At 38.7% G+C, this 72,089-nt stretch overlaps 1 protein-coding gene and 1 pseudogene across 2 annotated transcripts; both read right to left on the bottom strand.

The window, feature by feature from the left end:
• Positions 1-19,230: 19,230 nt before the first annotated feature.
• Positions 19,231-19,935, bottom strand: LOC101672542 (spindlin-2-like). 2 transcript variants are annotated; one of them, XM_045087516.1, is made up of 2 exons: positions 19,711-19,935; positions 19,231-19,407 (listed from the first exon to the last, which is right to left on the bottom strand). In XM_045087516.1, exons 1-2 carry the CDS (start codon positions 19,933-19,935, stop codon positions 19,231-19,233), a joined length of 402 nt encoding a protein of 133 aa, XP_044943451.1. The 2 variants fall into 2 exon arrangements, with proteins under 2 accessions (XP_044943451.1, XP_012906032.2); XM_013050578.2 differs by having other exon boundaries at positions 19,231-19,935.
• Positions 19,936-30,919: 10,984 nt separating this feature from the next.
• On the bottom strand, positions 30,920-36,207 carry LOC101675029 (annotated as a pseudogene).
• Positions 36,208-72,089: the final 35,882 nt, after the last annotated feature.

Genomic DNA, 72,089 nt, shown 5'->3' with positions numbered 1-72,089 from the left:
TTGTGGGGACTGTATGGTGGTTGTCCTCTTGTTCTTTTGGCTTGCCTTCTGTGGGAGGGCCCTGCTGCATTGTTTTTCAGTCAGTCTTGCCTGGGTTGAATCTTCCTGCTCCTTATGAAGGTGCTGAATTCTGTGGAAACCAGTTTTTCAGGCTTTTGTTTTCTGGAGTTTTTTTTTTTGGTGGGGGGCCCTTTTTGCAGCTTTTTGGAGGTTTAGTGGAAAGCAAACTGCACCCAGATCTTCACCTCAGAGAGAAGCCTCAGTTTGCTCTTCTCTGGGTGGTCCAGAACACACAGACTCCTCCTCTGCAAACTCCACTGAACAGCACAACCTCCCAGAGGCAGTGTGCACAACCCCCACCACTGTCTCAGGTGTCGTCCAGAGCACCTGCTTGTCTCTACACCCCTGTGCCACCAAGACTGGGAGCGATGTTGGTCCAGGGATCCCACTTCCGTTAGCTGCCTTTACCAGGATTGTTGTCTGGGGACCAAGCCCATGCTGCATGGTGCGCTGGGGTATCCAGGCCAGAGTTTACCCTGAGTTCCTTCAGGCATGTGCTGGGAGCATCTAGACTCTCGACCAGTCCTAGAGACCACTGGCTATCACCCCCACCAAGCTCTGTTGGCATGAGTGGGAAGTGCTTTAAAACCCCTGTCATGTAGCCCATACAGAGTGCAAAAGGGTGTGGTTTTAGAAAACGCCCACCAGACTCTCTCCTGCGGGGGAGGGAGTGTGTCCATCTGAGTGGTGGTGCAAACAGCACACAGCGAGGGGTCCAGGGACCAGGAACTGGAGGCTCTGCCTCACTCTCTCCACCTCTGGTGGTTGTTCTTAGTGGTTGTTCTGGGTCCATGGGTGTAGGCCCGTGCCTGTGACCATCCAATTCCACCAGTTGCCCCTTAAGTTTTTTTGCTTTTTTTGAGTGATTTTAACCAGTCTCCAAGTTAATGCTGGTCCCCAACCACAGGACACGTTCGTATTGGGATATTACTTTCCAATGGGTCACTTCTGGTGGCTCCCTCTGCCTTCTGCTTATCCTTTTATATCAGTCCAATCATTCTCACTCTTTACCTCTCCACTGGTGTCCTCTGCCCCTGTAGAGATCCAGAGTGCATAATTCTGAATCTCAAGCTGATTCCATGGTGTTCAGAGTGTTCTGATAGTTATTTAGTTCACTTTAGGGGACTGGTTGAAATAGGGTTTCCTACATCTCTGCCATCTTGCCCTTCCTCATTTCTTTTTGTTTGTTTGTTTCGTGTGTGTGTGTGTGTGTGTGTGTGTGTGTGTGTGTTTAGAGAGTTTATTTATTTGACAGAGACAGAGAGGGAGAGCACAAGCATGCAGAATGGCAGGCAGAGGGAAAGGGAGAATCAGACTCTCCTGCACTGGCAGGGAGACAGATGTGGGTCTTAATCCCAGGATCCTGAGATCATTTCTTGAGCCAAAGGCAGACATCCAACCATCTGAGACACCCAGGTTCCCTAGAATTTGTTCATTTCTTCCAGAGTGCCCAGTTTATGGGTATATAGTTTTTCACAATATTCTCATTTATTTGTTTGTATTTCTTTGGTGTTGGTTTTTATCTCTCTTCTTTCACTCATGATTTTATTTATTTGAGCGCATTCATTTTTTAACAAGTGTGGCTAGGTATTTATTGATTTTATTATTTCTTTGAATGAATCTGCTCTTTGAATGATCTCTTCTACCGGCATGTGGGTTTGCTTTTATATCATTTATTTCTGTTCCAATCTTTTTTTTTCCCTTTTCTGCTGGCTTTATGGCTCATTTGCTGTTCATTTTCTAGTCCCTTTAGGTGTAAGGTTGTTTAATTGAGACTTTTCTTCCTTCTTGAAGTAGGCTTGTATTTCAGTACACTTCCTTAGATCTACATTTGCTGTATCTGAAAGATTTTGAACTGTTGAGTTTTCATTTTCATTTGCTTCCATGTAGTTTATAAACATACTTTCTTTAAATGCAAAAAGATGTAAAAGCATTCCATGCCCGTCCATTGGATGAATAAACATTGTTAAAATGTCTGTATTGCCCAGAACAATCTATACTTTCAATGCCATCCTAATCCAAATTCCACTGGCATTTCTCAAGGTGCTGGATCAAAGAATCCAAAATTTTTTATGGAAGTAGAAAAGACCCCGTATTGCTAAGGAAATGTTAAAATGAAAAACAAAACTGGAAGCATCACGTTGCCTGATTCCAAGCTTTACTAGAAAACTGTGATCACCAAGACAGAATAGTAATGGCACAAAAACAGATGCATAGACACGTGGAATAGAGTAGAGAGTCCAGATATGGACCCACAACTCTATGGTCAAATAATCTTCGACAAAGCAGGATTAATATCCAGTGGAAAAGACATTCCCTTCAATAAATGGTGCTGGGAAAATTGGACAATTATGTATAGAAGAATGAAACTCAAGCATTCTCTTACACCATACACAATTATAAACTTGAAATGGATAAAAGACCTCAACGTGAGGCAGGAATCTATCAAAATCCTAGTGGAGAACATAGACAGTAACCTCTTCAACATCAGCCACAGCAACTTCTTTCAAGACATGTCTCCAAAGGCAAAGGAAACAAAAGCAAAAAATGAACTTTTGGGACTTCATCAAGATCAAAAGCTTCTGCACAGCAAAGGAAATAGTCAACAAAACAAAGCGACAACCCATGGAATGGGAGAAGATATTTACAAATGACAGTTCAGACAAAGAGCTGATATCCAAGATTTATAAGGATCTCTTCAAACTCAACACACAAAAAATAGATCATCACGTCAAAGAATGGGCAGAAGACATGAACAGACACTTCTCCAAATAAGGCATCCAAATGGCTAAGAGACACATGAAAAAAATGTTCATCATCACTAGCCATCAGAGAGATTCAAATCAAAACCACATTAAGGTACCACCTTATACGTTAAAATGGCCAAAATGAACAAGACAGTAAACAACAAGTGTTGGAGAGAATTTGGAGAATGGGGAACCCTCTCGCACTGTTGGTGGAAATGCAAGTTGGTGCAGCCACTTTGGAAAACAGTGTGGAGATTCCTTAAGAAAATAAAATAGGGCTGCCCTATGACTCTGCAATTGCACTACTGGGTATTTACCACAATGATACAGATGTATTGAAAAGAAGACCCACCTGTAACCCAAGGTTCCTAGCAGCAATGGACGCAGTCACCAAATGGTACAAAGAGCCAAGATGTCCTTCAACAGATGAATGGATAAAGAAGATATGGTCCATATATACAATGGAACGTTATGCCTCCATCAGAAAGGATGAATACCCTACTTTTGTATCAACATGGATGGGACTGGAGGATATTATGGTTAGTGAAATAAGTCATGCAGGGAGAGTCAGTTATCACATGGTTTCAGTTATTTGTGGAGCATCAGGCATAATATGGAGGACATTAGAAGAAGGAAGGAGATGAACCAGGAGAGACTGTAGTCTCTGAGAAACAAACTGTTTTGGAGGTGAGGGGTGTGGGGGGTTAGGTGAGCCTCATAGTGGGTATTAAGGAAGACACACTTTGCATGGAGCACTGGCTGTGGTGCATAAGCATGGAATCTTGGGACACTGAAAAAATAAATTTAAATTAAAAAATGATAACAAATTTTAAAAATAAGTAAAAATATCTTCTTTAATTTCTGGTTATCCTATTCATTGTTTTGTAGGATATTCTTTAACGTCCATTTATTTGTGATCTTTCCAAATTTTTCAATAGTTAAAACTCATACTATTTTGGTCTGATGATATACATGCTTTGGTTGATCTTCTTGTACTTGTTGAGGGGTAATTTGTGACCCAGTATATGATTTATTCTGGAGAATGTTCCTTGTGGTATTGAAAATATTGTGTGTTCTGCTGCTTTAGGATGAAATGCTTTGAAAATATCTGTTAAGTCCATCTGATCATCATTCAAAGTCATTGTTTCCTTGATGAGTTTTTTTCTTCAGGTGGCTTTTTTTAAAATTTATTTTTTATTTATTTTCAGCATAACAGTATTCATTATTTTTGCACCACACCCAGTGCTCCATGCAATCCATGCCCTCCATAATACCCACCACCTAGTACCCCGACCTCCCACCCCCTACCCCTTCAAAACCCTCAGATTGTTTTTCAGAGTCCATAGTTTCTCATGGTTCACCTCCCCTTCCAATTTTCCCCAACTCCTTTCTCCTCTCTATCTCCCCATGTCCTCCATGCTATTTGTTATGCTCCACAAATAAGTGAAACCATATAATAATTGACTCTCTCTGCTTGACTTATTTCACTCAGCATAATCCCTTCCAGTCCCATGCATGTTACTACAAAAGTTGGGTATTCGTCCTTTCTGATGGAGGCATAATACTCCATAGTGTATATGGACCACATCTTCCTTATCCGTTTGTCCGTTGAAGGGCATCTTGGTTCTTTCCACAGTTTGGCGGCCATGGCCATGGCTGCTATAAACATTGGGTTACAGAGGGCTCTTCTTTTCACTACATCTGTATCTTTGGGGTAAATACCCAGGAGTGCAATGGCAGGGTCATAGGGAAGTTCTATTTTTAATTTCTTGAGGAATCTCCACACTGTTTCCAAAGAGGCTGCACCAACTTGGTGGCTTTCTTTTTATGCTCAGGTTTAGGTGAGGGAAATGACACCATTCAGCACCTTTGTTCCATGGGAGGCCTGTGTGTATGACTCCTCTCAAGGTCAAGCTCAGAGAAAAGTGCATAATCAACAACTTGCATTCCCCCAACATTTTTCAGATCACTGTTTTCCTGAAGTCTACCCCTGGGTTCTTTTCCTGCCTTCCCTCCAAGAGAAGAGCTATGCTCTGTGTGCTCTATCCCAGCCAAACCTGGTGACCTTTAAAACTCCAGTCTTTATGCCCTCCTGCTTGCAGGAACTGAAGAAAGTTAGCTCCTTTCAGCCAATGGCATTGTTCTCCTTGTGTGTTACTCTGTGGAATCCTTTCTCTCTTGCCATTACTTTGACCAGGGCTCTTTCTTTTCTGCTGCACCTTCAATAAATTTCTCTCCCAAGTCATGTCTCTTCACTTCCTACCTTCTTCAATGTGGCCTCTTTTCCATATTTAGTTGTGGATTTTCTCGTGTCAGTCTTCCGGTCTATTTCTGAGTGTGTGTGTGTGTGTGTGTGTGTGTGTGTATGCGTGCATCTGTATTTTGGATGATTTGATAGTTATCTTGTGTCCATGGGATTATACAAGCCTAGTGTCCCCCTACAGTCACCCTCCTCTACTACCAAGTTTATTACTTTTTGTTCCTATGTATGTTATTATTTTTTAAAGAGTTTATTTTTTTGTCAGACAGAAAGAACAAGTGAGCACAAGCACAAGGAGCAGTAGACAGTGAGAGAAGCAGGAAGCTGGAGAAGGAGGCTCCCCAAATGTGGGACTCAATCCCTAGGACCCTAGGATCATTATCTGAATGGAAGGCAAATGCTTAACTGAGTAAGCCTCCCAGGCATCCCCCTATGTATGTTATGATTTTAGAATACCCTCATATCTACAAAAAGGCAGCATTGACTTGAATGCTTAAAAATTTTAGTAATGTAACTATAAATCCAAACAGAGTCATTCCAATGGATAGTCACTTCCAGAGACTTAGTGCTGCAAATGTTCATTACTGTTGGGTAGACCCAAAATTATCATGACAGGGCATGTGTGGCAGTTTTCATAACAGAATGTTGTTTGAGACCCCTTTCAAAAGATGATGATTTATAGATATTTGATATAGAGGACAAAGCAGAATACCCCAACAATCATTAACATTTTTCAATATTCAAAAGGTTCAGTTAGGTGCTTGTCATAATTTTTCATTATGGGGGATAGGGATAAAGAAACACATTTTCTTTGATTGCCTGAAGAACTAATTGTAACAGGGAAATGCTTAGCAAGTCTCACAACTTGTTGTTTCTGTTTCTTTGCTGATGTGACATATGAATTAGAAACTTATACTTAGTCTTACATATAGGCACATTTACAGCTAAATTAGCAAAAATTTCTCCTTACCCAAAACCTTACCATAGATGTGAGGACTGAGAATTGTTCATAACTCAGGTGGAATTGAAATTTTGCCCTATATGTTTAATAAGTTTGAAAGTAGCAGAAAGCGTACAGCTTGTTTTTCAGAGAGCTGTTTCTCCCTAATCATCCGTGATGTCTTTTCAGACCCTATTAACAAATCCACTCCCCTGTCTCTGCCTTGACTCCAGATCAACTGAAACCTTGACTCTAGATGCCAGTCTATGAACAAGCAAGGCCCTGAATTTCTTTCCTTAGATAATGATACTAAGATCCATTCCAGTTTTTACAGCTCTCCGAACATGCCCATAGCCATACCTTCTTGTCTTAAGATAATCTCCTGACTTCAGGGGTGAATTTTCCCTCCTCCTGATATTAAGTCACCACCCCAAGTTGAACATGTTATGTATGATACATATATGTCTGCTTAAAACACATGCTACATCTTTACTTATAGTCATAAATTTCCCCACATTTTTAATCAGTATGTATGTAATTTCAATGCCTATGATTATCAAGCAAACACAAAAACAGACAAAGCCTTGTTCTCTCCCCATTCCAGGAGGCATTTAGGGCCTTATTTATTTGGTTTGTCTCAATTAAACTCTTTCCTTGCTGTCTACCTGATGTCTAAGGGATTGGCTTTGCTGTGCATCAGCATGAGTTTGGTTACATGAGTATTGTAAATATTATCTACATAGTACTGAAAATCATTACTTGGTAAGTAGGCTCTTGAATTTTGTTGGGGCTTCTTGGATACCCTTTCAAGGGAAAGTGTGATACCATAGGTTGAATTATTGAGATGCAGTCTTCTGATTGCCAATAATCAGGGCATCATGTATGTAGTGAAAATTTTGGATATCACAGTGTAGAAACAATTGCACTAAATTCTGACCTATCCAATTTTGTCAAATATCAGTGGAGTTCAGGCAACCCTAAAGGAGTACAAGAAACATAATTGGAGATCTTTTTACTTGCATGCAAAAGATCTTGGACTTTTACATGTCTTTGAACCTCTTACTTACTACCTGTGCTTCCTTTCAGTCTTTAATCTGAGCTTTAATTTTCATTTTTCCTCCTGGGATTGTATTCACTCAGGAGGAGATAGGGAGATTGTTGGGAGAGTGACTGATGTGTTCCACTAACATTTCTCTACATGTGGGTGAATCTCATCAGGACCTTATGGAGCAGGGAAATACAAACATCTGTTCCTACTATATACTCAGATTTAGTGGTAACACCTAGAGTGCACAGAATTGGCCACAAACATTTCACTCACAAGGTCATATTGGCTATCTTTTACCACTATAAGCCCAGCTGAAACCCCATGAACTCATTCTTGATGACGTTTCCTTCCTCAAGTCTGGGCCGACAAGATACAGCATCCATTCCTGATTAAAACGCTTTAAAGTAAAGGGATAGAGGAAACTTTCCTCAACTTCATAAAAATCTATTTATGAAAATTCCACAGTGAGTATCATCCTCAATGGGGAAAACCTGACACCCTTCCATTTGAGATCAGGAACATGACAAGGATGCACATTCTCACCACTCTTGTTCAACATAGTGTTAGAATTCCTAGGAACAGCAATCAGACAACAAAGAGAAATGAAAGGCATTCAAACTGGCAGTGAAGAAGTCAAACTCTCTCTTTTCACAGATAACATGATACCTTGTATGGAAAACCCAAAAGACACCACGCCCAAACTACTAGAACTCATACAGAAATTCAGTAATGTGGCAGGGTATAATATCAATGTACAGAAATCAGTGGCTTTCTTATACACTAACAATGAAAATACAGAAAAGGAAATTAGAGAATCGATTCCATTTACTATGGCACCAAGAACCGTAAGATACCTGAGAATAAATCTAACCAAAGAGGTAAAGGATTTGCACTCAAGGAGCTACAAAACACTCATGAAAGAAATTGAAGACCAAAAATATGGAACCCTTCCATGCTTATGGATCAGAAGAATAAACATTGTTCAATCTGCCTAAAGCAATCTATACTTTCAATGTCATTCCGATCAAAATCCTACTGGCATTTCTCAAAGAGCTGGAGCCAACAATCATAAAGTTTGTATGGAATCAGAAGAGACCCTGAATTGCTAAGGAAATGTTGAAAAAGAACAAAACTGGGGGCATCATGTTGCCTGATTTCAAGCTTTACTACAAAGCTGTGATCACTAAGAGAGCATGGTTCTGGCACAAAAACAGACACATAGACCAGTGGAACAGAGTAGAGAGCCCAGATATGGACCCTCAAGTGTATGGTCAACTAATCTTTGACAAAGCAGAAAAAAGTTGGTCTCTTCAATAAATAAATAAATAAATAAAAGTTGGAAAAAAGATGGTCTCTTCAATAAATGGTGCTGGGAAAATTGGACAGCTATGTGTAGAAGAATGAAACTCAAACATTCTTACACCATACACAAGGAAACTCAAATGGATAAAAGACCTCAACGTGAGGCAGGAATCAATCAGAATCCTAGAGGAGAACATAGGCAGTAACCTCTTTGACATCAGCTACAGCAATTTCTAAGATATGTCTCCAAAGGGAAAGAAAACAAAAGCAAAAGAATGAACTTTTGGGATTTCATCGAGATCAAAATCTTCTGCACAGCAGAGGAAACAGTCAACAAAACAAAGTGGCAACCCATGGAAAGGGAGAAGATATTTACAAGTGACACTACAGACAAAGGGCTGATATCCAAGATCTATAAAGAACTCCTCAAACTTAACATGCACAAAACAGATAATCATGTCAAAGAATGGGCAGAAGACATGAACAGACACTTCTTCAATGAAGAAATACAAATGGCTAACAGACACATGAAAAAATGTTCATCATCACTAGCCATCAGGGAGATTCAAATCAAAACCACAGTGAGATACCACCTTACACCAGTTAGAATGACCAAAACTAGCAAGATAGTAAACAACAAGTATTGAAGAGGATGTGGAGAAAGGGGAACCCTCTTACACTGTTGGTGGGAATGCAAGTTGGCGCAGCCATTTTGGAAAACAATGTGGAGATTCCTTAAGAAATTAAAAATAGAGATTCCCTATGATCCTGCAATTGCACTAGTTGGTATTTACCACAATGATACAGGTGTAGTGAAAGAAGGGACATCTGTACCCCAATGTTCATAGCAGCAATGGCCACAGTCGCCAAACTGTAGAAAGAACAAAGATACCCTTCAATGGACAAAGGATAAGGAAGATGTGGTCCATATATACTATAGACTACTATGCCTCCATCAGAAAGGATGAATGCCCAACTTTTTTATCTACGAGGATGGGACTGAAAGAGGTCATGCTGAGTGAAATAAGTCAAGCAGAGAGAGTCAATTATCATATGGGTTCGCTTATTTGTGGAGCATAAGGAATAACATGAAGGACATGGGAAGATGGAGAGGAGAAGGGGATTGGAGGAAGTTGGAGGGGGAGATGAACCATGAGAGACTGTGGACTCTGAGGATCTGAGGGTTTTGGAGGTTGCATGAGCCTGGTGGTGGGTATTGTGGATCATAAGTATTGCATGGAAAACTGGGTGTGGTGCATAAACAATGAATTCTGGAACACTGAAAATAAATTAAGAAAAATAAAAATTTTTAAAAACGTGGGTAAAAGAGTATTTTTACCCAATTTATTTGAATGTACTTGACCCAATGTTAGTTTCAAGTGTACAACATAGTGATTGAACTTCTCTATACATTTTGGTATGCTCACCACATGTGTAGTTATCATCTGTCACCATAAAATGGTATTATAATATCATTGTAATTTCTGAATTATATTCCCGAACCTGTTTTTTTATTTATATGACTTAGTCATTCCAAAAGTGAAAGCCTGAATATCTCACTCTTCTTTACCCATTCCCATGCTAATGACAACCATTACTTTGTTATCTGTATTTATATGTCTAATTATGCTCTTTTTGTTTAATAGAATCATGTTTTGAGCATCCCTATCTAAAAGAGCCATAGAAGTTTGATTTTGTCTCTTTACCAAAGTTTCCTAGCATATTTAGATGGGTGCATATAAACTTTGATCCTGAGTTTGATATAAACTTTGATCCTCATTGTAGACAGGGAGCTACCAGCTGTCATCTTGAAACCACTTCCCTATTCCTCCTCATCTAAGGAGGGAAGAGTATTTAGTCATAGCTTGTCTGTAATTTACCACCAATTCAAATAAGTTACCTTTAAATTCCATTAATTATCTGGTGAGGTCTCAATTCTTCCTCTTACAGAAAGCTATGCTTCTATCAGCATCCTTTCCTCATTGCTCCACTTATCAAGAACTGTGAAGACTATAAAATTATTTGTGAGCTGATGATGTAGTCTGCCACTGTTTCTTGTGTGCCAGAAGAAAACATGAGAATTCTGAGTCAGAGACAAAGGATATTTCATTATTTGCAGTAGTAACAATTGCCTATCAGCATTTTTACCCTGGAAAACTGAGTCCCACTTCCCATAGAGTGATGAAAATTTGTCACATGACACCTACATATAAGGAAAACCCAGTGTGGAAAATTTAGACTTTTATAATGAGCCGGAGGAATCCTTTCTGTTTGTTCTTGAAGGAGACAATATATATATATATTTAATAAACATATAATGTACTTTTATCTCCAGGGGTACAGGTCTGTGAATCATCAGGTTTACACACTTCACAGCACTCACCATAGCACATACCCTCCCCAATGTCCATAACCCCACCCCCCTCTCCCAAACCCCCTCGCCCCAGCAACCCTCAGTTGTTTTTTTTTTTTTTTGTGAGATTGAGTCACTTATGTTTTATCTCCCAATCCCATCTTTTTCATTCATTCTTCTCTAACCCCCTTAACCCCCCATGTTGCATCTGCACTTCCTCATATCAGGGAGATCATATAATAGTTGTCTTTCTCCGATTGACTTGTTTTGCTAAGCATCATACCCTCTAGTTCCATCCACGTCATCGCAAATGGCAAGATTTCATTTCTTTTGATGGCTGCATAGTATTCCATTGTGTATATACACCACATCTTCTTTATCCATTCATCTGTTGATGGGCATCTAGGTTCTTTTCATCGTTTAGCTATTGTAGACATTACTGCTATAAACACTCGGGTGCATATGCCCCTTCGGATCACTACACTTGTATCTTTAAGGTAAATACCCAGTAGTGCAAATGCTGGGTCATAGGGTAGTTCTATTTTCAACACTTTGAGGAACCTCCAAGCTGTTTTCCAGAGTGGTTGCATCAGCTTGCATTCCCACCAACAGTGTAGGAGGGTTCCCCTTTCACCACATCCTCTCCAGCATCTGTCATTTCCTGACTTGTTAATTTTAACCATTCTGACAGGTGTGAGGTGATACCTCATTGTGGCATTGATTTGTGTTTCCCTGATGCCGAGTGATGTGGAGCACTTTTTCATGTGTCTGTTGGTCATCTGGATGTCTTCTTTGCAGATATGTCTGTTCATTTCTTCTGCCCATTTCTTGATTGGATTATTTGTTCTTTGGGTGTTGAGTTTGCTAAGTTCTTTATAGATTTTGGACACTAGCGCTTTATCTGATATGTCATTTGCAAATATCTTCTCCCATTCTGTCAGTTGTCTTTTGGTTTTGTTAACTGTTTCCTTTGCTGTGCAAAAGTTTTTGATCTTGATAAAATCCCAAAAGTTCATTTTTGTCCTTGTTTCCTTTACCTTTGGCAATGTTCCTAAGAAGATGTTGATTGCGGCTGAGATCGAAGAGGTTGCTGCCTGTGTTCTCCTCAAGGATTTTGATGGATTCCTTTCTCACATTGAGGTCCTTCATCCATTTTGAGTCTATTTTCGTGTATGGTGTAAGGAAATGGTCCAATTTCATTTTTCTGCATGTGGCTGTCCAATTTTCCCAACACCATTTATTGAAGAGGCTATCTTTTTTCCATTGGACATTCTTTCCTGCTTTGTCGAAGATTAGTTGACCATGGAGTTGAGGGTCTATTTCTGGGCTCTCTATTCTGTTCCATTGATCTATGTGTCTGTTTTTGTGCCAGTACCATGCTGTGTTGATGATGACAGCTTTGTAATAGAGCTTGAAGTCCAGAATTGTGATGACACCAACTTTGGCTTTCTTTTTCAATATTCCTTTGGCTATTTGAGGTCTTCTCTGGTTCCATATAAATTTTAGGGTTATTTGTTCCATTTCTTTGAAAAAAATGGATGGTATTTTGATAGGAATTGCATTAAATATGTAGATTGCTTTAGGTAGCATAGACATTTTCACAATATTTGTTCTTTTTTTTGGTTCTTTATTTCTTTATTTCTTTATTTTACAGAGAGAGAGAGAGAGAGAGAGAGAGATCACAAGTAGGCAGAGAGTCAGGCAGAGAGAGAGGGGGAAGCAGGCTCTCTGCTCAGCAGGGATGCTGAGACAGATGCAGGGCTCAATCCCAGGACCCTGAGATCATGACCTGAGCCGAAGGCAGCAGCTTAATCCACTGAGCTACCCAGGTGCCCCACAATATTTGTTCTTGAAGGAGACAATAATTTATTGGAAAAGGCATTCCTTACTTTTGCTCCAGAGGCGATCACTCTCTATCTTACAAATCAAACTTGCTCTTTACTTCGGAAAGAGAGCCTATCTTTATCTTCCAAAGCAGTTTCCCATTCAAACATCTTCCAAAAGATAGCTTTAAAAAGAGAATAGTCAGTGCCTTGCTTGTAAAATGTCCTAAAACATATGAAATACATACAAAATTGCCTTCCATCAATATATAAGAGTGAAATTGCTGGAAATATGCCATCTTGAAAATGACTAGATAATGGCAAAATTCTCACTGATTAAACACTCACCTATGTATGGAATAGGCTACTTGTTTAATTGGTTAATACATATTTTCAAACTTCACATAGGCTATTGATCTCATGTCATGTTATTTCAATTTCAACTTGTATATTTGATGATGAGGTTCATAGAGTCAACAGATATGTATTAAGCACCTACTATATTCCAGGTATTCTTATAAGAACTTGAAATACACTGGTAAGTACACTTTCAAGGATTACATTCTGGTAGAAAAACAATATACATATTAACTAATTAACTAGCTAATTAACTAATTAACTAAGTAAATTATATAGTATGTTAGAAGATGACATATATTATAGAAAAGATACAATAAGGTAATGGGGGAACAAATTAACGTAATATATGTTTATTGATCATGTGATCTCTTTGTGAATGGCCTGTTCATGTTTTTTTGCCAAGTTTCCTATGGAGTGTTTTTTAAATAATTGAATGTACTTTTGTTACTTCACTCATTTTAACTATCTAAGTTTGAATAGCTTAATCTCATTTTATTCCACTTCATATATGATAGCTTTTGAAATTTTGCTTATTTTAAAATATGCAATATCAAAATGAATAAAAAGTATAGGAATATGAAAACATTGCATATTTTAAAATAATCAAATTTATTAGATTTTTCCTTTAATACCTGTGGTATTTTTTGCCTTGAAATGAAATCTTACCCATTTTCATAAGAAAAAATATAAACATCAACTTCTATTTTATATTTTTAATATTTTATAAGTGTTATTTTCCAAATTGAAGTACTACCTTTTTTTTCTCACTTGGAATGTGGTAAAAGTTTACTTTTTGACATTTGACCCCCCCCCAAAAAAAAACCGTTGCAGCACCATTTATTCAATGTCTTTTGATCATTCATCTGAAATGTCACTTCTACTATGATTCAAGTTTCCTGTACGCAAACTTATTTCTAGGGCTTTACACTGTTTTGTTGGTATATTTGATCTCCCCTTTTCCATCTTTGAACCACATACAAGTTACTTTCCAGCGTTTCCAGAGTGATCTTATTGAAATATGAGACATATTATGTCGTGCCTATGTTGAAAATACTCAATGGCTCCCTCTTACATTCAGTGTATAAGCCAAATTTTCATTCTAGGACCTTCAAATCTGTAAGCTATCTGCTTCTCCCAGATCCACATCACTTCTCTGAACTTAATTCCTGATATTCTTCTCTACCTTGCTCAATCAGTTTCAGCAATGCTGGTATCCTCAGTATTCCCTGAACATGCCAAGTTTACTCCTGGCTGGGGTCTCAACACTTGCTATTATTCTGTGTAATGCTCCTTCCCCAGATAGCCACAGGGCCAGTTCTCTAATTGCTTTCAGGTCTTTACTCCAAAGTCATGTTCTCTGGACTCCCTATTTATACAATTTCAGCTTTTAACCTGAAATTCTTATTTTTCAGTCCTTACCTTATTTATTTTTTTTTTCTTAACACATATCTCTTTGATAACTTTATCAATTTTACTTACTTTATCTTGGCTACTATCTGTCTCCACACTAAAATGTAAGTCTCATGAGGGTAAGATTATTTTCTTTCTTTTGTTCATTACTATCATCAGTACCTGTGCCTAGAAGACTGCCAGGCAGAGAGCCCACCAAAATAAATACTGGATGACAAATTAATTTAAAGACAAATGAGGAGAAAGTAAGGCAAAATGAGGATATGCAGTTTCCCATAGATCTAGCTTTAAAACTATAAAGGCAAATGCCTCCAGGGGACAGCTGGGATTTTTCAGAGTGAAGCAGGCCAATTAGAGGTATGGCTAAGCCAAGAGAGCATTCAGAGTCTAAAAATGGGTTGAGCCCCTCCTCACACCCACCTGCTTGTATCCTTGTTGGAATATGTGCCCTAATCCTCTGTTTATTGTTTTGTTTTGTTTTCCAGTGGGCCAGAAATATGAATTTTTGTAATGTGTAGTCTCCCACATGTCTCAGTAGCTAATATAAAAATAGCAAATAAAAATATCAAGATCAAACAAAACAAGACAGTTGGGTGAAACTGGCCAATGGGTGGCCAGCAGATATTTTGCTAAACTGAATTGTGTGATGCATGAAAGAAAACTAAGTCTACTATGCTGAGGTGGTCTTGCTTTTTGTATTTATTGAAATAAACAGTTTTGGGTTATGTTGGATGGAAAGAATGAAATAGAATTACCACCTTTTGACTTCTAGAAGCTCTCTGCTTCCCCATTCCCCTCCTATGCATGGAGTTAGGGGAGCCTGGGTGGTGGAGTCTCCTTAAGTCTTTCTTGGAGGGCAGGGGTATATTCTAGTGAAGTGTGATGTGGGGAAACCAGAGAGAGGGTTTTGAAGGAAACTTCCACAGCAGGACTGGGGAAAGGCAAGGAGGAGAAAAAGAGGACACAGACCCAATGTGTCAGGACACAGTATTTCTGAGGGAATTTGTTGGGATTATTGCACACTTTCCCTACCAACCATCACCTCTCTATGTGGCATTATACAGTTGAGGGAGTTATACAAAGTCACAACTCCAAGCCCAGCTGCTCCATGCCATTCATTTCACATGGGAGCAGAACTGTGTAAGCTTCCATCATAGATTCTCTGTGTGCTTGGGGTGGGCAAGACTGCCCAGGATTAACCTGTGAAGGGTTAACAGCCACCTGCTTTGTGTGTGCGGGGGGATAGATTGAATGGGGCTTTTTTTTTTTTTTAAATGAGGCCTCCTCTCTGCCTCTAGCATTTTTTCATTAATATTTTCAATTTATTTATTTTCAGAAAAACAGTATTCATTATTTTTTCACCACACCCAGTGCTCCATGCAATCCGTGCCCTCTATAATACCCACCACCTGGTACCCCAACCTCCCACCCCTCCCCCGCCACTTCAAACCCCTCAGATTGTTTTTCAGAGTCCATAGTCTCTCATGATTCACCTCCCCTTCCAATTTTCCCCAACTCCCTTCTACTCTCCAACACCCCTTGTCATACTCTGGTTTCTCTTCAGATAGCATAAATCTTTCACCTTTTCTAACATCCCTTGTCCTACATGATATTTGTTATGCTCCACAAATAAGTGAAACCATATGAGAATTGACTCTCTCTGCTTGACTGATTTCACTCAGCATAATCTCTTCCAGTCCCGTCCATGTTGCTACAAAAGTTGGGTATTCATCCTTTCTGATGGAGGCATAATACTCCATAGTGTATATAGACCACATCTTCCTTATCCATTCATCCGCTGAAGGGCATCTTGTTTCTTTCCATAGTTTGGCGACTGTGGCCATTGCTGCTATAAACACTGGGGTACGGACGGCCCTTCTTTTCACTACATCTGTATCTTTGGGGTAAATGCACAGGAGTGCAATGGCAGGGTCACAGGGAAGTTCTATTTTTAATTTCCTGAGGAATCTCCACACTGTTCTCCAAAGAGGCTGCACCAACTTGCATTCCCACCAACAGTGTAAGAGGGTTCCTCTTTCTCCACATCCTATCCAACACATGTTGTTTCCTGTCTTGCTAATTTTGGCCATTCTAACTGGTGTAAGGTGATATCTCAATGTGGTTTTAATTTGAATCTCGCTGAGGGCTAATGATGATGAACATTTTTTCATGTGTCTGATAGCCATTTGTATGTCTTGATTGGAGAAGTGTCTGTTCATATCTTCTTCCCATTTTTTTGATATGTTTGCCTGTTTCGTGTGTGTTGAGTTTGAGGAGTTCCTTATAGATCCTGGATATCAACCTTTTGTCTGTACTGTCATTTTCAAATATCTTCTCCCATTCCGTGGGTTGCCTCTTTGTTTTGTTGACTGTTTCCTTTGCTGTGCAGAAGCTTTTGATTTTGATGAAGTATCCAAATTGGTAATGAAGAACTCAAACTCTCTCTCTTTGCAGATGACATGATTCTTTATATGGAAAGCCCAAAAGACTCCACCCCCAAACTACTAGAACTCATACAGCAATTCAGCAACGTGGCAGGATACAAAGCAATGTGCAGAAATCAGTGGCTTTCTTATACACTAACAATGAAAATACAAAAAGGGAAATTAGAGAATCGATTCCATTTACTAAAGCAGCAAGAACCATAAGGTACCTGGGAATAAACCTAACCAAAGAGGTAAAGGATCTGTACTCGAGGAACTACAGAACACCCATGAAAGAAATAGAAGAAGACACAAAAAGATGGAAGACCATTCCATGCTCTTGGATCGGAAGAATAAACAGTGTTAAAATGTCTATACTTCCTAGAGCAATCTATACTTTTAATGCCATTCCGATCAAAATTCCACGAGTATTCTTCAAAGAGCTGGAGCAAATAATCCAAAAATTTGTATGGAATCACAAGAGACCCTGAATCGCTAAGGAAATGTTGATAAACAAAAATAAAGCTGGGGGCATCACGTTACCTGATTTCAAGCTTTACTACAAAGCTGTGATCACCAAGACAGCATGGTACTGGCATAAAAACAGTCATATAGACCAGTGGAACAGAGTAGAAAACCCAGATAGGGACCCTCAACTCTATGGTCAATTAATCTTCGACAAAGCAGGAAAAAATATACAGTGGAAAAAAGACAGTCTCGTCAATAAATGGTGCTGGGAAAACTGGGCAGCTATATGTAGAAGAATGAAACTAGACCATTCTCTTACACCGTACACAAAGATAAACTCGAAATGGATAAAAGACCTCAACGTTAGACAGGAATCCATCAGACTCCTAGAGGAGAACATTGGCAGTAATCTCTTCGTTATCAGCCACAGCAACTTCTTTCAAGATATGTCTCCAAAGGCAAAGGAAACAAAAGTGAAAATAAACTTTTGGGACTTCATCAAAATCAAAAGCTTCTGAATGGGGCTTTTGGGGGCAGCAGACTTCCACTTGGTGTATCACTGAATGGAACCACCTGTGGTTTCAGGCAGCTGCAGAGAGAACTAGACTGTCAAGTACTCATCATGTCCTAGAGAGAAACATTAGGCTCAATCCTCTATTGGCCCTCCTCTGTAGGGAAGAAACACACAGTCTAGTAGGAGAAAAAAAATTGTGAGAGGACTGCTGTACCTGGGTTCAGCAATTTTCTATTTTTCTGGTTAAAATACTTTCTAAATACAAGGTGGTAAATCTCTTAAGATCTGAGTGCCTTCCACCCCTAAATCCATTCCTCACAAGAACTGTTTATCCAGTGTAGGGGAAATGAACCAAGAACTTCAGGTCCAAGATTTACTGCACCTGGGTCCTCTGAGAGAACTGAGAAGGCTGCTCACAGGTCCCTGCTCATGGGGTATCAGGTAAGTATGTTCTGGCTGAGCCTTGGGGTTCTACACGACAGGTCTGACCTAAGTTCCCTGAGGTAAGAAAAGCCGCTTGGGTATAAATTTGGCTCTTGTTTAACTCTTTAGTCATCCTTGTCAAGATGCCATTCCAGAGAACTTCCAATCCATTTGGTTCTTTGACAGCTGTCACGTCCTTTCTACACAGAGTCTGGGAGAACAATGTGGATACTGCCAGAAGTCCAGCTTTTTCCTGGGCTTCCTTATCTCTCATGGGCCTCACTCCCCACACCTCCTTTTCTGTGTTCTCTCTTCCTCTTTCAGCCTTTCTTCTTGGAAATCTTTGTTCCTCAGCGTTCCTCCCCTTCTGTCTCCTTACTCATGCACAGGCCCTCCCTTTGAGTATCCTTTAGCCCCTCGCCAGATTCCTGAGAACTTCTTTCTCCTCCTTGCTCTGGACCCCTTCAAAGCTTCTTTGTGCCCCTTTCTTCTCAAGGAACACTTTTTTCCTCTAAGCCCCAAGATCTCACTCTCCCTCTGCTAATTTTCCACCCTGTCCCAGTGGGTTGCCTCTCTCCTTAGGTCATCCCTATTCCAGGGAACCTCTCCATTTCTGGTCCTGCCCCATCTCCTTCTAAGCAGTCACCTTCCTTTCTCCCTCCCCCCCACAGCCCATCTCTAGTTCCTTCTTCTCCCCCCTTTCTAGCCCAGACCAGCTAATTCCTATTCCTTTTTAAGATGACTAAATATGATACTAGCCTATGTTTATCCATAGTCTGCATGTACAGCTGTTCCTTCCTTTTATGCTCTATTCACCAAACACACCCAATCTTTTCAACAAGACAAATTCCTTACACACAGTACATCATGTCCATATGCAATTGTATTTTTCAGAACAGATAACAGTTATGTTGCTTAAGATTTTGGGTTAAAAGGGATCCCAAGTTTAAATGCACTGAAAATGTAACATTTTTGTGTGTATCCAAAACATACACTTGCCTCCAGAAATGTGGAAAATTTTACCCAGTTAGGACTTTTTCACCAAATCATAAACATAGGTATGGAAATCATCATCAAACTTGATGAAATACACAGAGGGTTAGGCTTTGACTTGGTGAATGACATTACCTGTGCTTTTGGAGCCATCTTCTTTGGTATATTCCACATGTTTACCTATGAGGCCATATATAACTCCTTCTGGCTCTCTCTCTGCTGGAGGAGACTCACTGGTCTCTGGAAAGATATGGAGATCTCCTTCTCTGTAATCATCTAGAAGCTGGTACATGTATAAAACAGGATCCTTCTCATAGGTAATATAAAACCAGGCTTTCATGATAGGTGCTTGGGCTAAGACCATTCCTCTCCATTCATCCTTAGAACCATGTTCACCCTCAAACATATGTTCCACAACTTTGCCAGTTATGATATTTGCAAGGTGCACATTTCTGACTCGAGAAAATGGCACCTTACCAGGAAGGATTTTAAGCATTAAAATCCTTTCATCTCTATGAAGTTCCAGTCCATAGACACAGTCAATTCCATCATATTTGACCAGGTAAAGAGAAGGATTGATAGGCACCTGACCCAGAACGGTTCCTTTCCACTGGGTGATGGGATAATTGCCTTCTTTCCATCCATGTGAAATTCTGCAGCCCACTGTGTTCCTTTGGGGTTGGGACGAAGGTCTGCCCCTCTGTTTCTTTTGACAGGTATTTTTCTTCCTTATATTTGCAGATCCAATGTGATGTTCAACAGTTTCCCTTGTTTGCTGCCCTGTAGCTGCCTTTTTGTGAAGGGTCTTCATACCTGCAGGAGGTGGAAAGAGGCTAAGGAGAAACATTTGGCATATTATAGTGTGAGCTCTTCCCCCTCTGTATTACAAATTCTCTGGGCACCAGGTGCATTCTGCCCAAGTTATTCAGATGTGCCCAGCAGGAATACTGGATATCAAAATACTACTGTGTATTTGCCTTCAGTGCCCTCCCTCAAGGATTCTTTGGTTGTGCTGCAGGATTAGGGAGGAGGTGGTTGTGGTGGTTGCAGTGGTTTGAGGCCACAGATGGAGCAGATTCTTTGCATAATGCCTGTCCTCTGTTGCCATACTAGAGTCCCCACACCAAACACAAATATTTACCATTTCTTAGCCCTCACCCCATTACTCCATTTCTACTAATGTTGTCACTCCCCTAGTTTCTTTCCCATTGCCATCTATTCTTCATCCCTTTTGCCTCCCATCCATGTGCCTGGTGTTCATATCTCCTTCATGTCTCTTCCTGGTAATCTCCATATTTCTGCTGAGTGCCTACAAAAAATGTATTTTCATGCCTATCTTTATACATCATTCAGGTACTCTTCAGCTCCCCCCAAAACACACACCACAGTCCCCAAATTACCTTTCTTAGTGTCCCTCATTACCTGTCATGTGCAGCAACGCCAATTTTCCCGTCGGGCACCCAACAACCCCCATCCTCCAGTTTTCTAGTCCAGTGCCCACCTCCCCACGTCCGGGGATCAAGGGCCTCATGTGCCCAAATGGGACACCTTGTTGCACTGCCTCTGCTGTGAGCTTGTGGTGGAAAAAGAATCAGCAGACGATGGGTTGGGTGTTTGCACAAGCTGAAAGGGTAGGATCCATAGAGGAGAAGCGTGTATTGGAGGGCAGTGAGGAAGGTGAAGCGGATTGATGCAGTGTCCCCAGCACTGGACTCAAGGGCCCTTAGCCTCACTGCTGGCAGCAGCCGCTCTGCCACATCTGGCTGCCACCAGCCTCTGCAGCTGCCACATTCTCCTCCCTCTTCCCATAGCTCAGTTTCCTGCCAGGAGAGAGGCCTCCCCTTCCTGCCAAACACCGCCCTTCCCCACACCATCATCAGGACTCACACTTACCACTGCCTTAAACCTGGGAGGCTCTTTTGGCTACCAGCTCCATCCCTTTCCAGAGTAGGGAGCCTCTGGGCCCACAACACTCACATCTCCGGTGCACCCCCTCTTCAGTTCAGGGCCCCCAGTCTTCTCACCACAGCCCCCACCTCAGTGGGGGCTTGATCTTGATGAAGATCTTGATGAAGTCTTGATCTTGATGAAGTCCCAAAAGTTCATCTTCGCTTTTTTTCCTTTGCCTTTGGAGACATATCTTGAAAGAAGTTGCTGTGGCTGATATTGAAGGAGTTACTGCCTATGTTCTCCTCTAGGATTCTGGTGGGTTCCTGTCTCACATTGAGGTCTTATATCCATTTTGAGTTTATCTTTGTGTACGGTGTAAGAGAATGGTTGAGTTTCATTCTTCTGCATATAGCTGTCCAGTTTTCCCAGCACCATTTATTGATGAGACTGTCTTTTTTCCACTGTATATTTTACCTGTTTTTTTTTTTTGAAGATTAATTGACCATAGAGTTGAGGGTCCCTATCTGGGCTCTCTACTCTGTTCCACTGGTCTATGTGTCTGTTTTATGCCAGTACCATGCTGTCTTGGTGATCACATCTTTGTAGTAAAGCTTGAAATCAGGTAGGGTGATGTCTCCAGTTTTATTTTTGTTTTCAACATTTCCTTAGTGATTTGGGGTCTCTTCTTATTCTATACAAATTTTTGGATTATTTGCTCCAGCTCTTTGAAGAATACTCGTGGAATTTTTATCGAAATGGCATTAAAAGTATAGATTGCTCTAGGCAGTATAGACATTTTAACAATGTTTATTCTTCTGATCCAACAGCACGGAAAGGTCTTCCATCTTTTTGTGTGTTCTTCAATTTCTTTCATGAGTGTTCTGTAGTTCCTCAAATACAGATCCTTTACCTCTTTGGTTAGGTTTATTTCCAGGTATCTTATGGTTCTTGGTGCTATAGTAAATGGAATCAATTCTCTAATTTCCCTTTCTGTATTTTCGTTGTTAGTGTATAAGAAAGCCACTGATTTCTGTACGTTGACTTTGTATCCTGCCATATTGCTGAATTGCTGTATGAGTTCCAGTAGTTTGGGGGGTGGAGTCTTTTGGGTTTTCCATATAAAGAATCATGTCATCTGCGAAGAGAGAGAGTTTTTCTTCTTCATTGTCAATTTGGATACCTTTTATTTGTCTTTGTTTTCTGATTGCTGTTGCTAGGGCTTCTAATACTATGTTGAACTAGAATGGTGAGCGTGGGCATCCTTGTTATGTTCCTAAACTTTTGGGACTTCATCAAAATCAAAAGCTTCTGCACAGCAAAGGAAACAGACAAAAAATCAAAGAGGCAACCCACGGAATGGGAGAAGATATTTGCAAATGACAGTACAGACAAAAGGTTGATATTCAGGTTATATAAAGAACTCCTCAAACTCAACACATGCAAAACAGGCAATCATATAAAAAATGGGCGGAAGATATGAACAGAGACTTTTTCAATGAAGACATACAACTGGCTCTCAGACACATGAAAAAATGTTCATCATCACTAGCCATCAGGGAGATTCAAATTAAAACCACATTGAGATATCACCTTACACCAGTTAGAATGGCCACAATGAGCAAGACAGGAAACAACATGTGTTGGAGGGGATGTGGAGAAAGGGGAACCCTCTAACGCTATTGGTGGGAATGCAAGTACGTGCAGCCTCTTTGGAGAACAGTTTGGGGAGTCCTCAAGAAATTAAAAATAGAGATTCCCTATGACCCTGCCATTGCACTCCTGGGTATTTACCACAAAGATACAGATGTAGTGAAAAGAAAGGCCATCTGTACCCCAATGTTTATAGCAGCCATGGCCACGGTCGCCAAACTGTGGAAAGAACCAAGATGCCCTTCAACGAATGAATGGATAAGGAAAATGTGGTCCATATACACTATGGAGTATTATGCCTCCATCGGAAAGGATGAATACCCAACGTTTGTAGCAACATGGATGGGACTCTAAGAGATTATGTTGAGTGAAATAAGTCAAGCAGAGAGAGTCAATTCTCATATGGTTTCACTTATTTGTGGAGCATAACAAATAGCATGGAGGACATGGGGAGTTAGAGAGGAGAAGGGAGTTGGGGGAAATTGGAAGGGGAAGTGAATCATGAGAGACTATGAACTCTGAAAAATAATCTGAGGGTTTTGAAGGGGCAGGGGGTGGGAGGTTGGGGTACCAGGTGGTGGGTATTATAGAGGGCAGGTATTGCATGGAGCACTGGGTGTGGTGCAAAAATAATGAATACTGTTATGCTGAAAATAAATAAATAATAAATTTTTAAAAAAGAATATGATGGCTCTTAACTTTATGAAACTAACCCATCATATACTTGGTTACAACCTTATTTAGCACTTCTTTTGTTTAACTATATAAATGCATTCTTACATTAATTCGAGAAAGTGTTTTTTCTTAATGGTTACATTGTCAGCAAGTCTGAAATAAAACTGATATGTCTCATAATCTAACTCAGCTGAGCTTTATTTTAAACATAGGATTTATCATATGTATGCTATTTTTCTCCAGCTTCTTTTGCTACTCAATGTTTATTTTTAATTTAGAAATAATTTTTGTCTTTTTAAATTAAATTTATTTATTTTCAGCATAACAATATTCATTATTTTTTCACCACACCCAGTGCTCCATGCAGTCCGTGCCCTCTATAATACCCACCAGCTGGTACCCCAACTTCCCACCCCACCGCCATTTCAAACCCCTCAGATTGTTTTTCAGAGTCCATAGTCTCTCATGGTTCAACTCCCCTTCCAATTTCCCCCAACTCCCTTCTCCTCTCTAACGCCCCATGTCCTCCATGCTATTTGTTATGCTCCACAAATAAGTGAAACCATATGAGAATTGACTCTCTCTGCTTGACTTATTTCACTCAACATAATCTCTTAGAGTCCCATCCATGTTGCTACAAACGTTGGGTATTCATCCTTTCCGATGGAGGCATAATACTCTGTAGTGTATATGGACCACATTTTCCTTATCCATTCATCCATTGGAGGGCATCTTGGTTCTTTCCATAGTTTGGCGACCGTGGCCATGGCTGCTATAAACATTGTAACCCAATGCTTTCCTACCAGCATGTACAAGAGTTTAATTTCCTCTGAATCCTCCTCCGTATTTGGTATTGTCACAATTTTTTTTATTAGCCACACTCATTGGTGTACAGTAAGCAGTTTCTTTGTGGTCCTAGTGTGTATTTCCTTTATGATTAATGATGCTGAACATATTTTTATAAACATATGTGTCACCTGTATTTTTTTTATTAAAGTGTCTTTTCTGAATATTTACCTAAAAAAAAAACTCGGCCCATGTTTTATTATTCTAGAGTTTTAATGATTTCATCCATGTAATTTGTAAATATTTTTCTTCCTTTCTGTGGCTTTCCTTTTAGTCTTTTAACTATATTCTTCATAAAACAAAAGTTTTTCATTGTGATGAAGTGCCATTATTATTATGTTTTAATTTTATGGATTCTGCTATGGGTTCTATATCTAAAACTCTTTTCCAAACCAATGTAGATTTTCTCTAATGCTTTGTTTTGTAAATTTTATAATTTTACACTTTACGTTTTGGTCTATGACCCATTTTGAGTTAATTGTTGTTTAAGGTACGGGGTTCTGTTAAAATTTGTTTTTCTGAAGTGAATTGGGGAAAGTCAGAGTGGGAGATGAAGCTTGAGAGACTGTGGACTCTGAGAAACAAACTGAAGGTTTTGGGGGGAAAGGGAGTAAGGGGATGGGTAAACCTGGTGGTGGGTATTAAGGAGGGCACATATTGCAAGGAGCACTGCATGTGATGAATAAGCAATGAATCTTGGAACACTGAAAAAATAAAATAAAATAAAATAAAATAAAAAGATATTAGTTTAAAAAAAGATATTAGTTTTTCTGTAGATAGAATTTTCTAGTTTTCTGATACCATTTGTTAAAACGTCTATCCTTTCTTCTTTGGATTGCCTTTGTCCCTTTGTCCAAAATCAGTTGAATTTATTTGTGTACATCTATTTTGGCCCTTTTTATGTTGTTTCACTTAATAAGTGGTCTGTATTTTCACCACAACCCTCTTTTTTTTTTTTTAGCTTTATTGATATTTGACAAAAACGTGATACAATGGGTATCTGGGTGGCTCAATGGGTTAAAGCCTCTGCCTTCAGCTCAGGTCATGGTCTCAGGGTGCTGGGATTGAACCCCACATTGGGCTCTCTGCTCAGCGGGGAGCCTGCTTCCTCCTCTCTCTCTGCCTGACTCTCTGCCTCCTTGTGATCTCTCTGTCAAATAAATTAATACAATCTTTAAAAAAAATAAAAGAAAATGTGATACATATTTGATTGTATAACATGATTTTTAAAAGGTGTGCAATGTGATATTTTAATATATGTATATATTGTGAGAGGATTACTGCAATCATCAATTAACACATTCATCACCTCACATAAATTCTTTCTTCTTCCTCTTCTTCTTCTTCTTCTTCTTCTTCTTCTTCTTCTTCTTCTTCTTCTTCTTCTTCTCCTCCTCCTCCTCCTCCTCCTCCTCCTCCTCCTCCTCCTCCTCCTCCTCCTTCTTCTTCTTTTCTTGGTAATAACCCACTCTCAATTACAGAATTTAGATAATGTGACTTTTCCGATGCCCATATCCTTTCTACTCTTTAAAAGTACTTGTTTGGCTTTTCTATTTTACCTTGACTTTATGTACATATTTTAGAATGAGCTTATTTATATCTATAAAACTCTTGATGGATTTTGTTCAGTCTGTTCATCAGACTGGGAAGAACTGCTGTTCTAACCCTATTCATATTCTATTTAATCATCAACTTATATTTCAACTTTTACTTAGGCTACCATGAGACAAAGTTACAGATTCCTTCCATCAGCTTTTTATAGTTTTCTGCACACAGATCCTACACATATTTTAGTAGATTTATTCTTAAGTAGTACATTTTTGTTGCTAATATGAATGTGATTTTTAATAATCTCATATTTAACTGTTTAGTATATAGAAATGTCATCAACTGTTGTATATTGGATCTATACCCTACAAACTCATTAAACTCATTTATTAGCTTTAGGAGATTTTTGCAGATACTTTGGGATTTTCTACATAGACAATCAAATGGTCTTTGAACAGAAAGAGTTTTTTGTTTTTTGAGTTTTATTTTTTACTTACAAATATGTAGGCCTTTTTGAGGAGTCTTCTATAATCAATCTATAATCTCTTTTTTCTCTTTTGACTTTATTGCTAGTATTTAAGTGCGTATGAAATATTTTAAATGGAGACAATAAAATTATGATTTTTAAGATAACATTTTATGAAATATACATTATATACATGAGGATCATGGGATTGGAGAGAATTTCATAGGTCAGTCTGTCAAGCCGCACTTCTATCTGTGTTGTTACTTCCATCTTTAGCCACTTTCTTTTTTTTCATTTTTTATTTTTTATAAACATATATTTTTATCCCCAGGGGTACAGGTCTGTGAATCACCAGGTTTACACACTTCACAGCACTCACCCAAGCACATACCCTCCCCAATGTCCATAATGCCTCCCCCTTCTCCCAAACCCCCTCCCCCCAGCAACCCTCAGTTTGTTTTGTGAGATTAAGAGTCACTTATGGTTTGTCTCCCTCCCAATCCCATCTTGTTTTTTTGATTCTTCTCCTACCCACTTAAGCCCCCATGTTGCATCACCACTTCCTCATATCAGGGAGATCATATGATAGTTGTCTTTCTATGCTTGACTTATTTCACTAAGCATGATACGCTCTAGTTCCATCCATGTTGTTGCAAATGGCAAGATTTCATTTCTTTTGATGGCTGCATAGTATTCCATTGTGTATATATACCACATCTTCTTGATCCATTCATCTGTTGATGGACATCTAGGTTCTTTCTAACTATGTTCAGTTATAGTTGGAGCTGATGACAGTGGATAAGTTAGAACTTTTCCTTCCTTCAGGGCAAAATCATCTGACTTAGGAGGTACAAAGTCCCCATTGAGGCTCAACCTGCCCCTGTTATAGCATAAGAATCTGACCTCTCAGACTATTTCCTCTTACCACACTCACTTCACAGATCTACCATGAGACAAAGTTACAGGATCCAGCTGTCATTTTAGGACCTGCTGCAAGAAGCAAGGTAAGAAAGTGGGGAATTCAAGAGCTGTCAGGCAAACACCTCTTGCCCCAGATTTCTCTCTGCTTTTCTTCATATTGCCATCACCATTCTCCTCATGTCCACCATCATTATTTTCTTTATTTCTTTTTTTTCAATGCCTAGAATTATTTATTGTAATTCTTTTGCAGTTAATAATAAAACCATTTCAAGCTTTGAATTTGTTTATGTAGCTTTGACCTTAATCCATGACATTATTATATGCCATTTTTAAATAGTGAATTTTTAAATACTCTATATTCTAAGTTTTGATTTCCATCTTGAACTATAGTTAGGAGTTAGAATACTTCTCTTTTAAACTTAGAGATATTGGGATATTTACTTTTATTTCTACTATTATCTTAATTTTCTAAATGTGGTCTCTACAGTTTATACTTTATTGTATATATTGAGATTTTATAATTTGATCCATTGATTACTTTTTTGGTAATTACTTTTGGAAGCTATCTAAAAATGTTGCAAAGTTTAGCACAAATCTACTAAATTGCTTTTATTATACCCTTAATTTTCTCATAGTTTGGTCCGTTTGAGCTATGGAAGCTAGAAATAAACAGTGATATTTTACATATCACCCTCAGTCCACATTTATTTTACTCTAATTTATAAATAGTTTTACTCTCTATATTTCAGTTATATTATTTTGTGTATAAGTAGGTTATATCTTTTTTAATAACAAATAATGTATGATTTGCCCCATGCATACAGGTCTGTGAATCATCAGGCTTACACATTTCACAGCACTCACCATAGCACATACCCTCCCCAATGTCCATAACCCAGCCACCCTATTCCTACCCTCCCACCCCCCAGCAACCCTGTTTGTTTCATGAGATTAAGAGTCTCTTATGGTTTGTCTCCCTCCCGATCCCATGTTTCATTTTTTTCCTTCTCTACCCCCCACAACCTCCCACCCTGCCTCTCAAATTCCTCATATCAGATAGATCATATGATAATTGTCTTTCTCTGATTGATTTATTTCGCTCAGCGTAATACCCTTTAGTTCCATCTACATTGTTGCAAATGGCAAAATTTCAACTTTTATTGGCTGCATAATGTTCCATTATATATAGCGATATCTATATCACATCTTCTTTATCCATGTATCAGTTGAGGGACATTTAGGCTTTTTCTATAGTTTGGTTATTGTGGAAATTGCTGCTATAAACATTGGGGTACATGTGCCCCTTCTGATCATTACATTTGTGTCTTTGGGATAAATACCCAGTAGTGCAATTGCTGGGTCCTAGTGTAGCTCTCATTTTAACTTTTTGAAGAAACTACATATGGTTTTCTAGAGTGGCTGTGCCAGCTTGCATTCCCACCAACAGTGTACGAGGCTTCCCCTTTCTCTGCATACTCGCCAACACCTGTCATTTCCTAACTTGTTAATTTTAGCTATTCTGACTGGTATGAGGTGGTATCTCATTGTGATGTTGATTTGTATTTCCCTGATGTTGAGTGATGATGAGCCCTTTTTCATGTGTGTTGGCCATATGGATGTCTACTTTGCAGAAACATCTCTTCATGTCTTCTGCCCATTTCTTTTTTTTAAAGATTTTATTTATTTATTTGACAGACAGAGATCACAAGTAGGCAGAGAGGCAAGGCAGAGAGAGAGGAGGAAGCAGGCTCCCCGCAGAGCAGAGAGCCCAATGTGGGGCTCGATCCCAGGACCCTGGGATCATGAACTGAGCTGAAGGCAGAGGCTTTAACCCACTGAGCCACCCAGGTGCCCCTCTTCTGCCCATTTCTTGATTGGACTATTTGTTCTTTGGGTGTTGAGTTTATAAGTTCTTTATAGATTTTGGATACTAGCCCTTTATCTGATATGTCATTTGTGGATATCTTCTCCCATTCTGTCGGTTGTCTTTTGGTTTTGTTGACCATTTCCTTTGCTGTGCAAAAGCTTTTGATCTTGATGAAGTCCCAATAATTCATTTTTGTCCTTGTTTCCCTTAACTTTGGTGATGTTTCTAGGGAGAAGTTTCTGCAGCTGAGGTCAAAGAGGTTGCTGCCTGTGTTCTTCTTAAGCATCTTGATGGATTCCTGTCTCACATTGAGGTCTTTCATCCATTTCAAGTCTATTTTTGTGTGTGGTGTAAGGAAATGGTCCCGCTTCATTCTTTTGCATGTGGCTGTCCAATTTTCCCAACACCATTTGTTGAAGAGAATTTCTTTATTTCATTGGACATTATTTCCTGCTTTGTTGAAGATTAGTTAACTATAGAGTTGAGGGACAATTTCTGAGATCTCTATTCTGTTCCATTGATCTATGTGTCTGTTTTTGTGCCAGTATCATACTATCTTGATGATTAAAGCTTTTTAATAGAGCCTGAAGTCTGGAATTGTGATACCACTAACTTTGGCTTTCTATTGTCTTTATTTTTTATCCCAACTTTTTCCCTCTCTCTTTTTCTCTGCACTTCAGATTTTTTTCTTTTCTTTTCCCCCCCTCCCATTAACCTGGCTTGGACTTCCAGTATGATGCTGAAATGTGGAGGTGAGAGAGGTCATTCTTACTATTTTTAAACATTCAGTCTTTCATGATTAAGTACAATGTAAGTTATAGATTATTTATGGATGTGTTTTACCATGTTAAGGAAGTTCCTTTCTATTTGTTGTTTGCTGAAAGTTTTTATTGCAAATATATGTTGAATTTTGTCAAATTCTTTCCCTCTGTTTGTAGAGATAATACATTTTTAAATTTCCTTAGTTATAAGGAGCATTGATTTCATTGATTCTTATGACAACTGCATTGAGATACAATGCATTTACTACAAAACTCACCTTTCAAAATTGTGTAATTCAGTGGCTTTAGTATTTTAAGGATTGGGCAACCATAACCACACTTGATTTGATAAAATTTCCATTACTCCAGAAAGAAACTTTGCACCCATTTGCAGTCACTGACCATTTCTCAGCAGGAATCAAAGCAATAGACAACCACAAATCTACTTTCTGTGTCTATAGATTCACTTATTCTAATCATTTTATATAGGTGAATCATAAAATATGTGGTATTTTGTGTCTGGCTTCTTTCACTTAGCAAAATATTTTTCAAGATTCATCATTTTATAGCATGTATCACTACTTAATTTTATTTCTAAAGAAATATCCATCCATTTTTTTTTATTCAACAATTGATGGACACTTGTATTGTTTCTACTTTTTGGCTATTGGAAATAGCATTGCTATAAGCATTCACATATAGATATTTATGTAGACATAATGTTCTCATTTCTCTTGAGTAAACACTTAGGAAAGTCATATGGTAACCTACTGCTTAACATTTTAAGGAAATGCCAGGCTGTTTTCCAAAGAGGCTGAACTGTTTTTCGTTCCCATCAGGAAGGTGTCTTTTGGTTTTGTTGACCAAAAAGAGTGAGTGTTCCAGTTTCTATACATCTTCACTAACAGTTGTTATTATTTAGCATTTTTATTATAGCCATCCTTGTAGATATAAAGTAGTTTCTCATTGTGGTTTTTGATTTACATTTCCCTAATGCAGTGACTAATGATGTTGAGTATCTTCTTGCTCTTAAAAATTATTTGTATTTCTTCTTTGGAGAAATGTCTATTCAGATAATTTGCTTATTTTTAGTTATATTTTTCTTCTTTTTTATCATAGGATTTTAATGTTCTCAATGTAACAACCAACTGAGAAAAAGGCACTGATGTTTTCATACTTCTCTCATGTTGAAAAAAGCCATTCTTGTGAGCAATGAATCAGATCCTACTTGATGTGGTCCTATCGGTTCCAGCTCTAACTGTTCAGCAACTTCTTTTAAACCACTTTTGAAATTTTTGTAGCACTTCATGAGGTAATTCACATCTAAATGACAGGAAAAAATAATCAAAGGATCTCAAATAAGTCATGTTCTTCTTCAGGGAAGTTAGAGGTTGTCAGGATTTTGATTAAATAGCCAAAGTCATAGTCACTGTGAAATAACCATTTGCCCTCTTTGCAGAGGATCACTCCTGAGGGCATAAGAAGTCCTGCAAAGTACTGGGTATCAATTCCTTCCTTCTCAGGTTTTTTAAACCAGATTCCAGATGTTGTTAGTAGCTCTATAGAGTTCTGGGCATACATGTCCTCTGTCAAATTAAATTTAAAATTAAACTGCAAAGTTGAAGTTCCTGGAGGTTAGTCTTCTTGCTCATTCATAAATGTCAGTCCTAGCTAAATTATCTTTAGTTAGTCTACACTGCATCACAATAGTTGGTATTAATAGCCAGCATTGTTCCTGAATTCTCCAATAGGTCTTGCAACCACATCTGGAAACTCTGTGCCCATAGGAACATAATTATATTGTCAGATAACTGAATGAATTTTCTTTATCTCTTTGTCCAGGTTGCAAGCTCAAACTACAGAAATTCTTTAGTTATGATCCACAGTTGCTGCTGGTATAGTGAGGGCACAAGGAATCTATTTGCCAAGCATCAAAATGTTATACTTGATTGAAGATTTGTTTCATAAAATATTTTATCCTTTATTTTTGTACTTGTGTCACTGAACTTCTGCTCCTCCTCCTTGCCACAGAGATAGCAACCAGTTGTGGTGATGATGGTGGAAGGAACAGCAGCAATAGGTGCCTCTTAGACACCTCATGTCCAGCAAGGGAGAAAGAGGAGTCAATGCTCTGCCCCTTCCTCCTGTGCTGTCATTTCATGCACCTATAGTTTCCTTTTTCTTATTGAGTTACAAATATTCTATAAATTTTCTATATAAATCCCTTATCAGATACATGATTTACAAATGTTCCCTCTTTTTTTTTCTTTCTTGATAGGATTGTTTGAAGTACATAATTTTTACATCTTGAGGAAGTTTTTTAGAAAGATTTTATTATTTGAGAGTGAGAAAGCATGAGTGGGGGGGAGGATGGCAGAGGGAGAGGGAGAAACAGACTCCCCACTGAGCAAGGAGCCCAGCATGGGACTCAATCCCAGGAACCTGAGATCATGACCTGAACAGAAGGCAGACAATTTAACTGACTGAGCCACCAGGCACCCAAATTCTGGGGAATTCTAATCTATTTTTTTCTTTTGTTGCTTGTGTATTTTTCTAAATGAATTTTTCTTTAATTTGATTCATTAGAGCAAAATGGATGTCCTAAAACAAAATCCCCCTGAAACTCTGGCCTCATAACTGAAACTCAGTTATGTCTCCTGCCCTTGAATGTAATGACCTTATGAACAAGAGGTCATGTAGTGTCCAGGGTCTGGCACTTCAGGGAATATCTGTGGTGTGTGCTATGAACTCTGTTGTTGTGTTTTGGCTTTTATCCCTCAGGCCAATAGTTTGCAGACCTACTCTTGCCTAGTGTGGGTAATATTTGCTCCCTGGCCTGAATGGGGCAACTTTTATCCAAGTGGGCTCTGGTCTTCCTGTGTAATGAAACTTGACAACAGCCCCACCAGAACTGAGGCCTGGAAAACTCGGGTTGTTTGATGTGGTATGGTCAGGGGTTTGTCCTGGTCTTTTGGGGTAGGAGGCCTTTGCTTTGGGACTGAGGCAAGCTAGACTGACAAGGGTAGACCCACCAGAGTGCAGGTGTGTGTGGCTTAGTGTATGTTATTTAAGCAGCCAATGTAGGTACAGTTTGGCTTTGCACTTCCTGCAGGTGCTCTGTGTTTATCCTGGGGTATGGGGGAAGGCAATGGTGTCAGCCAGCTCCTTTTTTCCTAGTGAATTATCTCCATTAAAGCTGTTTTCAAGTCATACTCCAAGAAGAGTGAATTTTCCCTCTACTATATGCCCAGGCATTCTTCAGATTGCTTATTCTTTAATCTCTGATTCCAGGTTGTTGGCCTGTCTTCTCCTCAAGAGCAGTGCAGTGCCCTCCAGGCTCTAACCCAACTGTCTGTTGACTTTTAAAAGGTTAGGATTTAAGCCCTGCTGTTTGCAAGTTCAACTGTTCAAACTGCTGTTTGGATTTTGAAATTCAACCCCTCTTGTTTTCTAAGCCAATGACTTTGAGGAAATGCTTTCCTTGTGTGTTCCCTCTACACTCTTCTCTTTCTCTTGCCCTTCTCTCTGACAACAGCTCCTTCCCCTCCACAACACTTGCAATGTTGCTTCCCTAAACCATGTTTCCATACTTCTTACCTTCTTTGATGTGTCTTCTTTTCTACCTTTAGTTGTTGGGTCTGGCCAGCAAACACCAAGATGGTGAATGGAAAGATTACTTCACACACTTTAGTAGGAGAAAGGAGAGATCATGGGGACCAGATTCCTTCAGTTTTATTGTGAATATTATCAATACATCAAAGGCATTCCAAAAAACAAAGAAGATTATGAAACTTTAATAATCCAGACAGTGACATAGGGAGTATCCTGTGATTAGAACAAGCTATGCTCATGATGCACATGCAGGGAAGGAATATGTGACCACCAAAGATAAATATTTTTCCCAAGCATCTATTCCCCAGATGAGTGCATTGAGCTGCATCAAAAATCTAGCTATTTCAATCCAGAAATTGCAAAGAGGCCCAGGAGGCCCAGTTTTCCACATATTCCTCCTTTGCTTTTCAATTACTTTCACCCAAAGAAGCACATATTTATTAAATCTTATTTAGCTGGCATTATGAATTCCCACAATTCCCTTTTCTATTCCTTGTAAATAGTAGGTCTTGCTGTACTTATGCCAGGCACAGTCTCTGGGTCTCTCCTGCTTGGAAAAGTGCTTTCACTCCAATTTTGCAGACTATGAGAAGAATAACAAATAAGTAAAAAAAAAAAAAAACAGACCGATAAGTCTTCATTTACTATAGGAAAACCAGTTTTTTTGAGTTAAACCATTGTAGATTGTCAGAGGGAATACCCCAGTCATTAATGGTGGTGGGAGAAGCTAAAATTTATTCCTTTAAGTTTTGAATATCTAAAGTTACATTGTTAAGGGAACCTTGAAGATACTTTTTAATTATTTCCCAGTCATATTAAGTGCTGTTCCAGTGTAAAGGGGTTACACAAATGACTTTATGGGCTCAATCAAAATTAAGATCTGACCAAAAACCAGGGCCTCTTGGTTTTCTCCCAAGTATTCTATTGCTGCTTCCATCAATTGGAGTCTCCCCAACAATTTTTGATTGTCTATTGTAGATAAAATTCTAGAGTTACATTATATGCAACTTGATCAACACATTGGGCAGTTTGGATAGTATGGGTGATGACAGCTATGGCAATACTAGTGGCCGTCAAAATGGAGACAGCTTCTACAATACCTGCTATGAGTAGGCCTAGGAACCTGCATGGACTTTTAAATTCACTAAGTGCCTGCTTAAGAAAATTGAGCAATTTAGATTCCTCCCAAGGCCTGTTAAGTTTGACAGGGATTAAGGCAAAAGGCTGTCTTTTTCAAACAAAGATGTGAGTAGCTTTGTGGTAAATAATGTTGTAATTACTTAGGCAAGCTGCACAATGCATTTTACCTGTTGGCAGTCTTGATAACATAGAGTCCATCCTCCTTCGATAGAAATATATTGGCTCCAAATAAGAAAATATAAGGATGTGGTATACAGAGTTGAATATGATCAGTAAAGTTCTTTTGAAAAATCATGGAGTAATTACCTGAGGAATTATAGTTACTTTTCATGCTACATGATGAGGCAGGGGCGGAATATATATTCTAGCCTCCAGAGGGACAAATGACTTGGTAGGGGCTTTGTCTGGGGAAGTAGAGAGATAAGTCCTCCTTCATGCCAGATCATAGGAGAAGCTTCTCTGCAGATCTAGCTTGCTTTGTTAGCAGGATGGACTTTAATCTCTGTCTTATTACCTATTAAGTATCCTCTTGGACTCCAGTTTGTAGTAGTATGCTTATCTAGATTTAGAACATGGGGATTAAGGGGCAAGGTGGCGGCAGAGTAGGGGACTTCGTTTCATCTGATCCCTCAAATTTACCTGGGTATCTATCAATCCATTCTGAACACATACAAATTCAACCTGAGATGTAAGAAGATTTATATGAATCCCACAGGCATAAAAGTGACTACTTTTTGCAAGGTAGGAGGTGCAAAACCTTGAGTCTTTAGAAATAAGTGAAGGGGAGAGGGAGCCTCCATAAGCTGGCCATCAGAAAGTGATATAACACCGGAGGGGGAAAAAAAAAAAAGAAAATGACTATTGGAAATCTGCTTTAGTGAGAGGAATTCTCTTTGGAAAAGTGCAGAAAAGTGAATAGGGCAGTATCCTAGGTGTATCATTGTGATCTCAGTATCCCAGTAGACTCAGAAAGAATGGGGGATCCTGAATGGATAGAGTGCTCAAGCAGTGGAGCAGGGAGACTGATGATGTTCAAAAGCTCAGAGAGGACTTTCAGTTCTGGTCACCATAAACCATGAGCCAAGCTGGTAGGGTGACCGCCCTCTGCCTGACCACCCTGAAAAGGACTAGAAGGTGTGGGCCATCTAACATCCTAGTGGATATACAAAGCAGCTTGCACCCATGGCAGGGACAATTCTCAGGGCAATGTGGCCCATGAAGGGACTCTGGGGCAATACCCAGCATGACCTGGGACCTGTGGAAGAGGGTGCATGCATGAGCCCAAGGGCACTGACTGTTGCAGAGTCACAAGGTACAGAGACACTCCTGGCTTCTTCTAACTCCACCAGGAGAAGTGCAGCTGGCAGGAGCTGCAGAATTTGGTGGCTTGGCACACAAAGAGTCCATGTCCACACCTGGACAACAACTCTCAGGGCATTGTGACCACTGAAGGCACACTGTGACAGCACACAGCATGACCAAGGAGCAGCAGAAGAGGTTGCATATGTAAGTCTATGACTATTGGCAAATGCTAAGTCACAAAGCATAGAGATGCTGACACATCCCTGTGATTATTCTGGGAGAGGTGTGGCAAGCATGAATTGTGCAAGTCTGTGAGTTTGTTACTCACAGAAGTAGAGACTGATTGACCTGGCTTGGGAAGACCAAAACATTGTGGCTCTGGGTTGGAGAATCCCGAATCGCCATATTTGCTCTGGCCCTCTAAAGACAGGAAGAAGATGCCAAGGAACAAAGGCCAAGCAGCCAACCAGCTCATATAAAGTCCATCCTCCTGATAAGAGGTGGGACAACCCACCCAGACAAAGATGCATCAGAAGCCTAGCAGAAGACCCCTCCCCCAGAAGACAGATTGGAAGAGCAGGTGAATGATAAGCTAATTTCCCATAGGACTGTAAAACTCCAGTGCTGGGGGAAAATAAGAGTGAGATCCAAGGGTTCCCTCAGGACTCATTTATACTTCAGGCTAAATTTTACATTTATTTTTTAGTTTCTTTTTTTATTTTCTATTAAAAAAATCTGTTCGCATTTCAAATAGATTCTTATTTTCCAACCTGTTTTTAAGTCTCTTCTTAACTTTTATGTTTTTAACATATATTTTTTATAGATTTATGCTCCATATTAACCCATTTCTCACTCTATTCAATTTTATCTTGAAAAAATATATATATCAGAATATATATATATATATCAGAATATATATATACATATATATGTATATATACACATTTGCACACAATTCCTTCCACAATTGCAAGGAAATCAGAATATATATATACATGTATATATGTATGTATACATGTATATATATATTCTGATTTCCTTGCAATTGTGGGATATGGTGTCTTCTAATGCAGAGACCAAAAATGAATCAAGAACGGGAAGACCACCCAGCTTTGCCCATGCTGAGAGACGATAATCTCTTCCCCACCCTCCTTTTGTTTCTTTTTTCTTTATTTTTTATTTCTGTTCTATTGTTTTTTTTTTAAATTTTTAAAAAATTAATTAATTTATTTTCAGCATAACAGTATTCATTATTTTTGCACCACATCCAGTGCTCCATGCAATCCGTGCCCTCTATAATACCCACCACCTGGTACCCCAACCTCCCACCCCCCACCACTTCAATCCCCTCAGATTGTTTTTTAGAGTCCATAGTCTTTCATGGTTCCCTCCCCTTCCAATTTCCCCCAACTCCATTCTCCTCTCTATCTCCCCATGTCCTCCATGCTATTTGTTATGCTCCACAAATAAGTGAAACCATATGATAATTGACTCTCTCTGCTTGACTTACTTCACTCAGCATAATCTCTTCCAGTCCTGTCCATGTTGCTACAAAAGTTGGGTATTTGTCCTTTCTGATGGAGGCATAATTCTCCATAGTGTATATGGACCACATCTTCCTTATCCATTTGCCCGTTGAAGGGCACCTTGGTTCTTTCCATAGTTTGGCGACCGTGGCCATTGCTGCTATTAACATTGGGGTACAGATGGCCCTTCTTTTTACTACATCTGTATCATTGGGGTAAATACCCAGGAGTGCAATGGCAGGGTCATAGGGAAGTTCTATTTTTTAATTTCCTGAGGAATCTCCACACTGTTCTCCAAAGAGGCTGCACCAACTTGCATTCCCACCAACAGTGGAAGAGGGTTCCCCTTTTTCCACATCCCCTCCAACACAAGCTGTTTCCTGTCTTGCTAATTTGGGCCATTCTAACTGGTGTAAGGTGGTATTTCAATGTGGTTTTAAATTGAATCTCCCTGATGGCTAGTGATGAACATTTTTTCATGTTCTGATAGCCATTTGTATGTCTTTATTGGAGAAGTGTCTGCTCATATCTTCTGTCCATTTTTTAATATGATTATCTGTTTTGTGTGTGTTGAGTTTAAGGAGATCATTATAGATCCTGGATATCAACCTTTTGTCTGTACTGTCATTTGCAAATATCTTCTCCCATTCTGTGGGTTGCCTCTTTGTTTTTTTGACTGTTTCCTTTGCTGTGCAGAAGCTTTTGATTTTGATGAAGTCCCAAAAGTTCATTTTCGCTTTTGTTTCCTTTGCCTTTGGAGACATATCTTGAAAGAAGTTGCTGTGGCTGATATCGAAGAGATTACTGCCTATGTTCTCCTCTAGGATTCTGATGGATTCCTGTCTCACATTGAGGTCTTTTATCCATATTGAGTTTATATTTATGTACGGTGTAAGAGCATGGTCGAGTTTCATTCTTCTACATATGGCTGCCCAGTTTTCCCAGCACCATTTATTGAAGAGACTGTCTTTTTTCCACTGTATGTTTTTTCCTGTTTTGTTGAAGATTATTTGACCATAGACTTGAGGGTCCATATCTGGGCTCTCTACTCTGTTACACTGGTCTGTGTGTCTGTTTTTATGCCAGTACCATGCTCTCTTGGTGATCACAGCTTTGTAGTAAAGCTTGAAATCAGGTAGCATGATGCCTCCAGTTTTATTTTTGTTTTTCAACATTTCCTTAGTGATTTGGGGTCTCTTCTGATTCCATACAAGTTTTTGGATTATTTGCTCCAGCTCTCTGAATTATACCAGTGGAATTTTGATAGGAATGGCATTAAAAGTATAGATTTCTCTAGGCAGTATACACATTTTAACAGTGTTTATTCTTCCGATCCAAGAGCATGGAATGGTCTTCCATCTTTTTGTGTCTTCTTCAATTTCTTTCATGGGCGTTCTGTAGTTCCTTGAGTACAGATCCTTTACCTCTTTGGTTAGCTTTATTCCCAGGTATCTTATGGTTCTTGGTGTTATAGTAAATGGAATCGATTCTCTAATTTCCTTTTCTGTATTTTCATTATTAGTGTGTAAGAAAGCCACTGATTTCTGTACATTGACTTTGTATCCTGCCACGTTGCTGAATTGTTTTTTGAGTTCTAGTAGTTTGGGGGTAGAGTCTTTTGTTCTATTTTTAATTTCTTGAGGAATCTCCACACTGTTCTCCAAAGAGGCTGCACCAACTTGCATTCCCACCAACAGTGGAAGAGGGTTCCCCTTTCTCCACATCCCCTCTAACACATGTTGTTTCCTGTCTTGTTAATTTTGGCCATTCTAACTGGTGTAAGGTGATATCTCAATGTGGTTTTAATTTGAATCTCCCTGATGGCTAGTGATGATGAACATTTTTTCATGTGTCTGATAGCCATTTGTATGTCTTCATTGGAGAAGTGTCTGTTCATATATTCTGCCCATTTTTTGATATGATTGTCTGTTTTGTGTGTGTTGAGTTTGAGGAGTTCTTTATAGATCCTGGATATCAACCTTTTGTCTGTACTGTCATTTGCAAATATATTCTCCCATTCTGTGGGTTGCCTCTTTGTTTTTTTGACTGTTTCCTTTGCTGTTCAGAAACTTTTGATTTTGATGAAGTCCCAAAAGTTCATTTTCGTTTTTGTTTCCTTTGCCTTTGGAGACATATCTTGAAAGAAGTCGCTGTGGCTGATATAGAATCACCTTGGCTTTCTGGCTTATCTGTGGTAGCTTTTTACCACTTCAGATTTTTTCTAAAGTGTATTTCACTTCCTAGTGGCTGATATTCTGAACTCTGTCCATTTACTAAACCATCCCTCAACAGAATGTCTAGGAGTAGGAATTCCCAAGAAATAAAAGAACCAGAGAACATGTGTGTCACAGAAGTAATGGATATGGATATAAGCAAGATGTCAGAGATAGACTTCAGGAGAGCAATCATGAGGTTAATAGCTAGACTTCAAAAAATCATTAGTGATAGTATAGAATCTCTAAGGCCACAAAATATTGAATAAGGCTGAACTTTAAAATGTTATGAATGAGATGCTATCTAAACTAGATACTCAAACAGCCAGGGTAAGTGAGGCAGGAAAACAAGTTAATAATCTACAAGATAAGCTGATAGAAAGTAAGGAAGGTGAGATAGATAGGGATAGACAGGTAGTAGCGCATGAAAATAGATTTGGAGAGATCAGTGATACCATGACACATTCCAGTGTCAGAATTATTAGGGTCCCCAAGGGGTGGAGAAACAGAGAAGACTAGAATTTGAGCAAATGATAGTGGATGATTTGAGCAAATCATAGTGGAGAACTTCCCAAATTCATGTCCAAAGGCAGCAAGGATCCCTCCCAAAATTGATAAAAATAGATCAACACCCTGACATATGATGGTGAAGCTTGCAAATATTAAAGTCAAGAAAGCTATCCTGAGAGCACCTAGGGGGAAGATATTTCCCCTATACAGAAGGAGGATGTATATTTCCTCCATACAGAAGGAGGAACATCAGAATGATATCAGACCTATCTACTGAGACCTGGCAAGCCAGAGAGGGCTAGTAAGACGTATTCCGTGTACTAAATGAGGAGAACATAGAATACTTTATCCAGCAAAACTCTCATTTAGAACAGAGAGGTAAAGAGATTCCAGGATTGGCAGAAGCTGAAAGAATATGGGACCTGCAACAAATACTAAGGGGGGTTCTATAGATGAAGAATGACATCAAGGGTAATATAGACCAGAATTTAACAGAGATCATCTATAGAAACAGGGTCTGTACAGGCAATATGGCAGAAATAAATTCATATCTTTTTATAATTATTCTCAATGTGAATGGGCTGAATGCTCCTATCAACAGACACAGGGTGTCAGATTGGATAAAAAAGCAGGAACCATCCATATGCTGTCTACAGGAGACTCATTTTGAACCTAAAGACACCTCCAGATTGAAAGTGAGGGGAAGGAAAACCATTTTTCATGGCAACAGACCTCAAAAAAACCTGGGGTGGCAATTCTTATATCAGACAAATCAGATTTTAAACCAAGGAGTGTAAGAAGAAGTGTAGAGGGACACTATATCATACTTAAATGGTCTATCCAACAAGAAAATCTAATAATTATAAATATCTATGCCCCCATCATGAGAGCAGCAACTACAAAACCCAACTAATAAGGAAAATAAAGAATCATATTGATAATAATGCATTAATAGTAGGAGATTTCAATACTCCACTCACAGCAATAGATGGATCATCTCAGCAGAAAATCAGCAAAGAAACAAGAACCTTGAATGACATATTGGGTCAGATTGACTTTGTATACATATACAGAATAGTCCATCCTAAAACAGCAGAATACTCATTCTTCTCAAATGCACATAAAACTTTCTCCAGAATAGGTCATATACTGTATCACAAATCAGGTCTCATCACATACCAAAAGATTGAGATGATTCCCTGCATATTTTCCAGACCACAATGCTTTGAAACTGGAACTTAATCACAAGAAGAAATTTGGGAGAAATGAACATTGGAGGATAAAAAGGTGAGTGCTGTGAAGTGTGTAAACCTGGTGATTCACAGACCTGTACCCCTGGGGATAAAAATATATGTTTATAAAAAATAAAAAATTATAAAAAAAGAGCATCCTGCTAAAAAATGAATGAGTCAACCAGGAAATTAAAGAGGAACTTAAGAAAATTCATGCAGACCAATGGATATGAAAACACATGTTGGTTCAGAACCTAAGAGATACTGCAAAGGTGGTCCTTTGAGGGAAGTACATAGTTATACAGCCTCTCTAAAAAAATTATAAAAAAATACTAAATACACAAGCTAACCTTATACCTATAGTATCTGGAGAAAGAACAGCAAATAAGGTCTAAATCAAGCAGAAGAGAAATAATAAAGGTAAGAGCAGAAATAAAAGAAATAGAAACTGCTAGAATAGAACAAATCAACAAAACTAGAAGTTGGTTCCTTGAAACAATAAAATCAGTAAACCTTGAGCCAGACTTATCCAAAAGAAATGACCAAAATCAATGAAATCATGAATAAAAGGGGAGAGATCTTGACAAATGCCAAGGAAATAGAGACAATTGTTAGAAATTATCAGCAGCTATATGCCAACAAACTAGGCAATCTGTAAAAAAAAAAAAAAAAAAAAAAAAAGGATGCCTTCCTAGAAACATAAACTACCAAAGCTGAAACGGGAAGAAATAGACAATCTGAACAGACCAATATCCAACAAGGAAATTGAAAGAGTAATCAAAAACCTCCCAAAAGGATGAGCCCGGGTGGCTCAGTTGTTGAGCATCTGCCTTCAGCTCAGGTCATGATACTGGGGTCCTGGTGCTCCAGTCCCACATTGGACTCTCTGCCTCTCTGCTTGGTGGGAAGCCTGCTTCTTTTTCGCCCGCTCTCCCTACTTGTGTTCTCTCTCTCTCTCTCTTTTTCTGTCAAACGAACAAACAAACAAAAAATTCCCAAAAAACAAGAGTTCAGGGCCATATTGATTCCCAGAAGAATTCTACCAAATATTTATTTATTTATTTATTTAGACTTCATTTTTTTCCCAGTTCTCCAAGATTCATTGTTTATGCATCACACCCCATGCTCCATGCAATACGTGCCCTCCTTAATACCCATCACCAGGCTTACCCAACCTCCCAATCACCTCGCTTCCAAAATTGACAGTTGTTCCTCAGAGTCCACACTCTCTTATGGTTCATCTCCCCCTTTGATTTCCCCCAACTACCTTCTCCTTTCCTTCTTCCAAAGTCCTCCGTGTTGCTCCTTATGCTCCACAAGTAAGTGAAACCATATGATAATTGGCTCTCTCTGCTTGACTTATTTTATTCAGCATAATCTCCTCCAGTCCTGTCCATGTTGATGCAAAAGATGGGTATTCATCCTTTCTGATGGAAGTATAATATTTCATTCCAATGGAGGTATATATGGACCATATCTTCTTTATCCATTCATCTGTTGAAGGGCATATTGGCTCTTTCCACAGTTTGGCAACTTTGGCCATTGCTGCTATAGACACTGGGGTAGGAGATGGTCCTTCTTTTCACTACATCTATGTCTTTGGGGTAAATACCCACTAGTGCAATTGCAGGCTCATATAGAAGCTCTATTTTTAATTTCTTAAGGATTCTCCACACTGTTTTCCAAAATGGCTGCACCAACTTGCATACCCACCTACAGTGTAAAAGGGTTTCCCTTTCTCCACATCCTCTCCAGCACATGTTATCTTCTATCTTGTTAATTTTGGTAAATGGTATATATATATATATATATATATATATATATATATATATATTAATTTCTCTTTTATTCAGTCTATTAGAAAAGTAACTGTTTTCTGTGTATTGATTTTGTGTCCTTCCACATTGCTGAATTGCTGTATGAGTTCTACCATTTGGGGGTGAAGTCTTTTGGGTTGTCCATATAAAGTATCATGTCAACTGTGAAGACAGAGAGTTTGACTTCTTCTTTACCAATTTGATTGCATTTTGTTTCTTTTTGTTGTTTGATTACTGAGGCTAGGACTTCTAGTTCTATGTTGAATAATAGTAGTGAGAATGGGCATCTTGTTGTGTTCCTCACTTTAAAGGAAAAGCACTGTTTTTCTCCATTGAGAATGATATTCACTGCTTATTTTTCATAGATGGTTTTTATGATGCTGAGATTTGTTCCCTCTATCCTTATACTTTGAAGAGTTTTAATTAAGAAAAGATTCTGTATTTTGTCAAATGTTTTTTTTTTTTATCTGCATCCACTAAGACGATAATATGGTTCTTGTCTCTTCTTCTGTTAATGTCCTCTATCACGTTGATTGATTGTGAATGTTGAACCACCATTACAGCCAAGGAATAAATCCCACCTGGTTGTAGTGAATAATCCTCTTAGTGTACTGCTGGATCTTATTGGATAGGATCTTGTTGAGTATTTTGGCATTTGTGTTCATCAGTGATATTGCTCTGAAATTCTCCTTTTCGATAGGCTGTTTGTTGGTTTTGGAATCAAGGTAATGCTGGCTTCATAGAATGAGTTTGAATGTTTTCCTTCTGTTTCTATTTTTTGAAACAGCTTCAGTACAATAGGTATGATTTAATCTTTAAATGTTTGGCAGAATTCCCCTGGGATGCTGTCTGACCCTGACCCTATTTTTTGGGACGTTTTTGATTACTTTTTAAATTTTCTTGTTATCTATCGATCTGTTCAGATTATCTATTTATTCTTGTATCAGTCTTTATAGCTTATAATTTTCCAGGAATGCATCCATTTCTTCCAGATTTCCTAGTCTGTTGGCATATAGATGCTGGTAATAATTTCTAACAATCCTCTCTATTTTATTGGCATTGGTTGTGATCTCTCCTTTCATTCATGATTTTATTGATTTAGGTCCTTTATCTTTTCTTTTGGATAAGTCTGGCCAGAAGTTTCTTGATCTTGCTAATTCTTTCAAAGAAGCAGATTCTGGTTTTGCTAAACTGTTCTGTTCTTCTAGTTTCTTGCCCATTGATTTCTGCTCTAATCTTAATTATTTGTCTTCTCCTACTTGTTTTAGGCTTCAATTGCTGTTCTTTGTCCAGCTCTTATAGGCAAAATGTTAGTTTGTGCACTTGGGATTTTTCTAATTTTTTTTTTTTTTTGAGAGAGGCTTTGATGACTATGTCCTTCCCTCTTAGGACCAACTTTGCAGTATCTCATAAGTTTTGAACCAACGTGTTTTCATTTCCAGTGGATTGCATGAATCATTTTAGTTCTTCTTTAGTTTCCTGGTTGATACAGTCATTCTTTTTTTTAATTATATTCAATTATCCAACATATAATGCATCATGGGTTTTGATGTAGTGTTCAACAATTCATTAATTTATTATAACACCCAGTGCCCATCACCACATGTGCTCTCTTTAATACCCATCACCCAGCTATCCCATCCCTCTTCCCCCTCCCTTCTGTGATCCTCAGTTTGTTTCCTAGAGTCCAGAGTCTTTCATGAATTGTTTACCTTTGTGATTTCTTCCTATTCAGTTTTCCCTACCTTCCCCTGTGATCCTCCACACTATTCCTTATGTTCCACATATGAGTGAAACCATTTGATAATTGTATTCTTTAGAAGGACATTCTTTAACCTCCAAGTGTTTGAGCTCCTCCAAATTTCTTCTTGTGTTTGGGTTCTAGTTTCAAAACATTGTGGTCTGAAAATATGCAGGGAATAATCTCAGTCTTTTGGTATTGGTTGGGACCTGATTTGTGATCCTGTATGTGGTGTATTCTACTGAAAGTTCTGTGTGAACTCGAGAAGAATGAGTGTTCTGTTGTTTTAGGATGGAATGGTCTTTATATATCTAAGAATTCCATCTTGTCTAATGTGTCATTCAAAGCTCTTGTTTCTTTGTTGATCTCTGAGATGATCTGTCTATTGCTGAGAGTGGAGTCTTCAGGTCTCCTATGATTAATGTATTATTATGAATATGTTTCTTTATTTTGGTTATTAATTGGTTTATATAATTATCTGCTCCCATGTATGGGCAGCAATATTTACATTTGTTAGATCTCATTGGATAAACTCTTTAAGTATGATATAGTGTTCCTCTACATCTCTTCCTACAGTCTTTGGTTTAAAATCTAATTTGTCTGATATGGGAATTGCTACTGTAGCTTACTTTTGAGATTCATTGTCATGAATCCCCTCACTTTCAATCTGGAAGTGTCTTTAGGTTAAAAATGAGTCTTTTGTAGACAGCATATGGCTGGTTGTTCCTGCTTTTTTATCCAATCTGACACCCTGTGTCTTGATACGAGCATTCAGCCCATTCACATTGAAAATACCTATTTTGAAAGATATAAATTTGGTGCCATGATATTGCCTGCAAAGACCCTGTTTCTATAGATGATCTCTGTTAAATTCTGATATATATTACCCTTGGGGTCTTACATCTTTTATAGAATCTCCCTTAATATTTATTGTGGGTCCCATATCCTCAGTTTCTTCCAGTCCTGGAAGCTCTTTTTCTCTCTGTCTGTTCTGAATGAGAGCTTTGCTGGATAAAGTATTGTTGGCTCTATGTTCTCCTCATTTAGTACACTGGATATGTCTTGCCAGCCCTCTCTGGCTTGTCAGGTCTCAGTGGATAGATCTGATGTTATTCTGACACTTTTCTGATGATACACAAAAATCCCTTCCCCTGAGCTACTTTCAGGATAGCTTCTTTGGCTCTAAGATTTGCAGGCTTTGCTAATATATATTGGGATGTTGATCTATTTTTACTGATTTTGGTAAGGGTCCTATCTGCCTCTTGGACATGAATGCTTGTTTGATTCCCTAGATTATGGACATTCTCAGCTATAATTTGTTCAAATATACTTTCTAGTTGCCCACCACCCCCCTCTTTTCACCTCCTCGGGGATTCCAATAATTCTGACATTGGAATGTTTCATGGCATTATTAATCTCTCCAAGCCTTCTATCATGGGCTAATTGCTATCTATCTGTGTTTCCCTCACTTTCTTTCCTTTGCATCAGCTTATCTTCTAGATCACTGATTCTCTCTCCTGCCTTATTTACCCTAGCTGTTAGAGTATCCAGTTTAGACTGCTCTCATTCATAACATTTTAAAATTTGGCCTAAATTGATCTCATTTTTGCTCTTAGAGATTTTATATTGTCATATTGCTCTTTTCAAGCCTACCTATTGAGTTTGTGATTGATAATCTGAAGTTTATATTTGACATCTTTTTTATATCCGTATTCATTTATTCTGTGGCAGAGGACATTGTCTCTGGTTCTTTTCCCCTTTTGAGGGTTCATCCTCCTAGTCCTTCTGTTGAGGATTGGTTGAGTGAATGAACAGAGTCCATGATATCAGCCACAACCCAAGCAAGATACACCCTAGAAATTCGGAATGTTTGGAAGCCACCACTGAAAAACAAAGCCAAAATGAACCACAAGAATAAAGTTTAAAAAGAAAAAAGAAAAGAAAAAAATGGTGAGGAGAAAAGAGAATATAAATCTCTCATTATGGACAAAGAAAGCTGTTCTAATTGTCCCTGCGTGTATTTTGGTCTCTGTGTTAGAAAACACTGCATTAGAAAATTACAATGAAATTAAAAGTTACATTTAGTGTCATTGTATTGCTTGTGTGTATGTATGTATACCTAGAGCTCAATAGATGATTTTCCACTGGTGTTAGAATTTTACAGTCTTGTAGAATCCAGAGGCTTTTTATCCACCTATCTGTCAAGAATGTCTTGACATTCTTGAGGGGACTGCCATGATGTTTCTTAGGTAACCCTCCTCAGGCGGATTTGTCCCACCCCCTTCCAGAAGGATGGACTCAATGGAAACTGGTCCTCTGTGTGGATTTTGTTCCATGGAAGCTTTCCACGCCTACCCAGAGGATCAGAACAAAAACAGCTGCACCCAAACCTCTGACCCAGAGCTGAAAGATCTCAGTCTGTCCTCTTTAATAAGTCCTCTAGGACAAACAATCTCCACTCTGTCTGCACCTCAGAAATCTGCAGCCTCCTGCTGTGTGTGACCACAGCAACTATCTCAGAAGTAGTTCCAAGGGTCCAGGAGTGCCACTGCACTTTGTGATTGTAAAACCATGAGCAGCCTCAGGCTTTCACATGCACCCAAAGCTCCTGGATCATGTCTGGTGCCATTCTAGTGTCCTTTCTGGGCCACTATGGTCCTGCAAATTTTTACCAGGTCGGGCACAGGTTATGGACTTTTTAGGCTGCTTAGGAAAAGAGCAATTATCTACTGGCCTGGCTTGTGGTTTATCACCATCCAATTTGATCATCCCTTCTTGGGCTCATTGAACATAACCTGCTTCCCAGCTCCACTGCTCAGGCACTCTATCATTTCAGGGATCCCCTTTCACTCTGTGTCTCCTTGTATCCCAGGACCACAGTGTCCTACACAGTATTCTTCTTTTTCATTCCAGAGCCCCTTTCAGAGTGGGATGCCTCTCACTAGAGAAGATTTCTAAGGGTTATGATTTTGGGCTCCAGCATTATAGCACTTTCTAGGAGTCAGCTTATGGACACTTCTTCCCCCCTTCTGTTTATCTTCTGATATCTTCCAACAGATTCTCATATCTCCCTTCAGATATCTCCCACACATCTTACCAAGAAGCAGTGTTCTTCCACTTGGAGAGACCCAGATATATATTCTTACATCTCAGGCTGATTTCATGAGTGTTCAAAATTGTTTGAAAGATATCCAGCTAAATTCAGAGGACCAGTTGAAACTGTGTTCCCTACTCCTCCACCATCTTGCCTCCCTCCTCATGACATCTTGTTTTTCCAATGGACATCTGGGCTTTATCTGTATTTTTACTATTTTGGACATTGTTACTATAAACATTTTGGTGAATATGTTTCTTTGAATTACTATTTTTTTTAATCCTTTGTCTAAAAACTGAGTAGTGCAAATCCTGGGTCATAAGATAGTTCTCTTTTCATATTTTTGAGGAATCATCATATTTCCCACATTGACTGTACCAGTTTGCATTATCCCCAACAGTGTAAGAGGTTCCCTTTGTCCAAATGCACTCCAATATCTATAGTTTCCTGATTTGTTAAATTTAGCCTGTCCAACCAGTGTGACATGATATCTTATGATAGTTTTGATTTGTATTTTTTTTTTAAATGAGTGATATTGAGCACTTTTGCATCTGTTAGTCATTTGTATGTTTTCTTTGGAGAAATGTCTGCTCATACCTTCTGCCCATTTCTTAACTGGATTTTTTTTTTCATATGTTGAATTAAATATGCCCTTCTACTTGACTTATTTTACTCAGCATAATCTTTTCCAGTCCTGTCTATGTTGATACAAAATTTGGGTATTCATCCTTTCTGATGGAGATGTAGTACTCCATAGTATATATGGACCACATCTTCCTTATCCATTTGTCCATTTAAGGGCATCTTGGTTCTTTTCACAGTTTTACGACTGTGGCCATTGCTGCTATGAACACTGGGGTACAGATGGCCCTTCTTTTCACTACATCTGTATCTTTGAGGTAAATAACCAGTAGGGCAATTGCAGGGTCATAGGGAAGCTTTATTTTTAATTTCTTAAGGAATCTCCACACTGTTTTCCAAAACTTTAGTAGCCCTTTTTCTGATATGTCTTTTGTGAATATCTTCTCCCTTTCTGTAGATTACCTTTTAATTTTGTTGATTATTTCCCTTGCTATGCAAGAGCTTTTTATCCTGATGAAGTACCAATATTTCCTTTTTTTGCCTTTATTTCTCTTGCTTCTTCATATGTGTTTCCAAGATGTTTGCAACAGCCAAGGTCAAAGAGGTTGTTGACTGTTTTCTCTTCTAGCATTGTGATGGATTTCTGTCTCATAGTTAGGTCTTTCATTCAAACTGAATTTATTTAGTGTATGGTGAAAGTGATCCAGTTTTGTTTGTTTGTTTGTTTTCTGTATGTGCCTGTCTCTAGTTTTCACCACACCATTTTGAAATGGTAAGACTGTCTTTTCCATTGGGTATATTCTTTCATGCCTTGTCCAAGATTAGTTGACCAAAGAGTTAAAAGTCCATTTCTGGGTTCTCTATTCTGTTCCATTTATGTCTGTGTCTGTTTTTGTGCCAGTACCATACTGACTTGATTATTACAGCTGTGTAATACAGCTTAACAACTGGAATTGTGATGTGTCCAGCTTTGTTTTTTCCTTTTTCAATCACTTAGGCTACTCATGACCATTTCTTTTCCATATAAATTTTAGATCTATTTATTTTAGGTCTTTGAAAAGTGATGGTGTTAGTTTGATAGGGCTTGCATTGAATGTATATTACTTTGAGGAGTGTAGATATTTTAACATTTGTTCTTCCAATCCATGAGCATGGGATGCTTTTCCATTTCTTTGTGCTTTCTTCAATTTCCCTCATAAGTGTTCTACAGTGTTCAGAGTACAAATCTTTATTTAGCCTCTTTGGTTAAGCTTATTCCTAGGGATCTTGTGATTTTGGTGCAATTGTAAATGGGATAGATTCCTTCATTTTTCTTTCTGATGCTTCATTGTTACTATATAGAAATGCAACAGACTTCTCTGAATTAATTTTATATACTGTTACATTGGCGAATCCCTGCATCAATCCTAGCAATTTTTTAGTGGCGTCTTTTGGGGTTCTCCATAGAGTATCATGCCCTCTGCAAAGAGTGACGGTTTGACTTATTTGTCAATTTGGATGCCTTTTATTCCTTCTTTTTGTCTGATCGTTGAAACCAGGACTTCCAGTATTAAACTGAAAAATAGTGGTGAGAGTTGGATTCCTTATCATGTTCCTGATGTTAAGGTTTAAGCTCTTGGTTTTTCCATTTGAGGGCCATATTATCTGTGAGTCTTTCATATATGGCCTTTATGATGATGAGGTATGTTCCATCAATATATTCTGAAGAGTTTTAATCAGGAAAGAATGCTTATTTTGTCAAATGCTTTTTCTGTATCACTTGAAATCATAGGGCTCTTATCCTTTCTTTAATTGATGTGGTCTATCACACTGATTGATTTGCAAATGTCAAACCACCCTTGAAGCCCAGGAATGAATCTCACTTGGTCCTGGTGCATAATTATTTTAATGTACTGTTGTTCCTACTATCTAGTATCTTGGTGAGAATTTTTGCATCTGTATTCATCAGGGCTATTGGTCTATAATTCTCCTTTTTAGTAGGTTTTTTTCCCCCCTGGTTTTGGGATCCAGGTAATGCTGGCCTCATAGAATTAGTTTGGAAGTTTTTCTTCCATTTCTATTGTTTTGAAGGGTTTCAGAAAAATAGGAATTAATTCATCTTTAAGTGCATGGTAGAATTCTTCTGGTAAGCCATCTGGTTCTGGACTCTTGTTTTGGGGGATAGTTTTGATTACTGATTCAATTTCTTTGTTGGTTATGGGTCTGTTCAGATTTTCTATTTCTTCCTGTTTCAGCTTTGGTAATTTATTTATATTAGGAATTTATCTATTTCTCCCAGATTATTTAATTTACTGGCATATAATTGCTGATAATATTCTCTTATATTTGTATTTCAGTGGTGTTGGTTGTGATCTCTCCTTTTTCATTCATGATTTTAATTATTTGGGTCCTTTCTCTTTTCCTTTTAAGACGTCAGGCTAGGGATTTATCAATCTTGTTATTTTTTTTTCAGTGAACCATTTCCTAGTTTCCTTGATTCTTTCTATGGGTTTTCTGATTTCTTATCATTGGTTTCTGCAATAATCTGTATTATTTTCCTTCTCCTCCTGGATTTAGGCTTTATTTGGTGTTCTTTATCCAGCGCCATTACATGTAATATTAGGTTGTGTATTTGAGATTTTTCTTGCTTCTTGAGCAAGGCCTGTATTGCTGATATATACTTCCTTATTAGGACCACCTTTGTTGCATCTCAATGTGTCTGTATTGCTGATATATACTTCCTTATTAGGACCACCTTTGTTGCATCTCACTGTGTCTGGACTGTCATGTTTTCATTTTCATTTACTTCCAAGTATTTTTAAAATTATTCTTTAACTTTCTCATTGACCCATTTATGCTTTAGGAGGATGTTCTTTAGCCTCCATGTATTTTTTGGTCCTTCCTTTTTCTTTCTTTCTTTCTTTCTTTCTTTTTTTTTTCTCGTCATTGACTTCAAGATTCATAGTGTCAAGTACTGAAAATATTTATGGTATTATGTTAATATTTTTGTACTGGTGAGACCAGGTTTTTACATAGTATGTCATCTATTCTAGAGAATGTTCCATGTTACTGAGGAAGAATGTGTCTTTTGCTAGTTTAGGGTAGAATATCTTGAATATATCTGTTAAGTCCATCTGGTCCAGTGTGTCATTTAAAGTTGTCTCCTTTTTGATGTTCTGGTTAGATGTGCCGATTGCTCTGAGGGGGAAGTTAAAGTACCCTACCATTATTGTATTATTTTCAATGAGTTTTTTTAAAATTTGTTATTAATTTATTTATATATTTGGCTGTCTATTACTGTCTAGTGTTTATTACTTTTGGTCTTCCTTCCACTTAAAGGGTCCCCTTTAGTATTTCTTGTAGGGTGGTTTAGTGTTCATGAATTCCTTTAGCTTTCACTTGTTTTAGAAACTGTTTAACCCTCCTTCTATACTTAATAACAGCTTTGCTGGATAAAGTATTGCTGGCTGCACATTTTACCTACTTAGAACATTGAATATGTCTTGCTAGTCCTTTCTAGCCTTCAGATCTGTGTGGTCAGGTCTGCTGCTAGTCTTATGTTATTAACCTTGTTGGTTAAAGACATTTTCTCTCAAGCCGCTTTCAGAATATTCTATTCATCTTTATAATTTGTACATTTCCCTGATAGGTCATCATGCTCATCTACTTTTTGTTGATTTTGAGGAGAGTTCTCTGTGTCTCCTGGACTTGAATGCCTATTTACATCCCCAGATTAGGGAAGTTCTCAGCTATAATCTGTTCAAATAAATCTTCTGCCTCCTTTCCCTGCTCTTTTTCTTCTTGGACCTTATGGTACAGATATTATTTTGCTTTGTGGAATAGCTGAGTTCCCTAAGTCTACCTTCCTGATCTAATAGTTTTCTTTCCCTATTCTTTATAGCTTATTTTTTCCCAATGATTTTATCTTCCTATCACTTATTCACTCTTCTGCTTCACTCATCTTCATTTCCTTGGCCTCCATTTGAGACAACATCCTGGTAGTAGTCTTTTTAATTTTGGCTTGACTAGATTTTAGTTCTTCTATCTTTACAGTAAGGGATGTCTATTGTCTTCTATGCTGTTTTCAATCCCGCCTAGTATAGTTATAATTGTTATTTTAAATTCTAGTTCAGACATCTCACTTATATCTACAGTGATTAAATCCAGGACTCTGAGTAGTACTTCCTGTTCTTTCTTTCTGTGTGAATTTCTCCATCTGATCATTATGTCCAGAAAGAAAAAGAAAATACAACAATAACATCATCATCATCAACAACAGAACCAAAAAAACTAGATCATGTTTGGTTTTGTATACTTTAAAAAAACACCATATTTAATTTTTTCAGTGTTCCAAGATTCATTCCTTATGCACCATAGCCAGTGCTCTATGAAATACGTGCCCTCTTATATACCCACCACCAGGCTCACACAACCTTGACCTGCTCCCTTCTAAAACCCTCAGTTTGTTTCTTAAAGCCCACAGTCTCTTACAGTACCCCTCTCCTCCAAATTCTGTCCCATCACTTTTCGTTTCTTTCTGCTAATGTCCTCCACGTTATTCCTTATGTTCCACAAGTAAGGGAAACCATATGATAATTGGCTTTCTCTGCTTAACTTATTTCACTTACCTTAAACACTCCAGTCTGGTCCATCTGAATACAAAGGTTGGGTATTTATCCTTTATGATGGCTGATATCTTTATCAGCCATTATAGATATGGACTATATCTTCCTTATTCACTTATCTGTTGAAGAGTGTCTTGACTCTTGCCACAGTTTGGCGATTGTGGATATTGCTGCTATGAACATTGGGCTACAGATGGCTCTTTTCACTACATCTGTATCTTTGGGGTAAATACCCAGTAGGGCAATTGCAGGGTCATAAGGAATCTCTATTTTTAATTTTTTGATGAATTTCCACACTGTTTTCCAAAGTGGTTGCACCAATGTGCATTCCCACCAAAAGTGTAAGAGTGTTCCCCTTTCTCCACATCCTCTCCAACATTTGTTGTTTCCTGTCTTGTTAATATTTGTGATTCTAACTGGTGTAAAGTTGTATCTCAAAGTGTTTTTTTTAATTTATTTTTCATTTTCAGCATAACAGTATTCATTATTTTTGCACCACACCCAGTGCTCCATGCAATCTGTGCCCTCTATAATACCCACCACCTGGTACCCCGACCTCCCACCCCCCGCCCCTTCAAAACCCTCAGACTGTTTTTCAGAGTCCATAGTCTCTCATGGTTCACCTCCCCTTCCAATTTCCCCCAACTCCCTTCTCCTCTCTCCCCATGTCCTCCATGCTATTTGTTATGCTCCACAAATAAGTGAAACCATATGACAATGGACTCTCTCTGCTTGACTTATTTCACTCAGCATAATCTCTTCCAGTCCCATCAATGTTGCTACAAAATTTGGGTATCGTCCTTTCTGATGGAGGCATAATACTCCATAGTGTATATGGACCACATCTTCCTTATCCATTCGTCCGTTGAAGGGCATCTTGATTCTTTCCACAGTTTGGCGACCATGGCCATGGCTGCTATAAACATTGGGGTACAGATGGCCCTTCTTATCACTACATCTGTATCTTTGGGGTAAATACCCAGTAGGGCAATGGCAGGGTCATAGGGAAGTTCTATTTTTAATTTCATGAGGAATCTCCACACTGTTCTCCAAAGAGGCTGCACCAACTTGCATTCTCACCAACAGTGGAAGAGGGTTCCCCTTTCTCCACATCCCCTCCAACACATGTTGTTTCCTGTCTTGCTAATTTTGGCCATTCTAACTGGTGTAAGTTGCGGTTTTAATTTGAATCTCCCTGATGGCTAGTGATGATGAACATTTTTTCATGTGTCTGAGAGCCATTTGTATGTCTTCATTGCAGAAGTTTCTGTCCATATCTTCTTCCCATTTTTTGATATGATTGTCTGTTTTGTGTGTGTTGAGTTTGAGGAGTTCTTTATAGATCCTGGATAACCTTTTGTCTGTACTGTCATTTGCAAATATCTTCTCCCATTCCGTGGGTTGCCTCTTTGTTTTTTTGACTATTTTCTTAGCTGTGAAGAAACTTTTGATTTTGAGGAAGTCCCAAAAGTTCATTTTCGCTTTTGTTTCCTTTGCCTTTGGAGACATATCTTGAAAGAAGTTGCTGTGGCTGATATCGAAGAGATTACTGCCTATGTTCTCCTCTAGGATTCTGATGGATTCCTGTCTCACATTGAGGTCTTTTATCCATAAACTCAAAATGGATAAAAGACCTCAATGTGGTTTTGATTTGAATTTCCCTAATGGCTAATGATGGTGAACATTTCTCATGTGTCTGTTAGTCATTTGTATGTCTGCCTTGGAGAAGTGTCTGCTGATGTCTTCTGGACATTTTTTGACATGATTATCTGATTTGTGGGTGTTGAGTTTGAGGAGTTCTTTACAGATCTTGGATTTAAGCCCTTTGTCTGTAGTGTTATTTGTGAATATCTTCTCCAATTCCCTGGTTTGCCTCCTTCTTTTGTTAACTGTTTGTTTTGTTAACTGTTAACATTTCTGTACAGAAGATTTTGATTCTTAATAAAGTCCCAAAAGTTCATTTTCGCTTTTGTTTCCTTTGTCTTTTGGGACGTATCTTGAAAGAAGTTGCTGTGGCCTGTGTCAGAGGTTTTTGCCTATATTCTCCTCTAGGATTTTGATGGATTTACCTCACAATGGACTTCCATACGTTTTGAGTTTATCTTTGAGTATGATATAAGTGAATTCTCAACTTTGATTCTTCTATACATAGTTGCCCAACTTTCCCAATACCATTTATTGAAGATACTGTCATTTTTCCACTGGATGTTTTTTCCTGCTTTGTCAAAAATCAGGTTACCACAGGGCTGACGGTCCACAATCTGAGCTCTCAACACTGTGCCACTGGTCCATGTATCTGTTTCTGTCCCAGTACCATGATGTGTTGATGATCAGGGCTTTGTCGTATACCTTGAAATCAGGCAATGTAATGCACCTAGTTTTGTTTTTCTTGTTCAACATTTCCTCACCAATAAATTTCCTTAGCAATTGGGGGGTCTCTTCTGGTTCCATACAAATTTTAGGATTGCTGTTCCACCTCTTTGATATATGCCAGTGGAATTTTGATTGGGATGGCACTGAAAGTACAAATCACTCTGGGGAGTATAGACATTTAAACAATTTTATTCTTCTGATCCCTGAGCATGGAATGCTTTTCCATCTTTTTGTGTCTTCTTCAATTTCTTTCATGAATATTCTGTAGTCCCTTGAGTACAGATCATTTATCTCTTTGGTTATGTTTATTCCCAGGTGTCTTATGGTTCTTGGTGCTATAGTAAATGGAATGAATCCTCTAATTTCCCTTTCTATATTTTCATTGTTATTGTATAAGAAAACAATTGATTTCTGTACATTGATATTGCATCCTGCCACATTATTGAATTGCTGTATGATTTCTAGTAGTTTGGGGATGGAGTCTTTTGGGTTTTCCATATGAAGTATTACGTTATCTGTGAATGGAGAGAGTTTTACTTCTTCTTTGCCAATTTGAATACATTTTAATTCTTTTTGTTGTCTTATTGCTGTTGCTAGGATTTCTAGTACTATGTTGAACAACAGTGGTGAGGTTGGACATCCATGTTGTGTTCCTGATCTCAGTGGTAAGGCTGTCAGGTTTTCCCCATTGAGAATGACATTTGATGTGGGTTTTTCAGATATATTATGAAGTTGAAGAATGTTTCCACTATCCCTACGAAAGTTGTATTTTGTCAAATGCTTTTTCTGCATCAATTGAGAAGACCATGTGGTTCTTCTCTCTTCTCTTATAGATCTGTTCTATCACATTGATTAATTGGTGAGTGTTGAGCAACCCTTGAATCCCAGGGATAAATCCCACTTCATCTTGGTGGATAATCTTTTTAATGTACTGTTGGATCTTATTAGCTGAGATCTTGTTGAACAGCTTGGCATCCATATTCATCAGGGATATTGTGCTGAAATTCTCCTTTTGATGGGGTATGGGGATCAGGTATATGATATGCTAGCTTCCGAGAAAGAGTCTGGAAGTTTTCTTTCTATTTCTTTTCTTTCTTTCATTTTTTCATTTTTTATTTTTTATAAACATATAATATATTTTTATCCCCAGGGGTACAGGTCTGTGAATCTCCCAGTTTACACACTTCACAGCACTCACCAAAACACATACCCTCCCCAAATTTCATAATCCCACCCCCCTTCTCCCAACCCCCTCCCCCCATCAACCCTTCATTTGTTTTGTGAGATTAAGAGTTACTTATGGGTTGTCTCCCTCCCAATCCCATCTAGTTTCATTTATTCTTCGCCTACCCCCTTAAGCCCCCATCCTGCATCACCACTTCCTCATATCAGGGAGATCGTATGATAGTTGTCTTTCTCTGCTTGACTTATTTCGCTAAGCATGATACCCTCTAGTTCCATCCACGTTGTCGTAAATGGCAAGATTTCATTTCTTTTGATGGCTGCATAGTATTCCATTGTGTATATATACCACTTCTTCTTTACCATTCATCTGTTGATGGACAGCTAAGTTCTTTTCATAGTTTGGCTATTGTGGACATTGCTGCTACAAACATTCGGGTGCATGTGCCCCTTTGGATCACTACGTTTGTATCTTTAGGGTAAATACCCAGTAGTGCTATTGCAGGGTTGTAGGGTAGATCTATTTTTAACATTTTGAGGAACCTCCATGTTGTTTTCCAGAGTGGTTGCACCAGCTTGCATTCTCACCAACAGTGTAGGAGGGTTCCCCTTTTTCCACATCCTCGCCAGCATCTGTCATTTTCTAACTTGTTAATTTTAGCCGTTATGACTGGTGTGAGGTGATATCTCATTGTGGTTTTGATTTGTATTTCCCTGATGCTGAGTGATATGGAGCACTTTTTCATGTGTCTGTTGGCCATCTGGATGTCTTCTTTGCAGAAATGTCTGTTCATGTCCTCTTCCCATTTCTTGATTGGATTATTTTTTCTTTGGGTGTTGAGTTTGCTAAGTTCTTTATAGATTTTGGACACTAGCCCTTTATCTGATATGTCGTTTGCAAATATCTTCTCCCATTCTGTCAGTTGTCTTTTGGTTTTGTTAACTGTTTTTTTTTTGTTTTGTTTTTTGTTTTTTGTTTTTTTTGTTTTTTGTTTTTTTTTTGCTGTGCAAAAGCTTTTGATCTTGATTAAAATCCCAATAGTTCATTTTTGCCCTTGCTTCCCTTGCTTTTGGAAGTGTTCCTAAGAAGAAGTTGCTGAGGTTGAGGTCGAAGAGGTTGCTGCCTGTGTTCTCCTCAAGGATTTTGATAGATTCCTTTCTCACATTGAGGTCCTTCATCCATTTTGAGTCTATTTTCGTGTGTGGTGTAAGGAAATGGTCCAATTTCATTTTTCTGCATGTGGCTGTCCAATTTTCCCAACACCATTTATTGAAGAGGCTGTCTTTTTTCCATTGGACATTCTTTCCTGCTTTGTCAAAGATTAGTTTACCGTAGGTTTGATGGTCTATTTCTGGGCTCTCTATTCTGTTCCATTGATCTATGTGTCTGTTTTTGTGCCAGTACCATGCTGTCTTGATGATGACAGCTTTGTAATAGGGCTTGAAGTCTGGAATTGTGATGCCACCAACTTTGGATTTCTTTTTCAATATTCCTTTGGCTATTTCAGGTCTTCTCTGGTTCCATATAAATTTTAGGATTATTTGTTCCATTTCTTTGAAAAAGTGGATGGTATTTTGATAGGAATTGCATTAAATGCGTAGATTGTTTTAGGTAGCATAGACATTTTCACAATATTTATTCTTCTAATCCAGGAGCATGGAACATTTTTCCATTTCTTTGTGTCTTCCTCAATTTCTTTCATGAGTACTTTATAGTTTTCTGAGTATAGATTCTGTACCTCTTTGGTTAGGTGTATTCCTAGGTATTTTATGGTTTGCGGTGCAATTGTAAATGGTATTGACTCCTTAATTTCTCTTTCTTCTGTATTCTTGTTGGTGTATAGAACTGCAACTGATTTCTGTGCATTGATTTTTTTTTGTGCATTGATTTTATATCCTGACACATTACTGAATTCCTGTACAAGTTCTAGCAGTTTTGGTGGAGTGTTTTGGATTTTCCACATATAGTATCATATCATCTGCGAAGAGTGATAGTTTGACTTCTTCTTTGCTGATTTGGATGCCATTAATTTACTTTTGTTGTGTGATTGCTGAGGCTAGGACTTCTGGTACTATGTTGAATAGCAGTGGTGATAATGGACATCCCTGCTGTGTTCCTGACCTTAGGGGAAAAGCTCTGAGTTTTCCTCCCTTGATAATGATATTTGGGGTGGGTTTTTCATAGATGGCTTTGATAATATTGAGGAATGTGACCTCTATCCCTACACTTTGAAGACTTTTGATCAGGAAGGGATGCTGTACTTTGTCAAATGCTTTTTCAGCATCTATTGAGAGTATCATATGGTTCTTGTTCTTTCTCTTATTGATGTGTTGTATCACATTGATTGATTTGTGGATGTTGAACCAACCTTGCAGCCCTGGAATAAATCCCACTTGATCGTGGTGAATAATCCCTTTAATGTACTGTTGAATCCTATTGGCTAGTATTTTGGTGAGAATTTTCGCATCTGTGTTCATCAAGGATATTGGTCTATAGCTCTATTTTTTGATGGGATCCTTGTCTGGTTTTGGGATCAAGGTGATGCTGGCCTCATAAAATGAGTTTGGAAGTTTTCCTTCCATTTTTATTTTTGGGAACATTTTCAGGAGAATAGGAATTATTTCTTCTTTAAATGTTTGGTAGAATTCCCCCGGGAAGCTGTCTGGCCCTGGGCTTTTGTTTTTTTGGAGATGTTTAATGACTGTTTCAATCTCCTTACTGGTTATGGGTCTGTTCTGGCTTTCTATTTCTTCCTGGTTCAGTTGTGGTAGTTTATATGTTTCTAGGAATGCATCCATTTCTTCCAGATTGTCAAATTTATTGGCGTAGAGTTGCTCATAGTATGTTCTTAGAATAGTTTGTGGGCGCCTGGGTGGCTCAGTGGGTTAAGAATAGTTTGTATTTCTTTGGTGTTAGTTGTGATCTCTCCTCTTTCATTCATGATTTTATTTATTTGGGTCCTTTCTCTTTTCTTTTTGATAAGTCGGGCCGGAGGTTTTTCAATTTTATTAATTCTTTCAAGGAACCAGCTCCTAGTTTCGTTGATTTGCTCTATTGTCTTTTTGGTTTCTATTTCTTTGATTTTTGCTCTGATCTTTATGGTTTCTCTTCTCCTGCTGGGCTTAGGGTTTCTTTCTTGTTCTTTCTCCAGCTCCTTTAGGTGTAGGGTTAGGTTGTGTACCTGAGACCTTTCTTGTTTGAGAAAGGCTTGTATCGCTATATAGTTTCCTCTCGGACTGCCTTTGTTGTGTCCCCCAGATTTTGAGCTGATGTGTTTTCATTATCATTTGTTTCCATGATTTTTTTCAATTCTTCTTTAATTTCCCTGTTGACCCATTCATTCTTTAGAAGGATGCTGTTTATTCTCCATGTATTTGGGTTCTTTCCAAACTTCCTCTCGTGGTTGAGTTCTAGCTTCAGAGCATTGTGGTCTGAAAATATGCAGGGAACGATCCCAATCTTTTGATACCGGTTGAGTCCTGATTTAGGACCGAGGATGTGATCTATTCTGGAGAATGTTCCATGTGCACTAGAGAAGAATGTGTATTCTGTTGCTTTGGGATGAAATGTTCTGAATATATTTGTGATGTCCATCTGGTCCAGTGTGTCGTTTAAGACCTTTATTTCCTTGTTGATCTTTTGCTTGGATGATCTGTCCATTTCAGTGAGGGGAGTGTTAAAATCACCCAGTATTATTGTATTATTGGTGATGTGTTTCTTTGATTTTGTTATTAATTGGTTTATATATTTGTCTGCTCCCACGTTGGGGGAATAGACATTTAAAATTGTTAGATCTTCTTGTTGGACAAACCCATTGAGTATGATATAGTGTCCTTTCTCATCTCTTATTATAGTCTTTGGCTTAAAATCTAATTGATCTGATATAAGGATTGCCACTCCTGCTTTCTTCTGATGGCCATTAGCATGGTAAATTCTTTTCCACCCCCTCACTTTAAATCTGGAGGTGTCTTTGGGCTTAAAATGTGTTTCTTGTAGGCAACATATAGATGGGTTTTTTTTTTCCCATTCTGATACCCTGTGTCTTTTGATTGGGGCATTTAGCCCATTAACATTCAGGGTAACTATTGAGACTTATGAATTTAGTGCCATTGTATTGCCTGTAAGGTGACTGTTACTGTATATTGTCTCTGTTCCTTTCTGATCTACGACTTGTAGGCTCTCTCTTTGCTTAGTGGACCCCTCTCAATATTTCCTATAGAGCTGGTTTGGTGTTTGCAAATTCTTTCAGTTTTTGTTTGTCCTGGAAGCTTTTAATCTCTCCTTCTATTTACAATGATAGCCTAGCTGGATATAGTATTCTTGGCTGCATGTTTTTCTCCTTTAGTGCTCTGAATATATCATGCCAGCTCTTTCTGGCCTTCCAGGTCTCTGTGGACACGTCTGCTGCCAATCTAATATTTTTACCATTGTATGTTACAGACTTCTTTTCCCTGGCTGCTTTCAGGATTTGCTCTTTGTCACTAAGGCTTGTAAATTTTACTATTAGGTAACGGTTGTGGGCCTATTCTTATTGATTTTGAGGGGCATTCTCTGAACCTCTTGAATTTTGATGCTTGTTCCCTTCGCCATATTGGGAAAATTCTCCCCAATAATTCTCTCCAGTATACCTTCTGCTCCCCTCTCTCTTTCTTCTTCTGGAATTCCAACTATTCTAATGTTGTTACGTCTTATGGTGTCACTTATCTCTCGAATTCTCCCCTCGTGGTCCAGTAGATATTTGTCCCTCTTTTGCTTGGCTTCTTTCTTCTCTGTCATTTGGTCTTCTATATCACTAATTCTTCCTTCTGTGTTATTTATACTTGCAGTGAGAGCCTCCATTTTCTATTGCACCTCATTAATACCTTTTTTATTTCAATATGGTTAGATTTTAGTTCTTTTATTTCTCCAGAAAGTCTTTTATATCTTCCAAGAGGGTTTCTCTAATATCCTCCTTGCCTTTTTTGAGCCTGGCTAGAACCTTGAGAATTGTCATTCTGAACTCTAGATCTGACACATTACCAGTGTCTGTATTGTTTAGGTCCCAGCCTTCAGTACTGCATCTTGTTCTTTTTTTTTGTGGCGAATTTTTCCGCATTGTCATTTTCTTCAGATAAGAGTATATGAAGGAGCAATTAAAATACTCAAAGCGTGGCAAGAACCCCCGGAAAATATGCTTTAACCAAATCAGAAGAGATCCCAAATCCTGAGGCAGGAAACAGGGGATAAAAAGAGGTTCAGAAAGAAAGAAAGAAGGAAAAAAAAGGAAAGAAAGAAAAGAATTAAAAAAAGAAAACTAATAACAAAAAGTATAAAAAAGAAAAAATATATATATTAGATAAACTAGTTAAAATTTTAGAAAAGAAAAGGGTAAAATTAAAAAAAACTTTTAGCAGCAGAAGAGAAAAAAAACGAAAAAAAATTAAATTAACTGCAAGACTAAAGAATCATAGGGAGAAAGCCATGAGTTCCGTGCTTTGCTTTCTCCTCCTCTGGAATTCTGCTGCTCTCCTTGGTATTGAAACTGCACTCCTTGGTAGGTGAACTTGGTCTTGACTGGATTTCTTGTTGATCCTCTGGGGGAGGGGCCTGTGGTAGTGATTCTCAAGTGTCTTTGCCCCAGGCGGAATTGCACTGCCCTTACCAGGTGCTGGGCTGAGTAATCTGCTCGGGTTTGCTTTCAGGAGTTTTTGTTCCCTGAGCGATTTCCGTAGAGTTCCAGAGGACAAGAATACAAATGGTGGCCTCCTGGTCTCCAGCCCAGAAGAGCCAAGAACCCAGGGCCCCACTCCTCAGTGCGCTCTCAGAGAACAGCGCCCAGTAACACCCGTCTTCCTGACCTCTGGCCGTTCTTTGAGCTCACTGAACCTGTGACTGGCTCAAGGTACCCCCGAGCTGTGAGCTCACTGTCGGCTCTGTCTCTGTAGCTGGCTTCCCCATTCTAATACCTGTAAGCTCTGTGACACTCAGACACCCCCGATCCTTCTGTCACCCTGCGGGACCTGAGGCCACGCTGACCCTGCGTGGGCTTTGCCCTGGTTTAGCCTCTGGAGTGATGTCCCTCAGCGGAACAGACTTTTAAAAGTCCTGATTTTGTGTTCCGTTGCTCTGCCTCTTGCCGGGAGCTGGCACCTCCCCCCGGGGTCTATCTTCCTGTCGTTTTGGATTCACGTCTCTGCCAGTCCTACCTCTCATAAAGTGGTTGTTTTTCTGTTTCTAGAGTTGCTGTTCTTCTTCTCTTTGATCTGCCGATGGATTTGTTGGTGTTTGCAATCTTTAGGTAAGCTATATAGCTGATCTCCTGCTAGCTGAAGTAGTCTCAGCCTGCTACTTCTCTGCCATCTTGACTCCTTATAGCCACTTTCTTTCATTTTTTTTAAACAGCTTTGTAGAATAAGTAGTATTTCTTCTATGAATGGTAGAATTCCCCAGGGAATCCATCAGGTCCTGGACTCTTGTATTTTGGGAGGTTTTTGATCACTGTTTCAATCTTGTTACTAGATATTGGTCTATTCAGGTTGTCAATTTCTTTCTGTTTCAGTCTTTGAAGTTTCCATGTTTCCAGGAATGCATTCTTATCTTCTACGTTGCTTAACTTATTGGCGAATATCTGTTGATAATAATTTCTGATGATTGTTTCTATTTCCTTGGTGCTAGTCATGATCTTTCCCCTTTATTCATTATTTTATTAGTCTGGGTCTTCTCTATTTTCTTTCTGATTAGTTTGGCAAGTAGTTTATTGATCTTATTGATTCTTTCAAGGAACGAGCTTCTACTTTCATTGATGTGTTCTACTCTATCTCTAGTTTCAAACTCATTGATCTCTGCTCAAACCTTATTTCCCCTGTTGTGCATGGTGTTGGATTAATTTGTTATTTATATTCCAGTTCATTAAGATGTAAAGAGAGCTGATATATTTAGGATATTTCCATTTTTTAGAAATTCAATTTCTTTTCAGTGTAACAGAATTCATTATTTATGCACCACATCCAGTGCTCCATGCAACACATGCCCTCCATAATACCCACCACGAGGGACCCCCAACCTCCCATCCCTGCCCCTTCAAAACCTTTAGAAGAAGACACATCTTTCCAAAATCTATGGAATATATCAAAAGTGGTCTTAAGGGGGAAATACATAGCCAACCCAGCATCACTCAAAAAATGGAAAAATCTCCACACTGTTCTCCAAATTGGCTGCACCAACTTGCATTTCCACGAACATTGTAAGAGAGTTCCCCTTTCTCCACATCCTCTTCAACACTTTTTCTTTACTGTCTTGTTCATTTTGGCCATTCTAACTGGTGTAAGGTGTAGAGATTCCTTAATAAATTAAAAATAGAGTTTCCTTATGACCCTGCAATTGCACTACTGGATATTTACCTCAAAGATACAGATGCAGTGATAAAAAGGGCCATCTGTACCCCAATGTTCATAGCAGCAATAGCCACAGTCGCCAAACTGTGGAAAGAACCAAGATGCACTTCAACGGACAAATGGTTAAGGAAAATGTGCTCCATATACACTATGGAGAATTATGCCTCCATCAGAAAGGATGAATACCAATCTTTTGTAGCAACATGGACAAGACTGGAAGAGATTATGTTGAGTAAAATAAATCAAGTAGAGACAGTCAATTATCATATGGTTTCACGTATTAGTGGAGCATAAGAAATAACATGGAGGATATGGGGAGATGGAGAAGAGAAGGGAGTTTAGGGAAATTGGAGGGGGAGAGGAACCATGAGAGACTATGGACTCTGAAAAACAATCTGAAGGTTTTGAAGAACAGCAACTCTAGAAATAGAAAAACAACCACTTTATGAGAGGTAGGACTGGCAGAGATGTGAATCCAAAACGACGGGAAGATAGACCCCAGGGGGAGAGGCCGGCTCCCGGCAAGCAGCGGAGCAACGGAACACAAATGAGTCTTCAACTCTCCATTCACATTGAATATCAACCTTGCTGGATAAAGTATTCTTGGATGTATGTTCTTCTCATTTCATGTCCTGAATATGTCTTTCCATCCCCTTCTGCCTTGTCAGGTTTCTGTGGACAGTTTTGACATTATTCTTATAGACCTTCATCTGTATGTAAGGAATCTGTTCCTCCTCGCTGCTCTCCAAAGCTCTTATCTAAAATTATAATTCATCAGCCTTACAAATAAGTGCCTCATGGCCTTTCTAGATTCATTGATCTTGGGGGTTTCTTTCTGCCTCTAGGAAATAAATGCTTGTTCCATTCCACTGACTGGGAAAATTTTCATTCAGAATTTGTTCAACTATGTTCTTGTCTTCAATCTTTTTCTACCATCTAAAGGATCTCAATAATTCTGACGTTTTAATGTTTCATGGTTTCCTTTATTTCTCTAATTCTGTTTTCATGACTTCTAAGCTGTTTGCTTGATGCCTCCTCCTGGTCCTTTTTCTCTTTCACTTTGTATTCTAGATCACTAATTTTATCTTCTGCCTCTGTTACCCTAACTGTTAGACTATTTAAATTGAATTGGGTCTCATTAATAGAATTTAAAAAAAATTATTTTCAGCATAACAGTATTCATTATTTTTTCACCACACCCAGTGCTCCATGCAATCTGTGCCCTCTATAATACCCACCACCTGGTACCCCAACCTCCCACCCCCCATCACTTCAAACCCCTCAGATTGTTTTTCAGAGTCCATAGTCTCTCATGGTTCAACTCCCCTTCCAATTTCCCCCAACTCCCTTCTCCTATCTCCCCATGTCCTCCATGCTATTTGTTATGCTCCACAAATAAGTGAAACCATATGAGAATTGACTCTCTCTGCTTGACTTATTTCACTCAGCATAATCTCTTCCACTCCCGTCCATGTTGCTACAAACGTTGGGTATTCATCCTTTCTGATGGAGGCATAATACTCCATAGTGTATATGGACCACATCTTCCTTATCCATTCATCCGTTGAAGGGTATCTTGGTTCTTTCCACAGTTTGGCGACCGTGGCCATTGCTGCTATAAACATTGCGGTACAGATGGCCTTTCTTTTCATTACATCTGTATCTTTGGGGTAAATACCCAGTAGTGCAATGGCAGGGTCATAGGGAAGTTCTATTTTTAATTTCTTGAGGAATCTCCACACTGTTCTCCAAAGAGGCTGCACCAACTTGCATTCCCACCAACAGTGTAAGAGGGAACCCTCTTACATTAATAGCATTTTTATCTTATGCCTGGTGGCTCTGACTTCTGCCCTTAGAGATTCTATGTTGTCACTAATGTTTTTCTCCTCCATAGCCATTGCCTGGATAATTGTTACCCTGAATTCCCTTTTCCTACATATTCTTTATCTATATGCAATAGTTCTGATGGAGAGGGCACAGTCCCTCAGTTTTTCCTTTGGTGCATGTTCCTCCTCCTAATCATTTTGGTGAGAGGTGACTGAGGAGATGTATAGCTAAATCTATCAACCACGATCCAGGCAAGGTGCACCCTGGAACGCTTTGGAGAAATCAGAAGTCATCACCCAGAAGAATGAAAACAGGAAAAAAGATAGAGAGAAAGAAATAAAGAGAAAACCCAGGCATAATGAGCCCCCAAAGTAAGATTTATAAAGTATATAAACAAAAATGGACAATAAAAAGTCCAACAAAAGTCAGTAACAAGAAAGAAAAAAAAAAAGAAAAGAAGAATCCTGTCAAAAATAACTCCCACGAATAAGATTTATGTAATACCAGAACAAAAACAAATACACAGAAACACTGACAGAAGGAAAAGATGGGAGGTAGTTGAATTCTTGGTGTGGGTGAGTAAGGTTATTTTGACTCTTCCTGGGCGTATCTTTTTATCTTTGTTAAATGAATGAACTTTCTGGAAATAAAGGGAGATTAAAACTTGTTTATGTCCAGGGTAGTATTGAATAGGGAAAAAAGATTACCTTGAAGCTTATACCTATACATATTAAGAAAAAAGAAAAGAAAAAGAAAAACAGAGATATATGTATGAAAAAAGTTCAATTTAAAAGATTGTTATGGAGTATGTTGTATTAATCCTTTAGTTGTAATGGTAGGTAGGTTTAAACAAGTAAAAGAACAAGAATTATGAGAATGAATAAAAGAAACCTGTATCTATGAAATATACCGGTTTTAGGGCAATAATGGGAACTTAATATATTGTTTTCTCCTGATGTTGGGGTTTTACAGTCTTATGAGGACCCTGTAGTGTTGTTCTCTCACTCGTTTGGCTTGTCTTCTGGGGGTTTTTCAGTCAGTGTTGCATGGGTTGCGTCGTCCTTCACCGTATCAAGGAGCTGGGCTCTGTGGAAACCTATTTTTCAGGCTTTTTTTTTCCTCTGGAGGTTTTGTTTGCTTGTTTGGTTTGTGTTTTTTTTGGGGGGGGGTTGTTTGTTTGTTTTTCGTTTTCATTTTTGTTTTTGTTTTTGGTTGCTTTTTGTGGCATTCTGGAGGTTTAGTGGAAAGGAAACTGCACCCAGACCTCTGCCTCAGAGAGAAGCCTCAGTCTGCTCCTCTTGGTGTGGTTCAAAACACACAGACTCCCCCTCTGCATCAGCTGAACCCACAACCTCCCACAGGCTGTGTGCATCCCCAGCCACTGTCTCAGGGGCTGCCCAGTGCTCCTTCTTGTCTCTGCACTGCCCCCATGCCACTAAAACATGAGCGATATTGGTTCAGGGAGTCTGCTTTCAGTGTTGTCTTTGCTGGGACTACTGTCTGGGGGACCAGGCCCATCCCTCAGAGTGCACTCAGTCGCAAGGGTGCCACGGCTGAGGAATTCCAGCCTGAGAAGGGGCCAAGATCCTTCAGCGGGGGTGGTAGTGGTGGTGGTGGGAGTGTCCAGATCCTCTGCCAGCCCTAGAGACTGCTGTCTAGCATCCATGTCAAGCTCTCTCAAGCATGCGTGGGGCGTGTGTGGTTAGACCCTGGTCACACAGTGTGTGCAGAGTGTAAAAGGCTATGGTTCTTGAGAGTGCCCTCCCGACTACCTCACATGCAGACGGGATTGTGCCCTGCTGAGCAGTGGTGCAAGCAGCTGGGCCGCAGGGACCAGGAACTGGAGGCTCTGCCACACTCTCTGGCATGGGTGTTTGCCAGTCGTGGCTGACCTGAGTCCATAGGCTTAGGCCCGCCCATGACCGCCCAATTCCTCCAGTTTCTCCTTATGTTCTTTTGTTCTTTTCGAGTGCTTTTAACCAGACTCCAAGTTAATGCTGGTCCCATACCACAGGGCACTTTCATATTGGTGTATTACTTTCCAATTTGTCACTTTGGGTGGCTCCTTCCCCCTTCTGCTTATCCTCTGATATCAGTCCAAGTGTTCCTACTCCACTTGTACTTCTCCACTGGTGTCTTCTGCCCCCATAAAGATCCAGCAGTGTGTAACCCAACATCTCAGGCTGATTCCATGGGTGTTCAGAGTGTTCTGGTAGATATTTAGCTCACTTTACGGGACCGGTTGAAACAGGGTTTCCTAATTTTCTGCCATCTTGCTCCTCCCCCCAGGACCACATTTTCTTTATCCATTTGTTGAATGGCATCTGGGCTTTTTACAGTTTGGCTATTGCAGACATTGCTGCTATTCATATTGGGGTACTTACGGCCCTTCTTTTCACTACATCTGTATCTCTGGGATAAATAACAAATAGTGCAATTGCAGGGTCATAGGGTAGCTATATTTTTATTTTTTTGAGGAATCTTCACACTGTTTTCCAAAGTGGTTGCACCAACGTGCATTCCCACCAAAAGCGTAAGAGGGTTCCCTTTTTTCTACAACCTCTCCAACATTTGTTATATCCTGCCTTGTTAAGCATTGCCATCCAATGCTGTAAGGTGGTATTTCAATGTGGTTTTTATTTGAATCTCCCTGGTGGCTAGTGATGATGAACGTTTTTTTTCATGTGTCTGTTAGCCATTTGTATGTCTTCTTTGGAAAAGTGTCTGCTCATGTCTTTGGTCCCTTTTTGACATGATTATTTGTTTTTTGGATGTTGAGTTTGAAGTGTTCTATATAGATCTTGGCTATCAGCCCTTTGTCTGCACTGTCATTTATGAATATCTTCTCCCATTCCCTGGGTTTCCTCTTTGTTTTGTTGACTATTTCCTTTGTTGTGCAGAAGCTTTTGATGTTGATGAATTCCCAAAAGTTCATTTTCGCTTGTTTCCTTTGCCTTTGGGGACATGCCTTGAAGAAGTTGCTGTGGCCGATGTCAAAGAGGTTACTGTCAACATTCTCCTCTAGGATTTTGATAGATTCCTGCCTCATGATGAGATCTTTTAACTATTCCAAATTTATACTTGTGTATAGTGTAAGAGAGTAGTCACATTTCATTCTTCTATACATACCTCTCCCATTTCCCCAGCAGCATTTATTGAAGAGACTTGCCTTTTTTCCATCGAAAATTTTTTCTTCCTTTGCCAAAGATTATTGGCACATAGAGTTGAGGGTCCATATCTGGACTCTACTGTGTTCCATTGTTCCATGTGTCTGTTTTTGTGCCAGTACCATGATGTCTTGGTGATCACAGATTTGTAGTGAAGCTTGAAAGCAGGCAATGTGATGCCCAGCTTTTTTTTTTTTTTCAACATTTCCTTCACAATTCATGGTCTTTTCTGGTTCTGTACAAACTTTAGGTTTGTTTGATCGAGGACGTAGAATTTTGTTCTGGATGGCATTTAAAGTCTGGATTGCTCTGGGAGGTATAAACCTTTTTATGATGTTTATTCTAACAATCCATGCAAATGCAATTCTTTTCCATTTTTTTTTGTTTCTTCTGCAATTATTTCTTGAGTGTTCTGTAGTTCCGTGAGTACAGATCCTTTACTTCTTTGGTTAGTTATAATCCAAGGTTCTTGGATTATGGAACTGATTGTCTAATTTCCCTTTCTATATTCTCATTGTTAGTGTATAAGCAAGGAACTGATTTCTATGCGTTGATTTTGTAACCTGCCACATTACTGAATTGCTCTATTAGATCAAGTAGTTTGGGGTGGAGTCTTTTGGATTTTCCATATAAAGTATCATGGCATTTGTGAGGAAAGTGTTTGACTTCTTCATTGCCAATATGAATACATTTTACTTCTTTTTGATGTCTGATTGTTGTTGCTAGGACTTCTAGTATTATGTTTAGCAACAGTGGTGAGAGTGGGAATCCTTGTTGTGTTCCTGATCTCAGTGGGAAGGCTGTGAACTTTTCCCCATTGAGAATGATATTCGCTGTGGGTTTTTCATATATGTGTTTTATGAAGTTGAAGAATGTTTCCTGTATCCGTATACACTGAAGAGTTTTAATCAGGAGTGGATGCTGTATTTTGTCAAAAGCATTTTCTGCATCAGATGATAGGACCATGTGGTTCATCTTTCTTCTCTTATTGATTTGTTCTATCACAGTAATTGATTTACAAATGTTTAATGACCCTTCCATCCCAGAGATAAATCCCACCTGGTCAAAGTGGATAATCTTTTTAATGTACTGTTGGATCCTATTAGCTAGAATCTTGTTGAGAATCTTGACATCCATATTCATTAGGGATTTGGGTCTGAAATTCTCATTTTTGATGGGTTCTTTGCCTGGTTTGGGGATCAGGGTAATGCTTGCTTCATAGAAAGTGTCTGAAAGTTTTCCTCCTGCTTATGTTTTTGCAAAACCTTCATGAGAATAGGCATTATTGTTATATGAATGTATGGTAGAATTACCCATAGATTCTGTCAGTGATTGAACTCTTTTTCTGGGGGGAGGCTTTGGTCACTCTTTAATCTCATTATTGGTTATGAGTCTATTCAGGTTGTCAATTTCTTCCTGTTTCAGTCTTGGAGTTTTTTAGGTTTCTAGGAATCCATGCATTTCTTCTAAGTTCCTTAACTTTTTGGCATATAACTGTTGATAATGATTTCCGATGATTGTTTCTATTTCCTTGGTGTTAGTCATTATCTCTCCTTTTTCCTTAATGATTTTATTAATTTGGGTCCTCTCTCTTTTCTTTTGAATTAGTTTAGACAACGTTTTTTGATCTTATTGATTCTTTCAAAGAAGCAGTTTCTAATTTTGAAGATGTGTTCTACTGTATCTCTAGTTTCTAGCTCATTGATCTCTGCTCTAATCTTAATTATTTCCCTTCTTGTGTTAGGGTTGGCTTAATTCATTGTTGATTTTATAGTTCTTTAGGGTATAAAGATGGCTGGTGTATTTGGGATGTTTTAGTTTTTTTTGAGTGAGGCTGAGATGGTCATGCATTTCTCCCATAAGGCTGTCTTTGCTATATCCCATATGTTTTGGACTGATATGTCTTCATTCGTATTGGTTTCCATGAATTTTTTTTAAGTTCTACTTTGATTTCCTGATTGATCCAGTCATTCTTGAGCAGGATGATCTTTACCTTCCAAGTGTTTGAATACATTCCAAATTTTTCTTGTAGTTAGGTTCCAGTTTCAAAGCATTGTGGTTTGAGAATATGCAAGGAATAATATCAATCTTTTGGTATCACTTGAGCCCTGGTTTGTTGACCCAGTATGTGGTCTATTCTGGAGAAAGTTCCATGCATACTCGAGAAGAATGAGTATTCTGTTGTTTTAGGGTGGAATGTTCTGTTATATACACATGACGTTCATCTGGTCAAAGTGTCATTCAAAGCTCTTGTTTTTGTTATTTTCTGCTTAGATATCTGTGTATTGCTGAGAGTGGCATGCTACAATCTCCTACAATTAATGTGTTTATATCCATATGACTTTTCATTTTTTTAAATTTATTTTTTAATTTATTTTCAGCATAACAGTATTCATTGTTTTTGTACACACCCAGTGCTCCATGCAATCCGTGCCCTCTCTAATACCCACCACCTGGTTCCCCCAACCTCCCACCACCCACCACTTCAAAACCCTCAGATTGTTTTTCAGAGTCCATAGTCTCTCATGGTTGACCTCCCATTCTAATTTCCCCCAACTCCATTCTCCTAACTCCCCATCTCCACCATGCTATTTGTTATGTTCCACAAATAAGTGAAACCATATTATAATTGACTCTCTCTGCTTGACTTATTTCACTCAGCATAATCTCCTCAAGTCCCATCCATGTTGCTACAAAAGTTGGGTATTCATCATTTCTGATGGAGGCATAATACTCCATAGTGTATATGGACCACATCTTCCTTATCCATTTGTCCATTGAAGGGAATCTTGGTTCTTTCCACAGTTTGGCAATGGTGGCCATTGCTGCTATAAACACTGGGGTAGAGATGGCCCTTTTTTTTCACTACATCTGTATCTTTGGGGTAAATACCCAGTAGTGAAATTGCAGGGTCATAGGGAATCTCTATTTTTAATTTCTTTAGGAATCTCCACACTGTTCTCCAATGATGCTGCACTAACCTGCATTCCCACCAACAGTGTAAGAGGGTTCCCCTTTCTCCACATCCCCTCCAACACATGTAGT

This window comes from Mustela putorius, unplaced genomic scaffold (assembly GCF_011764305.1).
Source record: "Mustela putorius furo isolate JIRA1106 unplaced genomic scaffold, ASM1176430v1.1 tig00001361_pilon_pilon_pilon, whole genome shotgun sequence".
Lineage (NCBI taxonomy): Eukaryota > Metazoa > Chordata > Mammalia > Carnivora > Mustelidae > Mustela > Mustela putorius.
This window is presented reverse-complemented; position numbering and strand designations above follow the sequence as displayed.

Excerpts from the sequence above, each read along its gene's own strand:
- LOC101672542 (XM_013050578.2), bottom strand. The coding sequence starts at position 19,935 with ATGAAGACCCTTCACAAAAAGGCAGCTACAGGGCAGCAAACAAGGGAA.